The 72,089-nt window shown below is 40.9% G+C and overlaps 1 long non-coding RNA gene and 1 pseudogene across 2 annotated transcripts; one reads left to right on the top strand and one right to left on the bottom strand.

Moving 5' to 3' along the window:
* The first annotated feature begins 33,731 nt into the window (after positions 1–33,731).
* On the top strand, positions 33,732–52,307 carry LOC309859502. Its single transcript, XR_014308734.1, has 4 exons — positions 33,732–33,839; positions 35,103–35,148; positions 51,906–52,050; positions 52,189–52,307. It is a non-coding gene; the product is annotated as an uncharacterized lncRNA (long non-coding RNA).
* On the bottom strand, positions 42,132–43,103 carry LOC309858727 (PRELI domain containing protein 3B pseudogene; annotated as a pseudogene). The gene is made up of 2 exons: positions 42,498–43,103; positions 42,132–42,179 (listed from the first exon to the last, which is right to left on the bottom strand). The product of its transcript is annotated as a PRELI domain containing protein 3B pseudogene (transcript).
* Positions 52,308–72,089: the final 19,782 nt, after the last annotated feature.

The following is a 72,089-nucleotide window of genomic DNA, read 5'->3' as shown; positions in this document are numbered from 1 at the left end:
TTGGTTCAGAATTCCAAAATGGCTTTAATGATGTGGTCTTTGACTGAAGACTATGGAAACTAACAGACTGTAAAAAACACATGATCGTGGGGGCAGACAGACTTCTCCGACAAGGCTGATGGCCAACAGCCATCTTTTGGTAGGTCTCTTCTGTGCAGTGAAGCTAATTTTTATGGTTACCTTTTGAAGCATGCATCATTTGATGTTCTTGATAATTCTGATTTCTACAGAATAGACTTGAAACTAGATGAATTAACCTTTTAAAAAAAATTAGTAGAAGCTTTTATAAAGCTCAGTAAAGACCTGCTAGCCTAAAGGAAAACACTTCAGATGAATGAAAAAACATCTTTTCTATGCCTTCATGAGAGATTACTCTTTGATTCTAAGTTAGAAAAGGGAAAATCCCTGTTTGATTTTAGAAGCCACTAGGGTGCCATTTAACCCAACAACAATTGTGTGTGAAAGACCATAAACATGAGTGTTTCAGAGAAAAAAAGTGCAGTGAAACAGCATCACGAGCAGCTCGAGAGACAAGGCAGGAAGACCATTGAAGGGACAACTTCTCAGGGCACCTGGGTGGCTCATTTGGCTGAATGTCCAACACTTGATTTCAGTTCAGGTCATGATCTAAAGGTCACGAGATCGAACCCTATGTCAGGCTCCACACTTTGCATGGAGTCTGCCTGAGATTATCTCCTTCGCTCTCTCACTACCCTTCCCTCCCATCCCATCCTCTCTGAAAAAAAAATTATATCATAGATGTTTACCTACTGTCCATAAGTAGTTATAGAAATATAAAATAGGGGCACCTGGGTGGCTCAGTGGGTTAAAGCCTCTGCCTTCAGCTCGGGTCATGGTCCCAGGGTCCTGGGATCAAGCCCTGCATAGGGCCTGTCTCTCCACCTACTTGTAGTCTCTGTCTGTCAAATGGATAAATAAAATATTAAAAAAATAGAAGCATGAGAGACTATGGACCCTGAAAAACAATCTGAGGGTTTGAAGGGGCGGGGGGTGGGAGGTTGGGGGATCCAGGTGCTGGGTATTGGAGAGGGCACGGATTGCATGGAGCACTGGGTGTGGTGCAAAAAACAATGAATACTGTTATGCTGAAAATAAAAAAAAATTTAAAATAATAAGAAATATAAAACTGTTAAAAATTCATGCACAACCATGTCCATGAGTGTAAGCTTTAGTATCTGATATGTCATTATAACTTAGATTCAGCTAAATACACACTTTCAGAAGAAGATCTTTATTATGAATGAAAGCTGATCAAAAAGGAAGGAAATATTTACCTGATGGAGAGCTATTGAATGGGCCCCCAAAATTGCGCCCCAATCAAATAGAGAAAAGGAAACTTGAATTTTGAAAGAGTATCATTTCCAAATTCTGTGAGGAAGTAGTCCTTTTTCTTATTTTCTGGAATGTAAATCACATTCTGTAGGGCACAGTACAACCACTGCATAGAGAGTGCATGGTTTTCTATAAACAGAAAACATGTGTTCCATATTCCTCATAATTTAACTGAGAGGACGAATTTACAAAGTGATGATCTGCTTTTGTGCTGCAATTTAACTCTTGGAAAGACCACTGTACTTCAAGTGCTTTTGGTTTTGATGGCATAGGTTAAAAATTTCAGCTAATGAAGAAGCATTGATAACATGGACCTTTGGGTCAGTAGACCCATCAAACAGGTCTTGCATTTACTCGAGATTCTCTAGGTCTCCCCAGACTGCTTTTCCCTTGGCCACAAGCTTCTCTGTCTTCTGGACATGCTTTTGATTCTGCATGCTTTGCCATGAGCACAAATATAAGTACAGGCCAATTTTTGTCCCTATTCTACAGAAATTTGTAGGATAGATAAAATGTGCACCAAAATAATTATAATAGTAGGAGGGATTTCCTATGAGCCACAAGAGTGCTATTACTCTAATGGCAAACAGCAGCCCCCTCAAAGATATTCACACTCTGATCCTCAGAACCCTGAGCGTCTGTTACCACACGTGGCAATGGGATTGCAGCTTCAATTAAGAATTTTTAGAGGAGCGGATTATACTGGATTGTTTGGGTGGGTTCAATGTAATCACAAGGGCCATTACAAGTGAAAAGGAGAGGAATAGTCAGGCATCAGAGTCAGAGAGATACTATGCTGTGTCTTTGGATGTGGAAGAAGGGGCCACAAGACAAGAAATTCCAATACATCTATGAATTGTAAATGTCAAATAAACAGATTTTCCTCTGGAGCATCCGGAAGGAAAATGGCCCTGCTAACACCTTAACTGTAGTCTAGGAAGAAGTGTGTGGACCACTGACTAAAGAGAATGAATCTCTGTGAATTGTTTGAATCCATTGCCTGTGATAACTTGTTACAACAGCAGATAGGAAACACACAAGTGAAGGAAGTGCAAAGAAGGGATCACATTTTTAGCCAGAGCAATAGAGGAGATTTTACTGAAGGAAGAAACATTTGTTGACCTTGGGTGGGACTGTGACCTTCAAGTGAGGTAGTGCCATGAACCAACGGGCAGAGCAGTGGCTGTGAGGCATGTGTTGAGGTTCTTGTGAATGGTTGTATTGGCCAACCTGGGGACATGGGAAGAGGAGCTTGGTGACAGGACTGGTCAGGGATGGCAGGACCTGGAATTGGGAAGCTGGGCTTGAGGTGGAGTTACCCTGGAAGAGTCCAAGCTCAAGATGACCTAGTGTATTTGGGAAACACATCTGCAATCGTGTCTAGTGGGAGAGGGGAGGGGGAAGAGCATTTAAGAGGAGGAAGAGATGTGGCCATGGGCACTGAAAGGTGGGGTGGATGAAAAACTGGAGGCCTGATAATGTGTAATTGTTCATTTACTCATTACAGAGAAATCTTCTCCAATGAAGACATACAAATGGCTATCAGACACATGATAAAATGTTCATCATCACTAGCCATCAGGGAGATTCAAAATAAAACTACATTGAGAAATCTGTCCCAAGTGTTTTCTGATAGTGTCTCTCTGACTGTCATACCTAGCCATCCCTCCTCCCCTTTTCACTTATGATAACCCTTGTCTAGATTCAGATCTGGGCACCTATCAGAAGCTGACACATTACAGCATGGGGAGAGGGAGACATATCAGCTAAATATTCCCACACATCCAGGTAAAGTCACCATAATAAGAAATGTCAGAAAGCGGGGGGCGGGGGGGGGGGGAATGTCCTCGTGCTGCACTTTACAACGGTGACAAGGTGAGTTCACTCTACCTGAGATCTTAAATCATTGGCGAGTGATTAAAAAAATAAAAAACCAACAAACCAGAGATCAAGGCCCAAATGATGCCATCTTGAGAATTTGGATTTGTCCTTATTAAAATGTCTTTGGGGAGCTTTCAAATGCTCCCATCCCCTCTTTCCAGGTACCAGGAGCCATATTGCAGAGCTGTGGCTGTCTGCCTGGTAACCCACTCTGAGATCTGGGGTGAAACTGAGGGTCTTCCTGCCTCAGGGCCCAGATGGGGAGCATGAAGCCCTGCTTTCTTCATTTGAACCTTCCTTAATGAAGCTTCTAGGGAATGCTCCTTCCAGAAAGGCTCAGAAACAACTAAAAGTAGACCACATGGGCCCCGGTCCTGCCCATCCTACCTTAAAGAGCATACCTTGAGTCCCCTCTTCCCAGGTGGAAAGGTAACTGCAATTGACTAATCGCCCTCAGGTAAAGAAAAATGCATAAATGTCAAGGAGACAGTAAGAAGCATATCTTGTAAGAATGTTTCCATGATTTTCAGGAATTTATTCTTCAAGTCATTGTCCATTATGCTCTCATTTTCTACTGTTGCATTCTATACAGATCCTTCCCTTCAAATTTAAGACAAAGAGAGCCCTTATCTCAGTTAATGTATTTTTTTTTGTGGTTTTTCATTTCTAAGATAATTATTTCTAACTTTTTTCTATGTATACTTTACATTGTTAAGGAGGATGAAGGTTGCAGGATTTTATGATAAAGTGTAGCACATTTTCTGCCTTGTATGAGAAGACCCAAATCTCCACTGTGCTCATGTCCTGTTGTGCCCACCCACATGGGTTGTCAGAGGGACGACTGTCTTCTGGAGAGAATCGGTTTGGAAAAACAGTTCTTTTGGAGATGACTTCCACAGCTGAAAACAAGTAGGGAAATCTACTTTTCAGTATGAAAGAAGAGTTCAGAATGGAGACAAGTGCCTCAACTCCAGGGAACAGGGTATTTCGAGGGAAACCCCTCAGAAAATGGTAAATCTTATAGAGGAGTTTCAGTTAGTGTAAATGGATGAGACTTCTGGGATTACGGGATTTGCCAGAGCTCGCAAACTTAAAAGTACTGAGTCATCACACACACAGAACGAGGAATGATGCCATTTGTCAGCAGAGACACATAAGGAACGGCAGCAAAAATGCTTCCGAAAAGCCCCCCATTTGAGAGAAGACAAAGTTGTGCCTGGAAATCAAGGCTTTTGGGATGAGGTTGGTGATGCTTGGGCACACTGGCTCTCACAGACACAAAGCCCTGTCATGGGTTTGGGGGCTTTCAGAGAAGCCCAGGCACCCATCAGCTGTGTGGTTCATCTATTCTTGGGGCTTCAGGTACCTGGTCTATAAAATTAGGTTGTCACGTACAGACAAAAGGTTGATAACCAGCATCTACAAAGAACTCCTCAAACTCAACACACACAAAACAAATAATCATATCAAAGAATGGGCAGAAGACATGAACAGACACTTCTCCAATGAAGACATACAAATGACTATCAGACACATGAAAAAATGTTCATCATCACTAGCCATCAGGGAGATTCAAATTAAAACCACATTAAGATATCACCTTATACCAGTTAGAATGGCCAAAATTAGCAAGACAGAAAACAATACGTGTTGGAGGGGTGTGGAGAAAGGGGAGCCCTCTTCCACTGTTGGTGGGAATGCAAGTTGGTGCAGCCTCTTTGGAGAACAGTGTGGAGATAACTCGAGAAATTAAAAATAGAACTTCCCTATGACCCTGCAATTGCACAAGTGGGTATTTACCCCAAAGATACAGATGTCGGGAAAAGAAGGGCCATCTGTACCCCAATGTTTATAGCAGCAATGGCCACGGTCGCCAAACTGTGGAAAGAACCAAGATGCCCTAGAACGGACGAATGGATAAGGAAGATGTGGTCCATATACACTATGGAGTATTATTCCTCCATCAGAAAAGATGAATACCCAACTTTTGTAGCAACATGGACGGGACTGAAAGAGATTATGCTGAGTGAAATAAGTCAAGCAGAGAGAGTCAATTATCATATGGTTTCACTTATTTGTGGAGCATAACAAATAGCATGGAGGACATGGGGAGTTAGAGAGAAGGGAGTTGGTGTAAATTGGAAGGGGAGGTGAACCATGAGAGACTATGGACTCTGAAAAACAATCTGAGGGGTTTTAAGCAGCAGGGGTGGGGGGAGGTTGGGGGGACCAGGTGGTGGGTATTAGAGAGGGCACGGATTGCATGGAGCACTGGGTGTGGTGCAAAAATAATGAATATTGTTATGCTGAAAATAAATAAAAAATAAATTGAAAAAATAAAAGTCAAAAAATTAGGTTGTCACATGACCTTTAGCTAACGTTGCCTCCAGCCATGCTCCTTCTCTCCTCCTGCATCCCCATCTACCTTCTCCTGCATTAGAGGAGTCTGTACCCAGTGTCCTCCCCAGTAGCTGCCCTGACCTGCAGAGAGGGACTCATGGGAGCATGGGTGCATTAAAGAGTTAAACCCCACTCTTTGTGAGCCCCGGCTCTCTCTGTTCTGGACCAGTGTCTCTGAGCAACGTTTGTTTCTTTCCCACAAGACACACAGGTTTCCTCCCTCCCTTTGATCACCCCAATTGCCTCCTCTACTCCTGAGGACATGAGTTTCAGACTTCACTCTCTCCTGTTTCTTTTCCCCTGGAGTGACACGTGGCCATCAATGTCCTAGAAATACAGAGTTGGTACGATGTCAGACTGCTGCTGGCAGATCAGGCACTCAGCAGTGCTAAGTGGGAAGATGTGTTGCTGAGCCTATACATACTTTCTCCTATCACAGCCCTTTCTTCATGGACCCTTTGAACAATGGCTGTGGTGGCTAGGGTCCACAGAACAAGTCATCCTATGTACTCACTGATTAAACGGCTCCTGTGCTGAGCATTCTCATGGACATAAATGTCTCCCCAATTTTTAGCCATCCAGAGAATTCCATCCATAGACCTTTCCCCAGTTTCCCTTGCCACCAATTTTCTAAATGTGCTCAAGTCCTTGACCATGCAGCCAAAGTGTGGACAGCAGCCCAAGAACTGGTATAGAATTCCCTGTCTTGCTGTTTTCCATTTTAGGAAAGGGAATTCCTAGGCATGCTGCTTGATGTTCTGTGCCCTGGGAGTATTTTCCTTCGTGGACGTCTTGGACAAGGGCACAGGGAGGCGACCTTCCACTTCCAGGTGGTGCCTGAGTACAAACCAGGAGCATCTCTGAACCAGGTCCAATTTTTCTCTTCTTCTGTCACCTGACCACAGGTAACTCTCCATGAGGAGGCTATAGGCACATAATGGGAAGGAAGGCAGCGGGTCAAGAGTGGGGAACCATGCACCCTTGGACAGCTTATTTGTGTAAATTACATGCCCAGGACTGCCTGGGCCCAGCCATGTTTATAGCAGTCCTGCTGCACGATGGAACGCTGCTTGAAATGTTTTACTTTGTGGCATGGTGGGTCAGGTGACACCCACCTGATGGCTGAGTGTCACCGTGTGTCATGCTCAGGTCACCTGTTAAGTCAGTAGCCCAAGATTAAGTAACTCTCCTAAGGCCCTCTAATGGGCCTTCAGCTGTTTCTCAAAAGGAACAATTATCCAAAGAGGATGGTGGGGCTTGGTCCCCAAACTTTAAGGTCCTGCACGCAGGTCACCTATGAGAATTGGCCAAAGCTCCAAATAGCTATCCTATCTGCACTCGGACCGAGTGGCCGAGCACCTTGCAGAGCAGCCTAGACCTGATGCAGAGCCTTCTGTCATTCTGGGTTTTCACTCAAAATCAGCAGTTTTTTGGGTCACTCAATAAATGAATTGGAGTCCCACATCTAAATGAAGACTGTTTTGCCTCCAAAAGTCAAAGGAGGTCATGGGCATTATATCTCATTCATGGCTGTTGGAGAGGTCAGATACAATAAGTGACAAATTAGAAGGGACATCTCATCATGCTCCACAGGATGGGACCCTAGAAATTTCACCGAGGTCAAGGCCTCTGAAATTGTCTGATGTACTTCCCATCCTCTGTTGTACTAACATCTTCCCAATAACTCTACAGTGGTTGCAGCTTCTTGTTCACGAGGTCCAGTCATCAATGTCATGGGCTCATGTGAGCATAGTCTCTTGTGTGGAAGGGAAAGGCAGTCAAGATCACTGTGAATTAAACCATGGCACAGGGCTGGAGAGTTGATACACCTCTGTAGGACAAGACAAGGTATTGATGGCCTGGCAAGCTGAAAGGAAACTGCTTCTGGTGGTTTTTACAAACAGGTTGGAGGAGAGAGCATTTTTTAGGGTGATAGCTGTAGACTCGATTGTGGGGGACATGTTAATTTGTTCAAGCAATGAGGCTACATCTGGTGCAGGAGGGCAGAGTCACCATCTGGGTAAAGTTATGAGAAGCCATAGTCATTATTCAGGATCCATCTGTTTTCTGCACAGACTTAATATGCAAGCCAGATGGAGAGGGGTTGGCCGTCACCACCCTGCACCCCTCTAGTCCTTGGTGGTGGTGTTCATCTCTGCAGTCCCTCTAGAAATGTGCCATAACTTACAGTTTTCCACTAGAGACAGTTCTAGTGGCTTCCACTTGGCTTTCTCACCATAATAGCACTTATTAATAGGCCATGGAATCACACAGGGCTGCTGCTGTCTGCTGGGAAGGTCTTCCCAACTATGTAGTCCAGACCTGCGAAATAACTACAGGACAAACTTAGGGATCCACTGGGTCAAATATGAGATCAGCCTTCGACTGTCTGATTTCCATATGCTCTTACTCTTATAGGACAACTGGGATGTTTCACGTCTCCTGAAATTCTTGTCAATTCAGAGCCTGTATTCATAGTCTCTGAAAAGTCTGTTTATTTTCTTTTTTGTAATGCACAGTAACCCTGCAGAGGGCCGGAGGTTCCTTTGGGGAAGTCTGGGTGAAGCATTAATAGTAAAAATTTTTGGCATTGTAGCAAAGTCACCCCTCTTGGCTTTCCATCCACTCAAGGTGTCTTAGGTTTGCGAACTGGCTCAAGACTGAGGAGCCATCGTTCTCTGTTTCCAGGACTCAAGTTAAGGTCTGTTCACTCGACTAACATTGCTCACATAGGTCGAGTATTGGATATCCCATTTCTTTCCTTTCTAGAATGCAGGGATCAAGTGCCAATTACTCTGTTGGTTCTGCTCTCCACGATGGCCTCAGGTCCACAGAGCTTTGGCTGTGGGGTGCTACCCCTGGCTCATGCCACCCCCGAACCAACCAATTCTACTGCATGCCAGTTTCCCTGTTATAGCCACAGTTCCTGCTGGAGAGTCTGGCTCACAGAACAATCACAGAACCCCTCAAGGATGCAGCCTCCACTCACTAGTGATTTCTCACAGTCCTGGTGTAAGGTCTGGGGTCTGGTCCTTCCCAGGGTGGGTCAAAATGTCTTTGTGACAACTACACTCTACTTTCCCAGCCTGCTGAAACAGATGAAGTCTTTCTGTCCACTGAAATCCCTATGCCAGAATTCCAGTCCCTGGTGTTATGGTCTTGGTAGGAGGTCCTTGGTGAGATGATTAAATCAGGAGGGGGCAACCATCATGGATGGGGATTAAGGCTCTTTGTAAAAACACCCCAGAAACCTTGGGAGAAAACTGGCAGTCTGCAACCTGGGCCCTCGCCAGAAGTTGACCACGCTGACATCCTGACCTCAGACCTCCAGACCCAGTGACTGTGAGAAATAAATAAGCCTGCTGTGATTACGGCCCCCAACCATGCTGCTTTGTCCACCAGCCCAAACTGCCCAAACCCCCTGAGCTTTGAATCCCCACCTTTGTAGGACACCAAGGCTGGCCTGGTGCTTTAGCTTTACTGAGCAAAAGCCACCTTTTGGGTTATGTTTCCGCCAACCAACCGTTTGGACAAACCGACCCAAAGCCACCATATTAGATGCAGACTCTCTGCTTAGTGGGTCCATCTTGGCAAATGTGTCTTGATCTGCCTTTCTGTTCCTTCTATCCTCCAGCCCCAAGGCATTTGGGATTGCTTCCTTCAGGCTCAAACTTTTGGAGGAAAGTTGGCTTTCTGTCATGTTACTTTTTAATGGGACTTAACATAGGAGGTGATTGTGATCTGTGGATTCAGCTGGGTTCAGAGGAGTCTGGTTGTTTGCTAGTGAGATCAGTACTCAGTGAGATTAGTACATCGCTAATTAGCATATGCCAAATGCCTTGAGTAGGTTGGGTTACGTTCAAATACAGCTTCGAGTTTGGACGAAGTGTTAATACTAATTGCCCTTTAACTCAAATATTGGTGTCAGGCTTTAAATTCCCCTATAAATTCCCCAAAATACCAATTCCCCTAAATTGGTAACCAGAAATGGATGCTGGTTTCACTTTAAACCCCCAAAACCATCTGCTCCACCCCTCTGGCTTTGCTTAAGCCCTAGGAGCGGAACACCTCTCCCAGAAGTGGCCTCTGTTCGGGAGCATGGATTACGTGGCAGCCCTGCCAGGAACCGTCAGACACATCTCAATCCCATCCCGTTTGAAACACAGCCAGGATCTCACTCCTGGCATTCCTGTCTGATTGCGAAGCCAGCCGGAAGCCCAGCAGAATCCCTGACAACTTTGTTTCCTGATATCCAGTCATTCTGGTCTCATCCTAAGGGTGGTTCAAATCCAGCCATAAAAGCCTTTCTCCCTGGATGTCGGCCAGATCCAAATTGCCCATTCTCTGTGAATCCCACAGGACACCCCTCCCTGACCCACCTACACCCACATTAGACTGATGCTATCGATTCTCCACATGGAGCACGAATAGTCTTTTCAAAATGTTCATCAAAGCTATCTATTCTTGTCATTTTTAAAAGGTTTTATTTATTTATTTGTGTGTGTGTGAGAGAGCATGAAAGTGGGGGAGGTCAGAAGGAGAAGCAGACTCCCCACCAAGCAGGGAGCCCAACTTATGGCTGGATCCTGGGACTCCAGGATCATGACCTGAGCAGAAGGCAGATACTTAACCAATGAGCCACCCCAGGGCCCTTCTTAATACATTTTAATGGCTATCCATTAAACTGTTCCTGGGCTAAGGAAAAGGACCCTTAATGAAGCCTTAGTAAGTCTTGAGGGTAAGATACCGAACTTCACTTCTGGCAACTTTCCCTAACATGTACAAGTGTGTGCACATCTCTCTCTACACACACACACCCCACAAACACAGAACTAGAATACACTTGATAAATGATGTATAATGCATATAATTATCTACCTCATGTAAACTTATATACACTCACATGGGTAATATATAATTACATAAATATACGATATTATAATTATATGATTATATGTATAATATATGTTTAATGCAGAAATATATATAATATATCATGCATAATAACCACATATACCTATACTACAAAAAAATTAAACATTGTTAATTATTAATGTAGTAATTCATGTCTAAGGCATTATTAAAATCCATTATTTGCTTCCTGGCCAAACTACTGATTATAAAGACTTGAGATATGCTCTGCTTCTTATGCTCCAAATGATTGGTCTGAGAGGTGTGCTTCCCTCAGTTTTTGGGACTGAGACTTATTATTTAGTAAACTGGGATTTATGACAAGGCTGTGTCCCTTCAGAGAGAAGTCATCTGCTCTCCTCCGTGGTAACCGTGAAGATCACACTTTCATTGAAGTAGAGTTCAGATAACATGTAATTTATTATTTTAAAGTCTACAACTTACTGGGATTTAGTTTAGTCACAATCTTGTGCAACAGTTACCTTTGTGTGGAGCCAAAATAATTTTGCTGCCCCCAAAGGAGATCCCAAACCCTTAGGCAGTTACTCCCTTTTCCCTCACCCCCATCTCCCCCTGGCAAGCATGGACCTGCTTCCTGTCTCTGTGGATTCACCAGCTTTAACTATTTCTTATAAATAGAAACACATAATATGTGACCCTTCACATCTGCCTTCTTGTGGTGATCACGACATGTTTTAGAGCCATCCACACTGGAGCACTTATTTTACTGTTTTTTTTTTTGTTTTTTTTTTTTTTTAATGGCCAAATAGTAGTCTGTTGTGTGGATAGTCCACATTTTTTGTTTATCCATGTCCTGAACATAGTAACTGTGGAAGCTCTTATTTTTACCTCATTCCGCTTATGCACCAGTCTCTCCTGCCATAGGACATGTCCAAATTATCGCTTCCTAATTAAAAAAAAAATTCCATTAGTTGGATGGAGTAAGTTAGTCACCTTTCTCTGCACAGAGGCCCGCAAACACCATCCTCACAGTGCTCCCCACCCTTATCCTGTTTCTGTTCCCTTCTGCACAACACACTCCTCTTAGTATGTTTGTGTGTGTCCCTAAAGATGCTGCAGCTGTGTACAACATGGGGGCTCTGAGCATGTGCTTTTCCTTTTCCAGTTCTGCTCCAAAAATATTATTCTCTGCTTTCTCCCTTCTCAGTGCACTCTGGGTCTACTTATGTTGTTGTCAGTCCTTCTTCCCACTTGGGGCTTTTCCGCTGCTGCAGGTTCTGTAGCAAGCACTGAGTGCTTCTGTCTCATCAGTTCACCAACAAAAAAAAAAGTAGGTTCTTTCTAATTCCCTGCCACAACACACCGAGCCTGTTTCTGTGTCTCCCTATGGACGAATTTAAGCATATCTCTAGATAGAGGCCCAGGAATGAGATAACTGGTCACAGGACACACACTTTTTGTCACTGAATGCTCCCTGGACTCCTTTCCAGAATGTTCTGTGATTTGCACTCCCACAGAAGGGCTCAAAAGGCTGTTTCCTCCCACCTAGGCTGACATATGTTATTATAACCCCCTTATTAGTCACTTCGTTGTATGTGAAGTGTATCTCATTATTTCAACATACATTTCCTGGCTTACTCGTGGATAGAACATCTTTTCACCAAATGGATTTTTAGTGTTCTTCTCTGGAAATTGCCCATCATTTGTGGATTTTGTGTCTTTTGTGGATTTTTTAAGATTGGAACCCCTTAGCTTTGTTGTTGCTGTCATCCTCGTAGCTCAATTGTAATAATTTTTGGATATAGGATGCCTGGGGGGGCTCAGTCAATGGAGCTCCTGCCTTTGGCTCAGGTCACAATCCCAGAGTCCTGGGATCAAGCCCCGCATTGGGGTTCCCTGATCAGTGAGAAGCCTGCTTCTCCCACTTCTTCTGACCCTCCCCCTGCTTGTGCTCAAGCTCTCTCTTTCTCTCTGTCAGATAAATAAAATCTTTAAAAAAAAGAATTTGGGGATATGGTAGACTTTGATGTATTGTATTTTAGATATGTCTCAAAAATAAAGTCTGTTTTATGTATGTAGTACCTTGCGTGAAGTCTCTCTTAACACTCTGTGGGTGTTTATTGTTGATTAGAAGTGCTTAATTGTCTTGAATGTTTTTATTGTGTTTCTGATGCTTTTCCTACCCCTTGGTTAATTTTACATTCTCTTCTTTCTTCTTTTGATCTTTAATCTATTTGGAGTCCAACTCTCTATCCAACAGCTGAATTAATAAATAAACAATGTAAGGAGAATATCACCCTTACAGAAAAATTCCAATTAATGAATGTAGACCAAATGAGGGGAATAGAAAATCACCATTAGCACATAACAGCGATATTGCTGCTGGCAATATCCATGAACAAATGCCAAATATTGGTTAATTACATATGTTTTAACATATGTCCACAAATTATTTGATATTCCTCTTTCCAGGAGGTGAAGCTTGATTTCCTTTCTGCCTAGTGTGGGCTACAATTAATGACTCATTTCTAATAAATAGTGAACAGAAAGGGAAAAATATTAACTCTAGTGGAGAAACAGGTGGGCGCCAAATTGTTGAAGGTTCATGTGACCAGAAATAAGTCATGTGACCGAGCTAATGGAAGGACTCAGGCTTATCACCCCTGTGGCATCCTTCTAAAAATCTGTGCCTCCCAGATCTTCCCAGAAACCCCATCTGATTATGGGAGGACCCTGGACACACCCAAACCCCAGGACCCTTTATGAAAAACTTGACCTGGACTCTTCAAAACATCAGGACCAGCAAGGACAGATTGAGCTGCTGTCTCTTCGGAGAAGACCTGAGACTACATACCGTGCAAAATCGTAGGACACAAGGGGAAAAATCAGTTAAATTCCAGTCAAGTCTTCAGCTTGGATGATAATAATATGTCAATATTAATTTCTTAGAATTGGTAAATGTACAATGATTATATTAGGTAACATTATGGGGAAACTGGGTGAAGGCTCTATGGGAACTCTGTGCTCTTTGCAACTTTTCTGCCAAACTAAATAAAAAATAAAATTCATTTCAAAATAAAAATTAAAAAAAAAACCCCACAAACACTTTACAGATGACATGATAAACTAGAGGAAATAATTTTTCATAGTAGTGTGGTGTGGAATGTATATTTATGACTGACAAATTTGACTACATAATAATCTTTCAATAAAAATAGCAGAGCAAAAAAAATACTCTAATTAAAACTAACATTTAAAGAACAAAGTGGGGGTACTACAAGACCACACGTAGAAAGGGATCTTGGATGCAGAGTACACTGGGCACGAGGCAAACCCACAGGTAAAGAGGTACTTCCAGTGACCTTGAACCAATTTTACTTCAAAGCCACTGTAAGTGTATCTCTGCTTTACACTGTCCCTGGGTGCTGTGCCGGGTATCCCTGAGCGCTGCACAGGGTGAAGATCTCCGATGTATGAGGACATTCTTTGGGTGACATCCAGTCACAACACCTGTGTACTATTTCCTTACTAATCCATTCCTTTAAAATCCAAGTGAAATACATCTCTTCGGTGCTCAGGCAGCCTCTGCCCACAGTCTTCAATTCAAAGCCTCATGTGGTAACTTATTCACTTATGTCCTTGTTGTGAATCTCTTCAGTCCATCCAAAGCATTGCTCAACAAGTAAACATACAACATTTTGCCCTACAACATGGCTTGATCAACTTACTGCCCTTGTCCAAGCGTTGGAACACTTTCTGCTGTGGACAAGGCCACTTCAATGCTGGCCTCCAGGGTCCAGCCTGGTTTGCAAGGTCACCTAAGGGACCCACAGTAGGGAGGAAAGGGGCCCACTTATCTCAGACTTGTATGCAATTGTTAAATACTCTCACTCTCTGCTTTTTAATTCCTAAACAAAGGTTTGAAAGGATTTTCTAAAGAAACCACGTCCAAAGGAATTTAAGACTCCCCTGGCTGAGTCTACTCATTACTCCCATTAAAACTGGTCTGGTAAGTAGGACTTCAGGCATTTACAAGTGTGGGTGCCTGAGGGCAAGTGAGGACCTCAGCAGAAGCCCTTGAGCTGCAGCATGAACTTGAGCTTGAGAAACAGACAAGCACAGGAGGGCATCCTAGGAACCTGGTGTCAGCAGATGCATAAAGTCAGAACAGCTAGCAAAGACCTGGAACATGAAAGTACTTTTACATGATGCACAATATCATAGACATTCCCAATGCACTGGGAATGTTAGACAAGGAGAGTCACCAAAATAGGGGCAGAGCAAAAAGTGCAGTGAAATGCAGGGAATCATGTGACCCCCTTTAAGTAGGGAGCAACACAACTGCTTATGCCTATCATTGACCACAACTGTGACCATGCACAGAACCAGAACGGGGTATCCCTCCTTCTTCCTCCATTCCCTCTTGCCTCAGTCAGTGATTTTCAGGTTGACTCCCACAGACACTGGGGGTCCCTGTGGTTTTCCTTGGGGGTGGGATGGAATGGAGGTGATAGATGAAGGCTTGAGCAGAACCCCGACATTTCACGAGTGATTCCGTCAGAGAAATGCCTTGTTCATCTCTTGCTGTCCTGAGCTTTGGGAAGGGTTGCTTCCCAAAACCAGAGATGGAATCTCCTGCCCAGGCTGGCCCCATTTCTGTTCTCTCATTACACAGACATGTGCTGATCCCGAGGGTGAAAACTACATATCTTGCTGTAGAGAAACTTTCCCGATTCTTCTCTGGAAGAGACTTCACTTAGGGACGAGCCAAAGTGCAAACCTGGAAGCAGGAGGTGAATGGAAGGATTCTAAGGGTTCTTCCCCAAATTTATGAGTGGGCAGCTTAGTGCTGGCTTCATGCTGAGGTGCTTTCCTTCCTGCACAAGTGGAATTTGTGGAGGGATTGAATTCTCCAGAATGGAGAGTAAGGACCTCATTCTCCCAAGGAGCTTGAGCGATTATGTTATTCATTTAGGACAGAGCTAATGTCCTTGGCTAAAGCTGGTGGTTTAAGACACCTCCTGGCTGATTCCCCCATTAACAGGTATCTGTGAAGAGTGAGCTTTTGTTAACAGCACCCGTTATGGTATGCACTCCATGGGTTTTAACCAAAGTGCACAGTCACATACCCACCAGCAAAGCCATTTCCTTTGTCGCAAAACATCCATCGTGCTTTGCTTCTGTCATGGAACCCTCCAGGCACCGGCAAGCCCTGACAGTAATGGATCTGTGCTCCATCCCTTCTGCTTCCCCTTTCCAGGATGTTGCAGATGGACTCAGAGACTGGAGATCATTTCAGGCCGGGCTTCTTCACAGTGAAATGCATTGCTGAGTCATCCACATTTTTGCCTGGGTCAGGTGTTCCTTCTGTTAATGAGTCATGTTCCATTGTATGGATGCAGCACAGTTTGTGAACTCACTCCCCTGCTGAAGGACTTCTGGACAGCGTTCACTGTTTCAGGATTAGGACAGAAGCTGTATTTACAACCCTGGACATTGGTGACCTTTATTAACTTACAAAATGAAGCCAGTAAAGGAGTTTATGTATCTCCATGCACCCCACTTTCCCAACTGGCCTTCCTGGTCACCAGTGGTCTTTGATGGAAGGAAGATATAGGGAAATGTGATTTGATCCTACTTGCTTTCTGACCCCTGAGGGAAAGACCAAATAGTCCTGGAAAGCCTGAGGGAAAGAGAGAAAGGGGGAGAGAGAGAGAGAGAGTAAGAGAACCTGGAGGAGCACAAGATGATCAACATAGTCTGAAATAAAGCATGGACTGTGTGGTGTTCAGAGACCAGGTGTCCCAGCAGATGGCGGGCCATTGTCCTCCCTTCCCCATCCCAATCAGATGACCAGGCCACTGCAGAAAGGCTGCCAGGTTGCAATGCTCCATCTGGAATGCTACCACCCCAGCCAATCCCTTCCTAGCTGTCAGAGCACCTTCCCCAAGCTGTTTTCACTAACAACGCCTTGGACACCAAAAGTCATGGGAGTTTTGTACACCAGGAACCCAGGCTCTGACACCAGCTAGGTGCGGAACAATTCAGACCCATTCTGATGTGAACTAACCCTGAGCTGGGGCAGACCTCCCAGTCCCACCAGACTATCCCCCACTTCAGAAACCAGTCACAAGTCCTGGGCCACTCGCACTTCTGGTGGACCAGCTTTAGCCTAAACATTCTAGGACCTGCTTTTCAGATTTGAGAATTTGCTAGAATGGCTCACAGAACTCAGGAAAGGGCTCTGCTCACTACTGTCAGTTTATTGTAAAGGCTCCAACTCGAGGATAGCCAGGTGGATGAGAGGCACAGGGCGAGCCATGTGGAGAGGGACAGGGCATTGCCACACTCTCTTGGGGGACACCAACCTCCATCATCTCCATGCCTTCACCAACCCAGAAGGTCTTTTTGGAATTTTCAGGGAGGTTTCATTACATAGGCACAGTTGATTAATTTGCTGGTCATGGGTGATTGACTCAACCTCTAGCCTCTCTCCCCTCCCAGGAAGTCAGGAAGGGGGGCAGAAAATTCCAGCCCTTTAGCGACATGGGTGGTCTCCAGGCTGTCATCCTCCATCCTGGGGCCACCAGCCATGTCACCGGAAAGCAGAAGCTACTCTCATTACTCTGACGATTCCAAGGGTCTTCTGAGCCCTGTGCTAAAACACAGGGACAAAGGCCTAATACATGTTCCACATGTTCTCATGGTTTCTTGGCTCAAACCCTCCCATGGTGCCCCATCTACTCGGAGTAAAGGCAAAAGTTGCCCAGTGGCCTTCAAGGTGCAGCATGACCTAGCTCCGCTCAAATCTCATCTCCCAACGTCTTCCCCAGTCTCACTCTTTATCCACTGCCAGTTGCTGCTGATCACACATAGCTGACATTCCCTGCCTTTTGGGCCTTTGCACCTGCTCTCCTTTTGCCAGAAGTAGGCTTCCCAGTTGTGTGAGCAGCTGCCTCCCTCACCACCCAGGACCTCAGCTCGATCATCCCCTTGTCGAGAAGGCTTCCTTGGAAGGAGACAGCAGCCTTCTCCTGGGCACTCTCTTCCCTCTCCTCTATGTTTCTCCCTGCTGCTCACCATTTATGACACTCTGAGTCCCCTTGCTATCCATTGCCTGTCTCGCCTCTGCTCCCAGCATTGAGAGCCCGGAGAAACCCCCTCTGCTTGTCTCTGGGTCTCCCATGCTCTTGCATGTAGTGGTTCTTTCCACTTCTGTTGGCTGGAGAGTGTTACCCCCCGACCACCACCGTTTGCTGGGTGGGTGTCTGTGAGCATCTGTGCTGCAAAGAAGGCAGGAGGGAAGGAGCGAGGCTGCCTGGGCTCAGCCCACCATGACCAAGTGAAAGCCGGCTGATACCCAGTGATGTGGGGTGGGCTTGAGAGAGGAACCCCAGGTCTTCTGGCTCCCAGTCCCATTCAGTGGACTCCACCGTGGTCAAGGTACCAGCACCGGCCACGCTCAGGACTGAAACTTGGACCCCATCCTCAGACTCCAGATTCAACCTGGTAGGTTTTCCCGAGTCAGTATTCATGTCCTGAACTGAGTACGTCTTACTTGTCAGTGGGGACAGACACGTCAGCCACCCCTCACAGGGGCCAGGCCTGCAGACGGTTCTGGCCCAAAAACAGTGGATGGAAAGGGTGCTGGTGTCACACGAGAGCACAAAGGGTAAGGGAGCTAGTCCGTGGGGACACAGCCCATCTTTTGTGCGAGTGCTGCGATGTAGACTCAACTCGGTTCCCTCATGCCCTGTGGCTGGCTCCCTGGTTCCAGCCAGGACCGTTCCTCGGTGAGCAGGTGGCCTTGCAGCTGCTGCCGGTTCAAGTGATGAGCACGAAATATGTCGTGTACCCCTATGCTCAAGGTTTTACGATCTTTCTTGCAGTAAATACAAAGACTCCTAATTTTTTTTAGACCTCAAAACATAAGAAATAATAAGATGCCTATTCCAGTAGACAGCAAGATCTTGGTATTATTGATCCCAGTTTCTGTTATTTATGATGCTTGCTGTTAAGTTGACCAGTGGTTTACCAAGTGATGTCTATGATACATTAAGCACATGAACTATTTTAGGCCACACCATTCTTGCTCTCACACTAATAGAGAGGTCAGAGAGGTGAGCATCTCATATTTTGCTGTTAACAACCTGCTATCACCCCCTCAAATAATATGATTTTTACTTGTCCAGCACTTTATAAAGAGAATGTCTGTCATCTTTCAAATTCATCTACAAGTGTCTACTAACCACTTTCTCCACCAGATAGTGTACTGAACAGCCCCTGGTCAGTGGTCCTTGGAGTGCTTACTCTAAGAGTGATCAATATTGACATATCTGTAGACAAATCAATCAATAAATGAATTCAAAAGGGGACAGGTTCACCCAAAATTGACTTCTGACTTATGCACCACGTATTGTTTTCTTTTTACTTCAGTGTGTTTGTGTGTGCGTGTGTGTGTGTGTGTGTGTGTGTGTGAGAGACAGAGAGACTTTAGATCTGTTCTTCATTTAATCCACCCGTATGATTCTAACTCATTAATTAAATATTAAACTTTCAAGAGATTATTATGCTGAGTGAAATAAGTCAAGCAGAGAGAGTCAATTATCATATGGTTTCACTTATTTGTGGAGCATAACAAATAGCATGGAGGACATGGGGAGTTAGAGAGGAGAAGGGAGTTGGGGGAAATTGGAAGGGGAGGTGAACCATGAGAGACTATGGACTCTGAAAAACAATCTGAGGGTTTTGAAGGGGTGGGGGGTGGGAGGTTGGGGTACTAGGTGGTGGGTATTATAAAGGGCACGAATTGCATGGAGCACTGGGTGTGGTGAAAAATAATGAATACTGTTATGCTGAAAATAAAAAATAAATTTAATAAAAAAAAAATATTAAACTTTCTAAGCTGTTATATGCCATGCACTGAATATGCATTCCCTGTAAATTTAGAATACAAATGTAACAAGCCAGATAAATTAAGGAGTCATCACTCACATAAAAATCATTTGTTTCTTTTGCTACAAAAGAAAGCAATCCTGCTTTGGGGCCTGGGAGGCTCAGTGGGTTAAGTGTCCGACTCTGGTTTCAGTTCAGGTCGTTGTTTCAGGGTGGTGAGATCAAGCCCCGAGTTGGGCTCTGTGCTCAGTGTGGTATCTGCTTGAGATTCTGCCTCTTCCTCTCCCTCTGTCCCTCCCCTACTTGCTTTCTCTCACTTTATCACAAATAAATAAATAAGGTTTAAAAAAAAGCAATTATGCTTTCTTCACACCTCATCAGAAGATACTAATAACTGAGTAACTTGTAACCAGGAACATCTCGGACCAAAAAGCTAAGAGGAAGCCAATGCGGGCAGACTGGTGAAATGATGCCCCCATGCCTGGGACAGAGGTTCCGTCATTTGAGAAAAAATATCAGAGGTCAAGAAAGTGAAACAAAATAGAAAGACACATGGGCATTTAAAATAAAAAAAAAAAGGAGGACTTAGGATTAGTTTTTGATTTTTAAGAATTGGTTGCTACCAACTGTGGAGAAATGTGGATCCCTTACTTATCTACTTATTTTAATAAGAGCACAGGCTCAGGGTTTCATCCCAGAAGCAAAGCCTCAGAGAGTGGTCCAGAGGGAACCTTTTGCCCCACCCAATCCCTGTAGGCACGGAACCATCCCCCTTACAACAAAGGCATGCACTGCAGAGACTGTATTGGGAATGGCACTGGGGGGTCATGGGAACCACAAGGTCTGGCTGAAATGCCATTCCTAACAGGGGATGGCCATTCCAGGCACCCCAAGAGCTGGCTGTTCCCCCCTCCCCCAAATTCATGTCTGCCAGCTCCGGGCACTGGCTGAAGTACAGGGGTTGGCCAACTACCTACCTCTGGAGACAAAAGAAACCAGCAGAGCTCTGGCACTCATCCAGAGTCAGACCACGGGAGGCTTCCGAACATGAGACACAGAGTGGTTTTCTTCAGAAGACATCTGTTGAATTTTGTGTGGAAGGAGCCTGTGATGCCAAAGCTTCTGAAAAGCAGAGTAAGATCTTCTATAGGCTCAGGGTCTTCAGGAAAGAAAGACCTGTGGCAGTAGGTGCCTGAGATAAGACCTCTACGGGGAGGAGAAAGTAGACACTGATGGTCTACACTTGACCTTAGCCTGAGGGTTTCTGCTGTATTTGGTGGGAGACCTCTGCTATGGACATTTGCATGAGATTAGAGTGACAAATTTAGAGACATTGAGTGGGGGGAGTGTTGAAGCGATTTCTTCACTGAAGACTTTTGAGAGATTTTGAAGCTGTTGTCTTTTTGGCTCAAAGGAAGGTGGAAAAAGGAAGTGGATCTTCTCAACCCAACCAGATCCACCATGGGTTCTCAACTGAAAGGACTAGAGGGGAACTGAAGGTACACTGAATCTCACTGATGGTTACCCAAACTGCCACCCAGTTCTGATGAGTGTAACTCTGACTGGTGTAAGGCTAAATACCCATCTGAGAAAAAAAAAAAACAAAAAAAAGGAAATGTAAGATGTTCCCTGGTGCATAAAGGAAGGAGAACTCTGTCCTCCTAATGTCTCTGTATCATTTTGTTTAGGAAATTTGAAGTTCTAAGTGCTCTGTCCACCTCTACAAGGTGTGCAAAAGCTAAATTGGGACTCTTGGCATCCCAAGAATGTCCTTCTTGAAGATCTTGGAGGTATCTCTTCAAAATACAAACACCAAGGAGTATGACACCCCATCTTTCTGTTTCAGGGGGGTTCAAGTTTCAACCCTTAGCTCCAAGTGGTAACTTCCTGTTTGTGTAAAAGACACCGCAAGTTCTAATTTTCTTTTTGATAGTTAGGACAATGTACAAGGATGAGTATCCCTGGCTGTGGGAAAGGGTGGGATTCTATTCTGCCTTTGCAATATCTTTAGTGGATTGTCCAATGGTTATACAATATCAATTTAATGCTTACTCAATAACAAAACTATTCTCTTGCTTTTTATAAAAATAAATTGGGGAAATATTTTCTGGGTTGGCAGCAGGCTTTATTTTGGTGTTTTCCCAAAACTCGATGTGGGGAACCAGCCCCCACACATCCTCTGATATAGAAGAACCCCTCCAATAGTGGGGAACATCCCTAGGTCCTCTAAGGATGTAACTGGAACACTCTCAGCATAGAGCCATGCAAAGAGGCAAGATGATGGAGCTGCTAAACAAGAGAGACAAGGGATGATAGAAACAGAATCACAGATGACCTAGCTGTTAGCAGTGGCAGACAAGGCCTTTTAAATAACTGACTGATGCATTCAAGAGACAGATGGAGAAGATGGAAAATGGAGGGTTTTATCAGAGAATTGGAATGTATGAAAGTCAAATAAGCATTCTAGAACTGAAACCATACAGTATCTTAAATTATGATATCAGTGGATGAAAATAAGAGTAGATTGGACAGGATTGTTGCACCTGAAGACAAATCAATAGAAAATACCCAAAGTAAGTAGGCAAGAAAATAAGCATGAGGCAAAATAAAATTATAAGAGACATGTAGAACATGTTCAAACTTTCTACGGGATGTGTAATTGGAGTCTCAACGGAGAGAAGAAACAGAATAAAGCAGAAGCAAAACTCACAACGTTTAAAGAAATACTGGCCAAGGACTTTCCAGAACTAATGAAAAAATATTAACCCAGAGGTATTTGGTGAGTCAAAATGAAAACAACAAAACAAGACAAAACACCAGACCTTGGTCTTTTTAAGCAAAACCATTTAAAATCAATGACAAAGTGAGGCACCTGCCTGGCTCAGTTGGAAGACTGTGCAACTCTTGATTTCAGGGTTGTGAGTTCAAGCCCTGTGCTGGCTATAAAGTTTCCTCAACAAATAAACTTAAAAATAAAAAACCCTGTGGAAAAAAAAAGAAATCTTTAAGACAGCTAAAAAAGAGCCAGAACACTGAAATATTCCTTTCCTTCCTAACTACTTCATCAAACCATTTAATATATAAATACAAATGGAACCACCACACTGAAGAACTCTTACTACTGTAGCAGAGGTTATATATACATGCTTGTAGAAGACTGTTCCTGTGGAGTGAGGTTTGTTATTCAATTTGTGAGTATATTTTACTCTTATGAATATGGTTCTGAAAGCAGGATCTTTGGATGAGAAGGCAAAATCTTAAAGCAAAGAGGCTCTCAGCTGGAAAGTCATAGACATCAACCTCCAAGGGGAAAAGTTCAGAAGAGAAATAAGTCTGGTGCAGAGGAGACACGCAAGAAGAAGCTGGGAGTCCAGATGCCTGAGAGCACTGGAACTAAGAACGGTTACATTTGTAAACACACTGACAAGGAAACGTGTATGGTAAGAAGGGTGTGGTGTTTTGGTTTTTTCCAAATGAATAGCCAATTGATCTTTCACCTTTTGATTCATTCACTCCTATTTCACCGATTTGAAAGCACATTTTTATTGTATACAGATGTATCCTTTGGTGTGGCTGTTACATTTTTAGGCCCTGTATTCCTGTCCCCACTATTCTACCGGTGGTACACAATGTGGATGGGCCTACCATAGGACACCACCGTACTACCCCACACTGATGATTTGACTGTTCTTCACTTTCTGCTTTTTGCTGCTGTGTATAAACTCCTTGTGAATTGCAGTGGTTCTAGTAACATTTTGTCATGTCACGCTTTGTGCCTTATCCTGAGCACTATTCCTTTATTAAAACCAGCAAAATGGGGGCACCTGGGTGGCTCAGTGGGTTAAAACCTCTGCCTTCGGCTCAGGTCATGATCCCAGGGTCCTGGGATAAAGCCCCGCATCAGGCTCTCTGCTCCGCAGGAAGCCTGCTTTCTCCCCTGTCTCGGCCTGCCTCTCTGCCTACTTGTGATCCATCTCTCAAATAAATAAATAAAATCTTAAAAAAAAAAAAACCTGGCAAAATGGTTTTGGGTTACATCCATGTTTATATATGTAGCTCTGACTACTTTTTAGTATCTTATATTCCATTCTTTTAAAATAACTTAATTCTGTTGAAAGGCCTCTTGTTTCTAATTTTTCACAATTATGAACAATACTATTTTGGACATTGAGTATTTCATACAGAGTAGAGCTGAATCCTCAACCCACAGTGAGAAATAAGGTTTTAGTGACTGTAAATACAAACGTTTGTTGATTCGATCAGTATTTATTAGTCACTTACTAAGTAGAGGGCATTGTACAGCAGTAAATAAAACAAAAGTTCTCTTCCTGAGATTCAGTTCCAGTGAGACATATCAGGGTTGTCAGAAGACAGAAAACATAGCAGTGATTTGAACAAAAACAATATGATAGAGAGCATTGTTAACTTGATGTACAGTTGTTAACTAGGGATCTGAAAGGGTAAAAAACCATTGTGTATTATGAAGATGGCAGGAATCTGAAAGGGAAGAATAAAAGTCAAGTGTACCACTAAAGTAGCAACTGCCAGCAGAAGCTACCAGCTCTAGACTGGTCAAATGGAGGGAATGGGAGGATCCCTCAGAGCTGAAGTGCAGGCCTCCGAAAGGAAAATGTTCCACTGATGTGGGTGTCCGAGCCCAGAGCAGGCAGCTTATGGGATTAGGGCCCATACTGGCTGAGGAGAGAGTGCTGGCTTGCTGGCACTGGTTTCTCTGATGGGGCATGATGACAGCAGTATCCACATGTTACCAAAACCACAAATTGAATTTAGCTGCTGCTCTCAGAAGACCCTGTGCATGACTGGCATGATACAGTATTGCTAAGGTGCTGACAGCTCAGGATGCTGATAGGTAGCCCACAGGAGACAAAAGGGAAGAAGCATGTCTCTTTGCCCCACTCCATCCTTGCAGCCCTCAAGGGAATGCTGTTGGCCGGCATGACAGCCAGTAAAACCTAAGTGTGGTTACAGTAGAAAAAGGCGGCAGGCCCAACCTAGTCAAGTGATTGAAATTAACATGAATAATATTGATGTTTGGTGTCACTCGGTAATATTGAATTTGTGTGCCATCTAATAGGAGACAATGAGAATACAGCCAAAAGTGTCTAACCTGAGTCTAAGCAGGAGGGACCATTAAACAAACTCACAGTGAGGTGCACTCTTTAAAATAGTGGCTCATAATCTCCAAACATGTCAAGTTCATGCAAGTCAAGAAAACTGAGAAAGTGTTCCAGGTTGAAGACTGAAGAGAGATGAAATCACAGAGTGTGATCCTGGATTAATCATTTGGCTGTAAAGGAAATGATTCAAAGAATGGGTGAAAAGTGAATGGTGTACAAGGATTAGGTGGTAGGTGTTAGTGTTAGTTTCCTGATTTTGATGTTTGAAATGTGTATATATGCTTGTTACTAAAGTATCTGGAGCATGTCGACAATGTGCTCTCAGTAATTTGGAGAATAAAAGGTTATTTGCACTACTGTTGCAAACTTTTCCTAAGTTTAAGATTATTTTCAAAGAATAATAGAATTTGTGCTTGATAGATAATTCACCTAATCTTTGTTTCTTTAACTTCATTAATAATGTTATGCTATAAGTTAAAATTGGTTAATTTTAGGCTTGGTTAAAAATTAAACTGGTTCTAAGAGGCTTCTCTAGAGGAAGCTCACGTATCCTGAGCAGAAGAGCCTGGACTCTGAGCTGTTTACTGTGTACTTAGAACTCATATCTCTTCCATGTGTTATTCCTCACACATGGGTCTTTGGGTCACTTTTTTAAAAAAGTAAAGGGAGGGGCACATGGGTGGCTCAGTGGGTTAAAGTCTCTGCATTCAGCTCAGGTCATGATCCCAGGGTCCTGGGATTGAGCCCCACATCAGGCTCTCTGCTCAGTGGGGAGCCTGCTTCCTCCTCTCTCTCTCTCTCTCTCTGCCTGCCTCTCTGCCTACTTGTGATCTCTGTCAAATAAATAAACAAAATCTTTAAAAAAAAAAAAGTAAAGGAAATTGGAGGGCATTGGCAGCTGTGACTGGTACCCATGTTTACTCCTGTGTTGGGGGTCTCTAGGCTCAAGCATTTTGTTCCTGGGCTGGCACCAGCCATTGTATTGGGAGGAAGAGGCGTTGTGAATGTCCTGTGTGGATGAAGGGAGTGGATGGGTTATCTATGGTAACTGTCCCTCTCTGGGCCCTCTGTATAGTGACTAAACATATGTTACTGAACACTTACTTCGTGTCAGGTCTTGAGCTAGAAATAGTCAAATTTAACTCATAGTGATCCAGTGAATGAATGACTGTAGTAATGACAATGAGAATGTGAATCAGGGAGGAGAAACCACTGTCAGAAGCCTGTGGAATGTAGGAGCTAAGGGTGGGAACCTCCTAGAATCCTTAAGGTGACCAAAAACTCTAGGCCCATGTTGTATAATTGTACATCTTAGTTCATTCAGGCTGCTATGACAAAGCCCATAGACTAGGTGGTTTATAAGCAACAGATATTTATTTCTCCCACTTCTGGATTCTAAGATCATGGCACTGGCAGAATTTGGGTCTGCTGAGGGCCTACTTCCTGGTTCACAGAAGCCCCTTTTGTCCCTGTGTTCTCACAAGGCAGACCTGGTAAGGGATCTCTCAGGTTTTTTCTTTTTTAAAGATTTTATTTATTTATTGAACAGTGATCACAAGTAGGCAGAGAGACAGGAAGAGAGAGGAGGAAGCAGACTCCCCACTGAGAAAAGAGCCCAATGTGGGGCTCAATCCCAGGACCCTGGGATTATGACCTGAACCAAAGGCAGAGGCTATAACCCACTGAGATACCCAGGCACCCCTGGGGTTTCTTATATAGGGGCACTAATCCCATTCGTTGAGGGTTCTACTCTCATGAACTAATCATTCTCCAAAGGCCCCACCTCTAAATATTAATACATTGGAATTAGTTTTGCCACGTGATTTGTTTTAGAGGGAACAGCTGATATGGGACATAAACAATCAATAGTGTCATTTCTTCATTTTTATTATTTCTACTTTACAGATAATACTGGAGTGGGTTCTTTTTTAAAATTACATCTATTCCTTTCTTTTCCCTTCCCTTCCCAGCACAGGGACAGCAGTCCCATTGGAGGTCAGTGAGGTCAAGACCTCTCTTGAGGTCTATGAAGAGAGAATGTGCACACAGAGGAGCCGAGTAATACAACTGTTCCTATCACAGATACATGGGACACTGGGAGTTGGCGGCTAAGGAGATTGTAGAGGAAATTATTGGCATTGTTGGAGATGGATCATATTGAGGGGAAGATGAATGTATTGAAAAGAGGAGCCAAGTTTCTTCCTGTTGAAAGTATTTATAAATATAGAAAGGCAGAAGACTGAACAGAACCCCTAGTTGTTGAATCAGAATTGGAGGTATTGGTAGGAACTGATCATTTTGTAAATATACATGCACTGTTAGATCCATTTATGGGTGTATGTGTACATATGTGTGTAGACACATGCACATGTACATGCAGGTATACGTGTGTGTGTGTGTGTGTGTGTGTGTGTGTGTGTGTGAATGTCCTCCTTACAGAGGTTTCCTAGCTCTTTATGCTGAGATTGCTTAGGAGCAACTCCATCCCAGTAGCAATGAGGCCTGGCTTTTAGAGTTTGGTTTCTAGATACTATTTTCCACTTGAAGGAAGCAGAACCCCTTGGTAAATATCTGATTCCAGGCCTGGAATTGGAAAAGCCGATGAGCCTAAAACATATTCCTGTGAGAGAAGGCAAGGAATGGCTCAAGGAATAAGGGGGGGCATAGCAAAAGTACATAAAAGCCATCTTGAAGATGCTTCTATTGGCCAAATATGGAACAACTTGATCATAAAAATGAATAGTAACTTTGGAATATAACCTGCATTATAAAATGGAAAGCTATGAATCCATATTGATACAGAAAAAAGTGGGGAGAAGGGAAATTTCTTCCTTACTAGTAAATGTATGAGGAATAATGGAAATGGAAAACCAGTATTTGGTAACCATCATAGTGATTGACTCAGGTGAGATTATTAATAGATACTTAGATTGGTGAGTGGATGAGGAACAGGTTATTGGCATAATCTCAGAATATAGGGGCGCCTGGGTGGCTCAGTGGATTAAGCCACTGCCTTCGACTCAGGTCATGATCTCAGGGTCCTGGGATTGAGCCCCGCATTCGGGCTCTCTGCTCAGCAGGGAGCCTGCTTCCCCCTCTGTCTCTGCCTGCCTCTCTGCCTACTTGTGATCTCTCTCTCTGTCAAAACAAAATAAATAAAATCTTTAAAAAAAAAAAAAGAAAGAAAACTCTGTTTAAAAAAAAAATCTCAGAATATATATCTCCACAATTAGCAATTTCAAAGGACTTAATGGTGCTATAATGGCAGGGAATCCTGGCAGATACCAAAATGACAAGATGATCCAGGGTAATGACACCATGGTCATCAGCACTGTGTGGCCCCTGACATGGTACTGACTGGTCCATCTTTTCTGCGGTGACTACCGAAAAAGCATGACCTAAGTCTGATAATGAAGAAACAACAGGACAGATACAGACTGCTGGGATCCAGGACTAGAAAGGAAACACTTTGTTGAGACAATTGTTGAGATTGGAATGGGGTTTGTGGATTTGACAATGGTGTTCTGTCAAGGTTGATTTTCTGACTTGCTTATTTGGTTGGTGGTTCTGTAAGAAAGTGTCTTTGCTTTAGGAGCATGCCTAGTGGAGCCCTTCGGAAATGTGGTGTATGACGTTTGCAGCTCTAACTAATATACTCAGGAAGAGAATAATGCTGATAGAATAGTTGATCAGACAGATATGAAACAAATGCAGGGAAATGTTAACACTTGGAGAAGGTAGGAATGGGGGATATGGGAATTTTTTGCACTGTTCTTGCAACTTTCCTAAAGTTTGAGATTATTTCAAAATAAACCATTAAATAATTAGTTTCTCTGGACTCCCCTTATACATCAGTAGTCTTCTTTGCTGTAACCATTGCTTTTAGTACAGTGTGTAACCTTTTACACATTTCTTTCCTGTATATTTAAAAGCCACATATATGTACATAGAAAGAATATATAATAAGAATACCATGTCTAAGATTATTTTTGTTATGCCAATTTTAAATAATATAGCAACATTCATGAAGTCTGGTATTTATTATTAGAAATGTTAAAATAATACAATTGCTGAATTATCAATTATTATTAATTAATTATTAATAATTATTATAAAATGTTAAACTAACTTCCCAAATGAAACTGTGCGTCTGGTTGCCATGTGGTAATGATATTTTAACTAGTAAGCCTAAATTTTATAATTGTTGGTATCCCGTGAATGAGCCCCACTCTTACATAAGTGCATAGGAGGTTTTATGGGTGATTCAATGATTTGGGCTTCTTTTACAGTACAAATTAAAATTGAAAATATTTCTTAAAAATCTTTAAAAGTCATCTAAATGAAGGAAATAAGAAAGCCATCATAAGGCAAACCACACATCAATGATTACTGCAGACAGATGCTCATATTGAGATATTAGTTAGGTTTACAATGGGAAACATAGTAACTTTACAGCAGAGGACCCTGGCAGACATAACTTTAACAGAGTGGTTAACATATCTTGTTATATGACATGGCAACATGATGAAATCCCTGATAGGATGCTCTGACAAGCACACATCTCTCAAGTGGTATATTGTCCCACACATACATCATCCCAATCATGAAAAAACATCAGGCAAACATAATGGGGGACATTCTATAAAGTAATCGGGAACTATTCATCAAAGTGTCAAGGATGTGAAAGATCAGGAAGATTGAGGAGCTGTCCCTTCAGTCAAGTGACATATCTCACACAGACTGCTGGTGTCATGTCCTGCAGCTCCAGCGGGTCCTCCCTTCTGAACCTGGGATCATAGTTTTTGATGGCTTCTGAGAATGGTGACATCCTGCAGGTTTTGACCACTTCTTGGGAGATAAATAACAAATTCTGATCACAGAAATGTAAGGTAATCTCTTTTGGGGGGTTCTGTCTGTGTGATTTAACTCAAGAGAGAGAGAGAAAACTCAGGTAAGAGAGTTTTATTTTCCAGGTTGGATTATTGTTCATTGTGCTGGGACCTGAGTCTGTAGGAAAAAATTTGGCACAGAACCTTTATCCAGGTTCAAGATCCACTCAAGATCTACTCTCTTCACACCTTTCAAAAGACAATGCAGTATTGTTAACTATGATTACCATGCCAGACATTATGTCCCACAGCCTTATTTATCTTGTAACTGGCAGTTTATACCCTTTCAGCCCCTTTGCCCATTATACCCACTCCCCACACCCTGCCTCCAGCAACCCCTCATCTGTACTATGATTTTGGTTGTTTTTGTTTCTGTTTAAAGATTCCACATATAAGTGAGGTCATACAACATTTTTCTGTTACTGTCTGACTTACCTCATTTGGCATAATTCCCTCAATGTGTAGCCAATATTGCAAATTAAAGATTTGCCTTTTCCTGGCTGAATAATATTGGTGTGTGTGTTTGTTTATGAACGTATTTATATATTTTCTTTGCCACCCATCTGTCCTAAGTGAGCACTCTTCAAGTTTTTTTCCCAAGGCAAAAGGGACTGAGGCAGGTTTGCTGGCTCTGCTGGTTCTGCAGTTCTTAACAAGGTCTGCCTGCCTATTAATAATTGTACACAGGTAGAGGAGACTCATTCTGGGTCTCTTAGTGTATAGTGTTGGGTTCTACAACTACCACCAAGGCATTTTTGTTCAGGGATGGATGTCAAATTAGTTTTTAAAAAGAGAGAGAAAAAGGAGGAACCAACATCTTATACTACAGCATCATGTTGATGTCACTCTCTAGAACATTTTTGTTTTCCACTTTTGTTTTACATAATCTTTATGCCCAGTGTGGGGCTCAAACTGGATGATTCTGGTATCAAGAGTTGCCTGCCAAGCAGCCAAAACAAGCCAAGCACACCTCTCTATGTTTTATTTTTAATGTGATCTTGTCTTAAATATTCTTATATAAACCAAATTCTTAATTTCAAGGTATTTTGTAATCAACCCCCCTGTGTAAGTTAGTATACCTCTGCATTACATAGTTTCTTTTTGTTGAACATCATAGCATCTTAGCATTCCACTATATGGTCTTAATTTTATTTTACTTACACAAACTAAAAGGACATTTTGTTTCTAGTATTTGTTTTTATAAATTAAGTTTTACAGAATCCTCTTAGTTATAGCTATGTTGTTATAGCATAGTTGCACTAAATGTAGAATTCTCTACTGTGCATTGGGATATTGGTGCTTGGACTGTGTAAACCACATTTTATACTTACCCTGATTCCTGTTAGGCTTTTCCCTAGGAGATCCTACAGGAAGTTTGGAGGACAGGGTTACTGGAGGACCAACTTCCTTCTTCCTGTTTGCAGAATAGTTCCTTAACAGCACCCCAGCAGTGGCTCTTCACCTTGGTCATTAGTGGTACACTACAGCTTCTTTTATTGAATTATTTAAAAATTGAGATATAATTCACAAGTCTTTAAATTCACTCCCTTAAGAGCAGAAAATTCAGTGGTTTCAAATATATTCACAAAGTTGTGCCACCAACACTAGTATCTAATCCCAGCAGGTTCTCTCACTCTCCAGCTTCTTTTAGCTCTCTCACACATGTAGCCATATTGGTCCCTCTCTGACAGGCAGCACCAGCTGAGCAGGCCCCCCCCCTCAGAGGCATTATCCTCCCCCACCATACATTTCTGACAGGCCTGCAGGAACTGGGTGGCCCCCCTCTGAAGGTCTGCATTCCAGTTCTGCTGGGTTCTTCTCTCCGTATGTACAATAACATGCCCCAGGCACCTCCCCTGCTTCAGGTGTGGAATCCTCTCTTGAGGGCTCAGTTTGGATTCTTCGACTTCTTCCATCATGTTACCCTGGGGCGGTAGCTGCCATCTGCCATTATCCCTGTTACCCCGGTGTTCACTTTTGCCTTTAAAATACTTGCTTTATGGGCGCCTGCGTGGCTCAGTGGGTTAAAGCCTCTACCTTCGACTCAGGTCATGATCCCAGGGTGCTGGGATCGGGCGCTCTGCTTGGGCGGGGAGCCTGCTTCCCCCTCTCTCTCTGCCTGCCTCTCTGCCTGCTTGTAATCTATGCCTGTCAAATAAATTCCTTCAGAATTTGATAAAAATGAACTTCCAGTGAGTTTACCCTCCAGTGAATTAAACCCTCAGTAAAAGTGAGTAGGAATATGTATTTTCTCAAGCACACACCCTAACTCTTTATTACTCTTTTTTTAAAAAATGAGTCTTATACTTCAAAATGGAATTTTACTTATTCATAATTTCCCCAGATTGGAAGTTCAGGTCGCTTGGCTGGGGAAGAAATAAGTGAAGTGTGGTGAATTCATACCATGGAGTAGGACCTGGGAAATAAAAGCCAAAAGTGTATTGGTACACAAAACAACATTGATGAATCTTAAATGTATTGTACTAAGTAAAAGATAAGATTCACAAGATTACACATGGTAAGATTCTATATATGTGACTTTCCAGAAAAGGCAAACTGTAGGCATGAAGAAGAGATAGTAGCTGACAAAGGAGAAGAGTGGAAGTTTGATTTCAAAAGGGTAGCATGAAGGATTTTTGGGGGCTGTGATGAAACAGTTCTGTATTTTGACTGTGGTGGTGGTTGCACAGACTTATGCCTTTGTCAAAATTCATAAAACTACAGAATGAATTTTTGTGTACAAAAATTTTAAAAAATTAAATCTCAATGATATCTTACATGTTTTTATTTAAGCATTTGCATTGTTTCAATTCTGATAATGGACTTTTATATCCATTTGTCATTCATTTTCACTTTATATATTGTCATTCATTATATTAGTGCTTAGTTCTGTACCCTATTATAAAATTTTCGTTCTGTTGATTTAAAGATCTCTCTTTAAATTAATACATCTTTTCTCTCAAATAGTAAAAATGGACTTTCCTGGTTTATTTGTTTTTAGCTTTTAAGAAAAATAGAACTGAGTTGTTATTTTTCTAATGTATCAGATACTTAATTTATGGTTTCTAATTTTGGTGACACAACGTGTCACCTCTATTTTTATTAACTTAGTGTTTTATTTTAAATCTTGAATCCATGTGAACTGTACCATGTATGATCTATGTACATAACTTTACACCAAATTGTTAGGAAGGGATTGCTGTTGGGAATATTCCATTGTTTCCTCAGTACTTTGAAGTGCTACATTTATTATACTGCATTCAAAACATACACCTAATCATGGCTTTGTTTCCATGAAGTAGATGGCAAACTATCTTTAGTCGAGTAAAATTATGCGCATTGATACTTATTAGGAATTCTTTTTGAAATGTTTTCTGTTCCTTTGGATTTTTGCTTATTCCAGATGAAGTTGAGAGTGCTTTTGTGAAGTACACTTAAGGTATACAAAAATCAAAGAGAAAAAGATGTATATAAAAGTTGATGAGATTCATAGTGGAATGTTTTCAAAGAATATTGATTCTCTGAAAGGGATCTTTCATTTATTCAATAACCTTAATGTCGCAGAGGAAAGAATATGTTTATGTAAATGAATATATATATATATTTGGACTGTTTTATGATTTATCTACAATTTTCGTTTCTTGCTTTCATGACTTTTGATGAACTAGTTTTCTTGACCTCACCCTTGTCCCCTGGCTTTTCATTTTCTGAGAGAATCGCTGATGGTGTCAGATACAATTTTTTTAAGCATTCTTTTATGGGTTTTTTAATAAATATTTTATTTATTTATTTGACAGACAGACATCACAAGTAGTCAGAGAGGCAGACAGAGAGGGTGGGGGAAGCAGGCTCCCTGCCAAGCAGAGAGCCCGATGTGGGTCCGATCTCAGGACCCTGAGACCATGACCTGAGCGGAAGGTAGAGAGGCTTTAACCCACTGAGCCACCCAGGCGCCCATAAGCATTCTTTTACTGTATTGGTGGAATCTACTTTCTAGCATTGAAAAAGTGAAGGTTACATGCAGGTTCCCGTTCCCTGACAGCTCTAAATTGCACACTTGCAGAGAACTCAGCTGTAATCTGTAAGCTGTGGGGAGTCCCGGGCTCTGACTGCTTGGAGAGCTATCTCAAGCGCCCCAAACTTTCTCGGGCTCCATAGAAGATTGCACTCTCAGCCAATCTCGCACCAGGGGTCGCGGGGAAAGGTAGTTCAATTGGTAGCACTGATTGCCGGGACTGCCAGGTTCTGAGCAAGCCTGTTTCTGCGCATGCCTAGTTCCGCCCTCTGCCTCTGTGCTCCCTTCCACCGCTCCTTTCCCCGTTCTATTCAGGTCTCACGTGGGAGGCGATTCCTGCGCCGCTGAACATCCGCGCTTTTCCGGGGCCAGTCCCTCCCAACGAGGAAGCGACAGGTGAGCCCGGAACAGCTGGACAAAGGCTGAGGTTTGGCGCCGCGCTGCCCGGGGTCGCGGCTCTGGCGTAGGGGGTCTGTGCCCAGTAGTGTGGAGGAAACCTGCGGCCCGCCCACGGCAGGATGGGGACCTCCGCATCAAGACTAGGGGTCGGAGACCCCACGTGATCTGCCCCTGCGCGGAGCGTGCGGGGCTGTTCGTGGAGCCCCTTTTGGGAGGCCAGAGGAAGAGGGCGTGTGCGCGTGCACCGTGGGCGTGCGGACCCCTTGGGTGGGGGACGGCGCCGTGGGGAGGACGTCTACGCGTGCGCGGTGGGTGCTTACGTGCGGCGGTCGGGGAAGCGGGGCGCGCCCACCCGGGCTGTGCGGTAACCGCCGTGGCTATGCGGTTACCGCCGGCGTAGGGGATACCCGTTCCCTCCGCTCTCCCTTTATTCTTCCTGGAGGCTGAGCTGCCCACTAGCCGTGCCCATCACTGCATCCCGATGTGCGCTGTTAATCAGTCCTGACTTGCCCTGGCGTTCACGAAGCGTCTTCAAGAATTCTCTGCTTTTGTCTTACTTAACTGCCAAATAATAATAATAATAATAATAATAATAATAATTTTTTAAATTAAAAAAAAATAATTCCCCTCTTGAAAGTTAGCGACTTGTTCAGAATCCCCTTGTTAGTGGCGAAGACTGAAAGTCGTGTCTCCTGACTCGTGAGAGAGAACTGTCTGCTTTTACAGGCAAGGAAAAGCAAATTACATTTAAAATGTCCTTTTGAAAAATGGCAACAAACACAGAAATTGAGACCTAGACCTTTCCTTAAAGCACTGCTTTTTATAGCTTTCTGCGGAATCACTAACCAAGGGTTTAGTAACAGTAGGGAAATTGATAAACGGGTTAGTCGGAGTATTTTTTGAATAGTTTTGGTGAAGAGTTCATGTTATTTCACTGGGTGTATTGTTTGGTCTGAACTGGTTTATTTAAAAATTTGTGTGTGTGTGAGCATCAGGGGAGGTTTAAACTGTTAAATCCTCAGGGAGCAAATATTTACATTTACCCAGTGAAAAACGTTATGTCCGGGAGCTGCTACATGATAATATCAGAGTCATGTTATATAAGGGGTGTTTCAGCATCCGAAGGTCGGAGGTACCGACGTTCTTCCTGTCTGTTGGGTGTGTGTAGTTTTTAGGGCAGGAGGATTCTGGAGCTGCTAGGCACGCCAGATCTTCCATGGCCCCTTCCCTCTTGTAACCCAGAGTTGTCTGCATTTTGAGAGTTGTCTGCGTTTATCCAAGACAGCGGAAAATGAACAAGTCCCAGGTAAGTTATTTGTTCATTCCCCACTTTTTTTTTTTTTTTTTTTTTACAGTGGACTTTGTGAGATTTGTAGGAGTCCATATGTTAAGATGGGGAAAATTAGTAATTGATAAAAATCTAACTTTACAGAAAAATATAAAGTAACATCAGGAGCAAGGCCAGGTTGGCTTATAGATACATACTGATCATTATATATCTTAGAGTTTCTAAGGTAATCCACAAATACGTCTCTGCTGTTTCTGATAACCACGGAAAAAGGAAGACACTGTATTTGGATACAGACAGACCCTTTCTTTTTTTTTTTTTTTAAACACAAAAAGTTCTTGAAAGGTATAATTTTTGGTCTTAACATGGGGACACATAGTGGGTAACCTTCCAGTGACCGCCCTGAAAGGAGTGCCTAAAGCCATTCCTCACTGAGAGTAATAGGGTCCAAGAGATAGTTAAAGTAGTGCATTTATAATGGTCTTATTTGGTCCTGCTATAAAAGCTGGTATGTTCAGAGGAATGAATGGCCTGCATGCCTGTTAGAAAAACTCTCCGTGAGGACTTTAGCCAGCTTATGTATTTAAGTTGCACAGCCAATGGTTCAGAGGTAAATTCTCTGGTAAGTATGTCTGAGCTTCCCAGTCAAATTCTTCTCATAGAATTCTGTCCTGGTCTTTCCCCTCTGCTATTGGGATCTACCCAGGTAAAGGTGGCCAAAGATTTAATTGTAATTGCTTTCCTCGAAGAACTGCTGCATTACTCTACTGCAGCTCCTGGATTAAGTCTTCTAGTATCAGTCTTCTGATGGCTTTTTCGTGGAGTCTTCCTCATTGAGCCGTGTGGTTCGGTTCCAATTTTTTATCCTTTGTCTACTAGCTTTATCATCATATCAATACGCAAACATTGAAAAGATAGGTAGAGAGTTGAATAGTACTGTTCATTGTTTTGAATACTTCTAGAAATGTATAAATTATCTTCATGTATCTGCAATGGACATTTTCCCCCTCAATTGACCAGTAATTTGGGATCTATTCACATGTAGTTTAGCCCTTTTAATGCTCTATTTTTCACACTGTATGGTACACTATATTCTAAATACTATATTTTATTGATAGGCATTTAGGTAATTTCCACTTTTCATTAATATATATGCTGCTGTGAATATACTTGTTCTCTCTGCATAAATGCAAGTGTGTCTCCAGACTCTGGAGCAGTGCTTCTCAAAGTTAGGTTCTTTGACCAGAAATGGCAGTATCACCTTGAAACTTGTCAGAAATGCAGATTTTTATGTATGTTCCCAGACCTTCTGGAAGAAAAATTTGGGGGCGAGGCCCAGCAATCCATATATTTTTTTAAAGATTTTATTTATTTATTTGACAGACAGAGATCACAAATAGGCAGAGATGCAGGCAGAAAGAGGAGGAAGCAGGCTCCCTGCTGAGCAGAGAGCCTGATGGCAGGGCTCCATCCCAGGACCCTGAGATTATGGCCTGAGCTGAAGGCAGAGGCTTTAACCCACAGAGACACCCAGGCACCCCAGCAGTCCATATTTTTAACAAGGTGTGCATATGATGCTCATACACATCAAGTTTAAGAATTACTGCTCTATAGTCCAATGATTAGTATTTTTGAGTTACAGGATATGAGCATTTCTAATTTTTCTAGGTAAAATTATTCATTAGAAGACTACTTTCCCTCTCTTCTTTCCAGATATAAAAAGTATTTGTACACTAAGGGGTGAAAACTTTAATTTCCATTTTTCTGGTTGAATTTTTTTGACTTTCATAAATCTGGCTTTTTAAGTTCTTTCAGGCTATGGAGTTTTGTAAGAATTCTTACGTATTTTAGGTGGTAATCTTTTTTTTTTTCTTTTAAGAGTTTTTTAAAATTTATTTGACAGAGATCCCAAATGGGCAGAGAGGCAGCCAGGCAATGAGAGAGGGGAAAGCAGGCTCCCTGCTGGGCAGAGAGCCCAATGGTGAGGCTCATTCCTAGGACCCTGGGATCATGACCTGAGCCGAAGGCAGAGTCTTTAACTCACTGAGCCACCCCGGCGCCCCTAGGTGGTAATCTTTCATGATAATTTTTATCAATTTTCTTCTCTCCATATGCTTTGTCTTTTAATATAGTAGTATTATTTCTGGAAATTTTACATTGTGATACAACCCTTTTGCCTCTTCTATTTTTTATTATTGTTTTCCTGACCCTGGGGGCCTGATGACATTTTTCTGTTTTCTGTCTTTTTTCTAATAAGACTTTTTAAAAATATTTAGTACCTTAATCTAGAATTTTTTAGTATAATGTGATAAGGGATCTGATTTTATATTTGAGCATCTCTAAAAAATAAGCAGAACAATAAAAGGACTAACATAATACACGTGAGTGGGAATGCCTGCCGTGTTTCTTCTCCATTATGCACGTTGCTGACTTTGGACTGGGTTTTTTTTGTCATGTTCACAAAGTATCCTTGAAGTCTTATTTTATTGAAAATTAGAATAATTTTTCCAAATGCTTTCTTAACATTTAATGGGAATGATGATATATTTTTTCTTTTTAGATCTATTATATTTCCATATTTCTTAAAAACTAATCTTTATTTTTTTAAAAGAAGCCCTACTTGGTCAAAGAGTGTTACTCTTTTGATGATAACTGTAATTCTGTTTGTCAGTATTTTTTTCCATAACCTTGTCACTTAAAAAACATTTAATTTGATTTCACTCATATGTATAATTTAAGAAACAAAAGGGATGAATATATGGGAGGGGGGAAAGGAGAGGGAAACAAGCCATAAGAGACTCTTAAGGACAGGACAAACAGGGCTGGTGGAGGGAGGTGGTGGGGATAGACTATATGGGTGATGGTATTAAAGAAGGCACTTGTGATGAGCACTGGGTTTTGTATGCAAGTGATGAATCACTGAATTCTGCTCCTGAAACCAGTATTGCACCGTATGTTAACTGACTAGAATTTAAATAAAAATTTGGAAAAAGTATTTAATTTGTTCCTTATTATTCCTAGTGGCTTTTCTAATTTGTTTGGACTAATATTTATCACAGATAGTATTTTATTCTTCATGGAGCCAGCTTTTGGTTTTATTGATTTTCACTCTGTTTTTTTCCCTTTAAAAAAAAAAAAGATTTGGGGTTCCTGGGTGGCTCAGTGGGTTAGGCCTCTGCCTCCTGCTCAGGTCGTGATCTCGGGGTCCTGGGATCAAGCCCCACATTGGGCTCTCTGCTCAGCAGGGAGCCTACTTCCTCCTCTTTCTCTCTCTGCCTGCCTCTCTGCCTCCTTGTGATCTCTCTCTCTGTCAAATACATCAATAAAATCTTAAAACAATTATTTATTTGAGAGATTGAGCACGGGCATGCATGAGCCCAGGAAGCCGGGCACAGAGAGAGGAAGAGGGTGTATTATGCAGATTCCACGCTGAGCCTGGAGCCCAATGTGGGAATCAGCCTCACAACCCTGAGATCATGACCCGAACATAAATCCAGAGACCGATGCTTAACTTACTCTAGCACCCAGGCACCCCTCCACTGTTATTTTTTTTTAAGATTTTATTTATTCATTTGAGAGATCACATGTAGGTGGTGGGTGGCGGTGGGGGTGGAAACAGACCCCCCGTCAAGCAGAGAGGCCAATGTGGGGCTCAATCCCAAGACCCTGAGATCACGACCTGAGCCTAAGGCAGAGGCTTAACCCACTGAGCCAACCAGGCACCCTTCCACTGTTATTTTTATTAACTTCTGCTTTTACCTTTATTCTTTCCTTCAGATATCTTTGGTTATAGGATGTTTTTTGTAACTTTTTGTTGAAGATGAGTTTATTGTAAAGCTCTTTATTATGCCCATGTAAGGATATAATTTCCCTCTACTACTACTTTGGCTGCAGAATCAGTATCATGTATCAATATGTGGTGCTTTTTTTTTTTTTTTCTACACAGGCTGCCATTTCCTTTCTGATACCTTCTTTGATCACTTACTTAAAATGTATTTTATTTTTTAATCTTATTTTTTAATAAAGATTTTTATTTATTTATTTGACAGACAGAGATCACAAGTATGCAGAGAGGCAGACAGAGAGAGAGGAGGGAGCAGGCTCCCCACCAAGCAGAGAGCCAGATGCGGGGCTTGATCCCAGGACCCGGAGACCACAACCCAAGCCGAAGGCAGAGGCTCAACCCACTGAGCCACCAGGTGCCCCTTTAATCTTATTTTTATACATACAACAAATGTTTTTAAAAAATCCACAGATTGTAAGTGTAGAGCCCAGTGAATTACCACAAATCTAATGCCCGCATAACTAATACATAGGTCAGAGCAAACACTGGCAGCGCTTCTAAAGCCTCCCTTGTGCTCCTCTCACAATCCGTACCTGTTACTATGCTGGTCATTCATTTGTGTGTAATCAGTGGCTTCAAGGGTAGCATTAAGTAGTGAAATGATGAAGACCATCTGGCCCTAAAGGCCTAAAGTATTTGCTCTCTGGCTCTTTACAAGGAAGACTTTCCAGATCCTTGGATTAGTTTATTAAAGTTATTAATGTTGCTGTCATTTGTATCCTGTTTAAAATTAATTTTCCTACTCTAAGGCCAGATAGATAATCTCCTCTGTTATTATCTGTTTATTTATTTAGGCTTTCACATTTATGCCTGTTTTAATGGACTTGGTATTTACTTTTGTTTGTTTAGAATTTTTTTTTAAGATTTTATTTATTTTTTTGACAGAGATCACAAGTAGGCAGAGAAGCAGGCAGAGAGAGCAGGGGGAAGTAGGCTCCCTGCTGAGCAGAGAGCCCAATATGGACCTCGATCCCAGGACCCTGAGATCATGACATGAGCCAAAGGCAGAGGCTTAACCCACTGAGCCATGCAGGCACCCTGTTGAGAAATCTTTTTATCATTAGGACATTGCATCTTTTTCAGAACAAGTATAATTTACAGAAATTATAGAAGGCAGCTTTTTATCAAATATCAATGTTTAGCAATGTTTTGTTTTGCCAGAATATTATTTCAGTTGTAAAAACCATCTTCAGTTGCAAAAGGTAATCAAAAACCTTACTAGAGGGTGCTTAGGTGGTGCATCCAGTTAGGTGTCTGACTCTTGTTTTTCGCTCAGGTCATGGTGTTGAGGTGGTGAGATTGAGCCTCACATTGGGCTCTGTGCTTAGCCTCTGCCCCTCCTGCTTTTGTGCTAGCTCTCTCTAAAATAAATAAGTAAATCAAGGGGTGCCTGGGTGGCTCAGTGGGTTAAAGCCTGTGCCTTCAGCTCTGGTCATGATCTCAGGGTCCTGGGATAGAGTCTCACATTAGGCTCTCTACTCAGCAGGGAGCCTGCTTCCTCCTCTCTCTCTCTGCCTGCCTCTCTGCCTACTTGTGATCTCTCTTTGTCAAACAAATAAATAAAATATTTTAAAAAATAAAATAAGTAAGTAAATCTTAAAACACAAAAAACTCTTTGGATTTAACTTGGTTTTATCCTAAGAAGTCTTAAGCTAAACAATATTTTAAGTAGGAAAACATGCACTTTTAAATAGTTTGGTATACTGTTTCTGTAGTTATAAACATATATCAACTGGTTTCTTTTATAGGAAATCTGATGAGTTTATCACATCAAGCATTATGTAATCCAAGACAAGAGCTAATTACCTTCTAACTATAGTACTCTGTGTAACAATTGCAAATATCAAAGGTATTAGTGGTTAATAATTGCTATACAATTTAAAACAAAATTTGTTTACTGGATTGTTTTTCAGATTGCAGCTGCTCCTTAGGGATTTCCTGTAAATAAAAGCTCCAAAGCAATTCATGTAGGGCTTAGTTTAGATCAGTACTTTTTTTCTCGTTATCACTCCCCCTCCCACAACCCACCCCCCTGCAGTTGCACCATATTATTAAAAACACTAAGTGCCTGGGATATATGCTTCAGAAGACAGTGATTGAGTAATTTCAATAACGTGAAGTTCTTCATGTAAAAAAGATGTTTTTTTTTTAATTTTTAATTTTTTATTATCATAGAATGTATTATTAGCCCCAGGGGTACAGGTCTGTGAATCGCCAGGTTTACACACTACAGCACTCATCATAGCACATACCTTCCCCAGTGTCTGTAACCCAAACACCCTTTCCCTAACCGCCCCCCCCCCCCGCAACCCTCAGTTTGTTTTATAAGATTAAGAGTCTCTTATGGTTTGTTTCCCTCCCGATCACATAAAAAAGATGTTTTGTAGTCACAATTACTTCAAAAAGTAATTATATCCAAATAACCTGGCATGTTATGCTTTAGCAATTAGAGAACCATGGCTTTGACACCTGACAGTTTATAAGTTATTGAAATGTGAAATGCTAAACGATGTGAACAGCTCTTCTCTCTTTGGAGTGCTGCAAAGTTCCAGGTTGACTTTATTTTTCAGATAACATCTTAAGCCCACTTTATAGCATATTAAGTCATAAAGGACAAATCCAGGGAAGGTAATACCTTTCCTAAGTTACAAAACTGTAGCAAATTAGTACAGTACTCTTTAATACAATAAAATTCTTTGTTGTTGTTGTTGGAGTTCTGTATTACTTTAATAATAATTTTCACTCCAAAAATGTCATTTAAGTACCAAACAAAACACTGTGGTTTTTAATGGTGCTTTATAACAGAGCAAGTTATTTTATACAAATCAGTATCTTTTAAAACTGTAAAATTTTTCCTTTTTTAAAGATTTTACTTAGAGAGTGCAAATAAGTGTTCACACAAGCAGGGGGAAGAGGCAAAGGCAGAGGGAGAAGCAGACTTCCTGCTCAGTGGGGAACCTGATGTGGGGCTTGAACCAAGGACCCTGAGATCATGATCTGAGCCAAAGACTGATGCCTAACCAACTGAGCCACCTTGTTGCCCCTATAATTACTCTCTCTCTCTCTCTCTTTTTTAAGGATTTCCTAATGCAAGCTCTTTAGGTTTACCGGAGCAAGATAATTATATGTATTTAGGTGGCTCAGCTTTGTTTTGGGGTTAATCCAAAGCCGGGAAGAGTACTAATGCATGAAAAGCTTTACAGTTCTACATTAAAGGAGATGTAATATGCCAATATGATTTTCTAGGTCCTTTTCAGAAATTGCTAAATTTTCACATAACTGCTAGAATCCTCAGGAATTAGATGGACATTTCATACAATACTACTTTCGGATGATCCCTTTTATTTAGAAATCTGCCACCTCTTTGTTTTGATAAAAAAATCATACAGTTTTTCTTCAGCTTATTAAAAAATATCCTACCTAAAATATATTTCTGATTTTTAAATAACAAGTATATTGCCAGCTTGCAGAGATGTGGGGAGTGGGTGTTTCGTGTAACAGCTTTCATCCTCATTTCTCTTACAAACCCTGCCACTGCATTTGGTGTCTTCATGCTCCCTCTTGCCGAAGCTGCCAAGTCTTCAGTCTCAGCATTTAATTGATATATTACCCATTCCATTGTTTCCTGGCCTTTATTGGCATTTGAAGATACCATGCTTGCCGTCAGTCCTTCAAGGTAACTGCTAAGACTGACTCCTTCCATAGTGATCGCAGCTTCTTGAGTCAAAATATTTTTTTCTGGGTCTTGAAGGTGTGGTTTGTGTATAAACTGCAGAAACCGTATTTGTAAGTGAAATATTAGTAGGTTTAAGTTCCATCGCTTTCTCTGCAGAATCAAGTACAGAGTATTCTTGCACAAATGTGTTAGTTTTTGCTGCAATATGAGATTTCACAATGGAAGGCAGCCCCCACTCTGTGCTGAGAAGTCTTTGGCTGTACAGCTTTCCAGAGTGATCTGTATGTCTGTCCAGTACATTACCTCCAACCACATTTGGGTCTTCCTGCGTTGCAGCTGTAATAGTTTCCAATGGGTGGTCAAAGACGTGGTCTGAAGTCCAGATCTTCATGGTGCCGGCCACTTGCACAATGTCCCTGGTGTTCACTTTTATTCTTTCTTTTAAAGATTTATTTTATTTATCTGAGAGACAGAAAGAACACGAGTGAGAGGATGGAAGGAGGGAAAGAATCTCAAGCAGAACCACTGAACACAGACCCCAACATGGACCTGATCCTACAACCCCGAGATCATGACCTTAGCCGAAACCAGGAGTCAGACGCCTAACCAGCTCTGCCACCCAGGCGCCCCTTATTTCTCATTTCTTACCACACCAAGGATGTCCCCTTCTATCCCTTCTTATCTAACGTTTTTCTTGTTTCTGTGAGTGTCTATTAAATTTTATTCAATGGTTTTGAACATCTATTGAAATCATATGATTTATCTCCTCTATTTTCTTAGTTGGTAAATTACATTAATTTTTAAATGTAAAACAAACTAGATATTCTTGAAACTGAGCTGGGCCATGGTATTCTTTCTATATATTCCTGGCTTTAGTTTGATAATACTTTGTTTTGGATTTTTATATTTGTGTCCTTCATGAGAAAGACAGACCAGTAAGTGTTTTGGGGTAGAGAGGGGGCAGAATATGTTCTTGTTACGATTTAGTATTTAATATCAGGAATATGTTGAATATATAACATGAATTTGGAGTATTTCCTCTTGTTTTCTCTACAGGATCTTTTAGTTTGTTGCTACTTCTTAGGTTTTCCATTCATATGTGAGGACATCTGTGACTGGAGTTGCCTTCATGGGAAGATTTCTTTCTTCCTGTCTCTCTTCTGTTAAGGAAGCTCTTTCCCAACTTGGGGCTTGAACTCACAACCTTGAGATTGAGAGTCAAGTGTTCCATCAATTGAGCCAGCCAGGCACCCACATAGGAAGAGTTTAAATTATAGATGCAATTTCCTTAACAGACATGTGGCATTAGATTTGATTTCCTTTCCTTTCCTTTCCTTTTCTTTCTTTGTTTCTTTCTTTCTGCCTGTTTTTTGTAGACTACATGTCCACAGTGGAGCCCAGTGCAGGGCTCAAACTCATGACCCTTCGACTGAGACTTGAGCCAGGATCAAGAGTCAAACACTCGGGGCACCTGAGTGGCTCAGTGAGTTAAGCCTCTTCCTTCAGCTCAGGTCATGATCCCAGGGTCCTGGGATCAAGCCCCACACCTGGCTCTCTGCTCAGCAGGGATTCTGCTCCCTACCCACTCCCACAACCTCTGCCTGCCTCTCTGCCTACTTGAGATCTCTGTCTGTCAAATAAGTAAATAAATAAAATCTTAAAAAAAAAGTTGGACACTCAACCAACTGAGCTACCCAGGTGACCCTAGATTTTCTTTTTTAAAAAGTAAGTTTTGATAAGTAGTTTCTTTCTTTGAAAGTAAACTTTCCCCCCACATTTTCAAAATTATTGGCCCTTAATTTCTTCACTATATTTTTATAGACCACAGAAACTGTATAGAGATGTTGTTTTCATGCCAGATATTGGAGAGTGAACCTTTCTTCTTTATAACTTGATCAGCTTTGGCAAAGAATTGTCAAGGTACAAACTTGGTTTTGTCCTCTCTCTTTATACTATATGTAGATTTTTTAAATTTGTTAATGTCTGATCTGTAACATGTCTTTGTGCATATATTAGCTGTAACTTCCTCTTTTGCTTTAAAAAAAGGTAGATACTTACTGATTTTTTTAACTTCTCTAATATATACTATTAAGGATTTTTTTTTAAAGCGTAACTTCTTAGATGTGTCTTACAGGTTTTGGTATGTTGTATTTTGATAATTCACTTAAAAATGTTCTCTAATCTAGGGGTACAAGAATGTTTCAGTCGGTTAAGTGTCCAACTCTTGGTCTTGGCTCAGGTCGTGGTCTTGGGGTTGTAGGACTGCGCTGTATGGAGGGCTGCATGCTCAGTGGGGAGTCTGCTTGATATTCTCCCTCTGTCCCTCCCCACCCACTTGCAGGCACATGGGTGTGTTCTCTCTCTCAAATAATAAATAAATAAATAACCTCTAATCTCTATTTAGAAATATATTTCTTAAATAAATATAACACCACATGTATCTTAATCTGTAAACGTGATGTTTTCTGGTTAATCTTTTTCTTACTGATATATTAAACACTGTAAAAAGAATGTTCTCTGTATGATATCAAATCTTTGAAGTTGTAGAACTCTGCTTTGTGTCCCAAACTGGTCAATTTAAGTACAGAGTATGTGTGGATCTGAAAAGTGTGTGTGTGTATGTGTGTAAATATATTTGGCAGTTTGGGACTACATTTTCCCTGAAGGTAATTACTGTTTCATTTCTCTCTGGCTGCTTTTAAGGTTTGCCATTTATATTCAGTCTTTCTCATAGTTTTTATATCTCTTCTGAAAACTCTCAATCTGTCCATCTTTTTCACTTTATCATTTTTTAAAAAGATTTTATTTCTTTATTTGATAGAGATCACAAGTTGGCAGAGAGGCAGGCAGAGAGAGGGAGAAGCAGACTCCCTGCTGAGCAGAGAGCCTGATGCGGGGCTCGATCCCAGGACCCTGGAATCATGACCTGAGTCTAAGGCAGAGGCTTTAACCCACTGAGACACCCAGGTGCCCCTTCCCTTTATCATTTTTTTAAAAATTATAGTTGACAAACAATGTTACGTTAGTTTCAGGCATACAATATGGTGATTCAACGAGTCTTTTTCTTTATCATTTTAACCATAGTCATTAAATATGTCAGATAATTCCAATATCTGGAGCTCCCTGTGTCCTAAGCTTAAATTTTTAGAAGAAATATATTAGACCATTCATTCGGCAAATATTTTTGGAACACCTTTCATGGACTGTTTTAAGTGTTTGGAATATATGCTATAAACAAAATAACCTGCTTTTCTGAACCTGTTTGGAACCTGGAGAGTTCTGCATGGACATGCTGAATTACTTTTTGCTTTTTTTTTTTCCTGAATTACTCTTAATAGACTGTTATGAATTGAGCTTGCAAGTGTTTTATTTAGAATATATGTATCAAAATTAAATAGGAATTGTTTTTGAACAATATTTTGTTACTAAATTTATAATGTTCCACAGATATTTTTTATGGTATAGAATGTTTAAATTATATGGGTTGTTGGGGGTTGCCTAGTGGCTCCATCAGTTAAGCGTTTGCTTTTGGCTCAGTTCCTGATCTCGGGGTCCTGGGATCGAGCCCTTCATTGGGCTCCCTGCTCAACAGGAAGTCTGCTTCTCCCTCTGCCCCTTCACCTGCCCGTGTGTGCTCTCTCTCTTGGATAAATAAATCTTTTTTTTTTTTAATTTTTTTATTTTTTATAAACATATATTTTTATCCCCAGGGGTACAGGTCTGTGAATCACCAGGTTTACACACTTCACAGCACTCACCAAAGCACATACCCTCCCCAATGTCCATAATCCCATCCCGTTCTCCCAAACCCCTCCCCCCAGCAACCCTCATTTGTTTTGTGAGATTAAGAATCACTTATGGTTTGTCTCCCTCCCAATCCCATCTTGTTTCATTGATTCTTCTCCTACCCACTTAAGCCCCCATGTTGCATCACCACTTCCTCATATCAGGGAGATCATATGATAGTTGTCTTTCTCTGCTTGACTTATTTCACTAAGCATGATACGCTCTAGTTCCATCCATGTTGTCGCAAATGGCAAGATTTCATTTCTTTTGATGGCTGCATAGTATTCCATTGTGTATATATACCACATCTTCTTGATCCATTCATCTGTTGATGGACATCTAGGTTCTTTCCATAGTTTGGCTATTGTGGACATTGCTGCTATAAACATTCGGGTGCATGTGCCCCCTTGGATCACTACGTTTGTATCTTTAGGGTAAATACCCAATAGTGCAATTGCTGGGTCATAGGGCAGTTCTATTTTCAACATTTTGAGGAACCTCCATGCTGTTTTCCAGAGTGGCTGCACCAGCTTGCATTCCCACCAACAGTGTAGGAGGGTTCCCCTTTCTCCGCATCCTCACCAGCATCTGTCATTTCCTGACTTGTTGATTTTAGCCATTCTGACTGGTGTGAGGTGATATCTCATTGTGGTTTTGATTTGTATTTCCCTGATGCCGAGTGATATGGAGCACTTTTTCATGTGTCTGTTGGCCATCTGGATGTCTTCTTTGCAGAAATGTCTGTTCATGTCCTCTGCCCATTTCTTGATTGGATTATTTGTTCTTTGGGTGTTGAGTTTGCTAAGTTCTTTATAGTTTCTAAACACTAGTCCTTTATCTGATATGTCGTTTGCAAATATCTTCTCCCATTCTGTCAGTTGTCTTGATTTTGTTAACTGTCTTTTAATATAAATAAATAAATAAATAAATAAGCATGGGTTGTCACTTAGTGTTGGCTAGATTTTAATCCTGAAAAATATCTGAAATTGTTTTTTTTTCCATGGTAGATCTTCAAAATCTTCAATTGATTTTTAAATATTTTTAAGTCCTATTTTTGGTTATTGGACTATACACTGATTTTCTACCTTTCTCTTAAATCTATTTTGGTAGTTCTTTAATGTTTCAGCCCAAAGCATTGGTTTCTTTTGGGATATCATATACAATATTTTCTTTAGGAAAACAAAATATATTTCATGGAGATTTGAGTGTATCTCCTATATTTTCATAGATACATGACTGTGTCTTAAAAGTGTCCTCGTGGGGTGCCTGGGTGACTTAGAGGGTTAAGCCTCTGCCTTCAGCTCAGGTCATGATTCCATGGTCTTGGGATCAAGCCCCACATCAAGCTCTCTGCTCAGCAGGGAGCCTGCTTCCCCTTTCTCTGCCTGCCTCTCTGCCTACTTGTGATCTCCTCTCTGCCTACTTGTGATCTCTCTCTCTCTCTTGCTCTGTTAAATAAATATTTTTAAAAAGTGTCCTCGTATTTATAGTTGTATTTTTTTTTAATTTATTGATTTCACAGAGAGAGTGCAAGCAGGGGGAGCAGCAGAGGGAGAGGGAGAAGCAGGTTCCCCACTGAGCAGGGAGCCCAATGTGGGGCTCGATCCTAGGACCCTGGAATCATGACCCGAGCCGACGCTTAACCAACTGAGCCACCCAGGCACCCCTATAGTTGTATTTTCTTTAAGTGATTGTCTTTTCAGATATTTGGTGCCAAAAAAGATAAATGATTTCTTTCTCTTCTTGAAGAATCATCATTGCTCATTTCATTCTTTTAGCCCTCAGTGTTACCTTATCTGCTGTGAATTACGTTAAACTACTTTAATTTTGCTTATCTATTTTTTAACGTTTTTTTATTCATTTGAGAGTGAAAGAAGAGTGGGGGAAGGGAAAAGGGAGAGGGAGAAGCAGACCCTACTGAGCAGGGAACCTAACATGGGGCTTGATCCTAGGACCCTGAGATCATGACCTGATCCCAAGGCAGATGCTTAAGTGATTGAGTCACCCAGGTTGCCCCTATTTTGCATATATATTTTTTGCAGTATATTTGATATTTTCCCTTTATTTTGTTTTCAAATTTTTTTGATATTGCAAATAATTGGTTTTGTTTTCAAATCAGTTATGTCACCCATTGGTAAAAAATTTAGCATATTCATATACCATTTTATAGTTTAGGTTTTTTGTTTTACAGTCTTGTTTACTGTATATCCTAGTATAACATCATTAATGTTTTGTGTGTTCTATGTCGTTTTAATTTTTGTCATACACTCAGTTTCTCATTGCACTGCTGGTCAAATTTACTTTCTTTTTTTTTCCTAATTTGATAAATTGTTGGTTTCTAGTTTTGATTATGAAGACATTACTGTTATAATAGTCTATATTTCTCTGTTAACACATCTTTATTGAGTAATGTTTTATTATCAGGTTCTTTTGATTGTCCATTTCTTCCCTTTCATCCAAACTAGAAAAGAATGTCAGAATGATATTGCATTTCCACATCACTTCTAAATAAGTGCCTTGGTTTTGCTATTGTATTTCAGAATCTTTTGTTTTAGTCTATTGGTTTTATGAATAGTATATCATCAGTTTTATGCCAGGAACTTACTGTGTATTATAAGTTCCAAAAAGTATTTTTTTGTCAGTTAATTGAGGTAAGCTGTATATAACTTAAGTGTCAAGCTTGATGAATTTTTATATGTGTGTGTATGTGTGCGCACGCATGCACACACCCCTGTGTAATTGCTACCCAGTACCCAAGAAGTTTCTCTGGTACTTGAGGTTTATCTTACCTTGACATATCTTATCATTGATTAGTGTTGCTTGTATATCTGGATTCCACTCAGTATCGTATATGTGAGATTCATCCATTTTGCCGAGTGTATCAGTTTTTCTTTTATCTTCGTTATGTATTCCACTAATAGCCATACTGCAGTTTTATTTCTCCTTCTGTTGATGGGCTTTTGGACTGTTTCCAGGTTTTGGCTAATAAATCAAACTGCTCTGATTATTTCCTATAGACCCTTTGGTTGACAAAGGGTATATAACTAGGAGAGGAATTAATACAATAGCTTTAAATAGAAATTCCTTAATATTTCACCAAGGTATATGTACTTGCTTATCCTCCCACTGGCAAGGTATGAATGTTCCAGTTGTTTTCACATTTTTGCCAGTATCTCTATTTGGTATTTTCCGAGTTTTTCATTTCAGACATCCCGGTGTGTATGTCATTGTGGTTATCATGTGAGAGTTAGGTTCGGGGTAGGTGGTAGGTACTAGATGGGATATGAAGGAGCTTCTCAGTTTCACTAATGTTTTTTTTCTTGATCTAAATGCTAGTTTTATGCATGTGTTCACTGTGTGAAACTACATGGAGCCTTTGTACTCCAAGGTTCACTTTTGTGTTATTTTTAAGTATATTCATACTTCAACAAATTTACAAAAATCACAGAGTTGACAATGACAAATTGTTAATCTAAAGAAGTCTCAAGGATATCATTAAGCTAAAACCAAGAGTCAGAATAACGTTAATTTTTTCATATACAGAGGTCAGAATTCTTCAGCATGTTTCCTTCCTTTTTTTTTTTTGCTTAAGAGAGAAAGAGACTACACACATAAGCACATGCATGATTAGGGGATGGGCAGAGGGAAAGGGAGAAAGAGAATCTCCAGTGGACTCCCCATTCAGCATGGAGCCTGATGCGGGGCTTGATCTCACGACCTGAGATCATGACATGAGCCAAAATCAAGAGTCAAATGCTTAACAGACCCATCCACCCAGGCTCCCCTAAATTGAACACTTGTATATTTCACCATTAAGTGTAATATTTGTTGTAGGTATATATGAAAGTCCATTATCACACTAGGGAAATTTCTAGTTTGTCACTAGGTGTTTTTTGTTTTGTTTTGTTTTTTAATTACGGTTTTGGTTATATACTCAGATGATCATATTGTCATCTCTTAGTTTTTAAAACTATTCATTCTTATTTTTATTTCCACCTTCAGAAAATTCCTTCATGGCCTGTTCTTCTGTTTTCCATTTACAAAGTGATTTTTTCACACCTTGCATTCTTGATTATTGTCAGTCTCTTACTTCTCTGAGAGCTTTCTGATTCATTGTTGGTGATATCAAATGCTACCAAATTATTATGTTTGTCAAATCTTTATTTTCATTCTATACCTATAGTATTATATTTCACATTTAAGATGTATCTTGTTAAAATACAGTGTCCAGTTTATTTTTTTCCTTGCTTATTTTGTGATACTTGTGTTTATGCAGCTGTTTGGGCATATTCTCTGAGGAAATTTCTTTCTGCCCATGATTGGTGGCCATGTTCTCTCACTCTCTGTCCACTTATCAATTCCCTATTTGTTTCACAGCTTTTGCTGTTGTAGTTTAAGCGGTGTTCTTTGTCCTTTAGCTTTCCTTTTACTTTTTTGGGAGAATTGGTCTATAAATAAAAACCTAGTTACATAATTTTTATATACTCTCAGATCTCTTCTCTGGCTCCCCTTTCTTTGAAACAGTGAGTCGTAAAGTAGAGGCATGCACTCTAGATGACATCCCAAACAATCCAGTTGGTATCTTCTCTGTGTTCTACAGGTATTTCAAGTGTAACAGTTCCAAAATCTTCCATTCTTATTTTCTACACATCCTAATTATGGGCTCAAAATTGAAGACTTAGAAACTGGAATGTGTACTGCAGTGGATAAAATATTAATAAATATTAATAAATTAATACAATATTAAGCTGTCTCTTTACTTTTTAAAGTTGAAGAAGAATAAAGCTTGTCACAAAATATATTGATAATTTATTTCCATAATTCATAAATACAAACTTGTGTAGTACTCAGAAATACTCTCTAAGGTTGGTGGTGGTCAAATATGTTGGAGACTTGGTGTGAAACTACTCTGTAATCCATTTCATAGCTTGCTTTCTTCCTGGCCCTTTCTGTCCTCACAGCTCCAGCTGCTTCTCAACATTTCCTGTGCTGTTTGCCCTCTGCTCATTTCCCAAATGTGCTAGAGGAGCAGAGGAGCCCTGCCTTCGCATGTACCATGGAGTTGCATGAACAACACAGCATGACCGTTTGTCCCGTAGCTGTTCTTCAGTGAAGCTCAAAATAGAACTAATTTTCTTCCTCATTTATTTTAGTCTGTCTGCTGTGTACTCTCACCTTAGCAATTGTAACATACTACTGTGTGTTTTATTACCATATTATTGCTACTTGAATCCAAGAACAATTTTAATAATTTAGCATTTCTAAGAACTAGAATGGTTCCAGATACAGTGTGTAATTTGATCATTTTTTGCATGAATAATACCTTAAGCAATGGCATAGTATTTCCATTATGGTTTCTCATCTTCCCACAAAGTATAAAGTCAGATGTTTTGCAAACTATTTGGTAATCCTGGTGAGGATTGGTTCCCATACAGCTTTTTCCATGTTACCCAATTCTGAACATTTCAGATTGAACAGAAATTCCAGGGGTCAGTGTCATTTAAGGATGTGACTGTGGGCTTCACCCAGGAAGAGTGGTAGCACCTGGATTCAGCTCAGAGGTCCCTGTCTAGAGACATGATGCTGGAGAACTACAGTAACCTTGTCTCAGTGGGTAAGGTCTGGTTTTTTGTAATTCTAAGTAGCATGTTCTCATTCTTTTAACTGTGAAGCATATAGACACTGTAGAGTTGGATGATTTTTAATATTGGAACTGAGTAATCAGTGATAATTGATCTCTTTTGGGTACCAGGAAGATATTTGTGTTTACCTCTCCAGTGAAATGTTCAATAGCATCTTCATCGAGCAGCTCCAGAAGCTTGCTGCTCTTTCAGAGACCCTGCAAGCCAGGACTTCTGGTCTGAATCCTGAACTGTTTTGCTTTGTCAGAGTATTGTGTTACCAAACCAGAAGTGGTCTTCAGGCTAGAGCGAGGAGAGGAGCCATGGATACTGGAGGAAGAATTCCCAAGCCAGGGCTTCCCAGGTGAGTTAATGGACTCTGCACAGATGAACATCAGGGCATTTAGTATTTTCCCATGATTAACCCAGAGGTTGACAATTTCAAGAATATCTCTTTAGATGTCTTAATCCTGGGAACTGACTGGGAATACTGGTTTTTTAACAAATCTCCAGAAACCACTCTTAAAATAACATTTTTTGATTCACTTTTTTAGTATTTACCATTCTTACATCTGTCAAAAAACCAGTCCTTGCCTACTTTATTTTTACTGTTGTTTTTTTCATTCCTTTGTTTCCCAAAGCAGTTTCAGTTGCCTGCCTTACTGTCATCAGGCATTCTTTCATATGCTCATTTTTTGACTCCAAATAATTTTTGAGTAATTGCTATTATCTATGTGTCAATGAGCTTATACAAATAGCAGTACAGCCAACAAATACATGAAAAGATGGTCAGCATTACTAAACATCAGGGAAATGCAAATTGGAACCACACATCACACCATTTAGAATGGCTAGTACCAAGAAGAGAAGGGATAACTAGTTCTGGGAAGGATGCGGAGAAAAAGGAACGCTTGTGCACTGCTGACTGTGTTGTAAATTGGATCAGCTACAATAGAAAATGGTATAGAGATTGCTCAGAAAGTAAAATATAGAACTATCTTGTATGATCCAGTAGTACCACTTGGGAAGACACCCAGAGGAAATGAAAACAGGCTATGAAAGAGAGAATATGCATGCTGGTGTTTATCACAGTATGATTCACAATAGCCAGATACGGAAATGACCTTAGGTTCCTGTCAGTGGATGAATAGCTAAATAAGGTAGGTATGTGTGAGTAATAGAATACTATTCAGCCATGAGAAAGGACATTCTGCCACTTGCAAAACGGGTGAACCTTGAATGCTTTATATCAATTGAGATAAGTCTGACAGAGAAAGGCAAGTACTGCATGTTGTCACTTGTGTCTGGAATCTAGAAAAGCTGAATTTGTTATAAACATGAGTAATGTGGTGGTTACCCAGAGGAGAGGGAGAGATAGAAGAGATGTTGTTTAAGTGTATAAAAAGTATAATGAGTAGTCAAAAAGCCCTAGAGAGGTGCCTGGGTGGCTCAGTCATTAAGCATCTGCCTTTGGCTGGGGTCATGATCCCAGGGTGCTGGGATCAAGCCCCACATTGGGCTCTCTGCTCAGTGGGAAGCCTGCTTCTCCCACTTCTACTTTCCCTGCTTGTGTTCCCTCTACTGCTGTGTCTCTGTCAAGTGAATGAATACCATTAAAAAAAAGATAAATAATCCCTAGAGATGTTATATATCATATAATGAAAACAGTATTTTGTTACAATAATCAAACTGAGACATTAGAACTTAATTATTCTAATTACTAATAAGAAATGGTAATGATGTAACATAACAGGGTTGCTAATTATTGGTACAGTGGCAATTACACAACATAAAAATGTATCAAATTAACAGATTCTACACTGAAAATTTATGCAGTTTTTTGTCAAATGTAAATTTAAAAGGTGACACTAAAATCATATACTTATGTGTATTAAAGCTCTGTAGTGGTAAAAATTATCCTAGAATTAGAGCAAAGTTAAGTTGACTGTGCTACTCTAAGAAGAGTCTTAGGGAAAACCTTAAGGAGATCTCCATCAAAGCAGCATTTGATTTTTCCCCTCCATAATCCCAAAGGAAAATAAACATCTCGGGGCACCTGGGTGGCTCAGTGGGTTAAGCCTCTGCCTTCGGCTCGGGTTTACTTTGGCTCTCTGCTCAGCGAGGAGCCTGCTTCCACCTCTATGCCTACTTTCGATCTCTCTCTCTCTGTCAAATAAAAAATAAAAGCTTTTTTTTTTTTTTTAAAAAAAAAGCAGAATTTGAATGAGATGATTGTGTGAACTGTGAGGATCCTGCTTCTTCATAGAAGGGATAATAGCAGCTACTAAGCCAATGAGGAGGAATGTGTTTGGTCTTTCTTGGGAAGCAGGAAAAATAGTCACAATGGCCAGGGGGAATGTTTGATGGGAAGTGGCGCAGGAAATGGTGTCAGGCAGCTGTGGACCAAAAGAAGAATATCATAAGTCTTACTGAAGTTTTTAATTTTATTCTTACTAGTGTATTTTGGGAAACAAACAATGTCTTACTTATAAGATCTCTCTCACCTCTGTAGAGAAAACGTTGGAAAGAACGTAAGCACTTAAGAGAGTTCACTAGTGGAACCTTTTAAGTTTTCCTGAAGGGTGATTATGGTCATTTAGTCAAAATTGGAGAGGAATGGAGGTAATGAGAAGAGGCTGGATTTTCTCTGTATTTGGAATAACTGAAGAATTAACATTTGTATTGGGGTACCTGGGTGGCTCAGTTGGTTAAGTGTTTGCCTTTGGCTCAAGTCATGATTCCAGGGTCCTGGGATCAAGCCCTGCTTTGGGCTCCCTTCTTCTCCCTCTGCCCCTGCTTATGTTCTCTCTGTCTCTGTCTCAAATAAATAAATAAATAAATAAATAAAACTTTAAAAAGAAAAAAAAAAAGAACTACAAAAGGAAGAGATGATGGCACTTGAAGTATTTAAAGAAATAATGATGAAAAATTCCCAAATTTGGCAAAAAAGATATTCATACCAATGGCATGTCATGATTAAATTTCTGAAACCAAAAGAGAAAAAAATTCTGAGAGTAGAGAGAAACAACTCATTTCCTTTGGAAATGATAGTGAATTCGTCATCTGAAACCATGGAGGCTAGAAGGCAATAATACATTTTTTTTTCCGAGTACTGAAAGAAAAGAACTTTCAAACAAAACAGAACTTTGGCTTGTGAAAATACATTCTTGAAAGGATAACTGAAGGTATCCTACAATGGAAAAAAAAAAAAAAAGAGAAAATGTTGTTAGCAAACTTATCTTTTAATAATGGCTAGAGGGGGACGCCTGGGTGGCTCAGTTGGTTAAGCAGCTGCCTTCGGCTCAGGTCATGATCCCAGCATCTGGGATCGAGTCCCACATCGGGCTCCTTGCTCGGCAGGGAGCCTGCTTCTCCCTCTGCCTCTGCCTGCCATTCTGCCTGTGCTTGCTCTCCCCACCCCCTCTCTGATAAATAAATAAAATCTTAAAAAAAATGGCTAGAGGAAGTTCTTTAAATAGAAAGGAAATATCACAAGAAACTGTGGAGCTTCAAAAAAGAAAGAACATTGGAAGTGGCAAAAAAAAAAGGGTAAATATAATAGAGTTCCCATCTAAGGAGTTTCTGAAATCATATTTGATTGTTGATACAAAATTTAGAATATCATGATTTGATGCTCTGTGTGTGGAGGATATGATGTATTTACAAGATAGAATACAGGAATTTAATTGGAATTAAAGTGTTATATTTCCTTGAAGTGGTAAAATGTTCATCCAGGAAGACTGTAATAAATTATATATGTACATTTTACCTAGAAATGGACTTGGAATACTTAGAACAACCACTAAAAAAAACAAGGTGGTAAACTTAGAAATACTATAAGTAAATGAAGACGGAATCTTTTAAGAAGATGTTCAAGTAACCAGTAAGAAAATAAATTAGGGTCCATAGTCTCTCATGATTCAACTCCCCTTCCAATTTAACAGATGAATGAGAAACTGAGAAAACAACAGAAAAATAAAACAACAGACTTAAACATTGATATAGCAGTGTCTACTGTAAATGTAAATGATCTAAACACACCAATTCAGGGCACCTGAGCAGCTCAATTGGTCAAGCAACTGCTTTTGGCTCAGGTCGTGATCCCGGAGTACCAGGATGGAGTCCCACATTGGGTTCCAGGCTCCATGGGGAGTCTACCTTTCCCACTGAACTTCTCCTCTCTCATGCTCTCTCTCAAATAAATAAATAAAATCTTTAAAAAAATTTTAAAAAACACACCAATTCAGGTATAGACTGGCAGACTGGATAAAACAAAAAACAAAAGGCAGAAATATGTTATCTACAAAGAAATTCATTTCAAATACAACATAGTGAGTTTGATGGGAAATAGAAAAAGATACAGTGGGGTACCTGGGTGGCTCAGTCATTAAGTGTCTGCCTTCAGTTCAGGTCATAATCCCAGGATCCTGGGATCCAACCCTGCGTCAGGCTCCCTGCTTGTCGGGAAGTCTGCTTCTCCCTCTTTCACTCCTCCTGCTTAGGTTCCCTCTCTTTGTGTCTCTCGTTGTTAAATTAATAAGTAAAATCTCTTAAAAAATGAGAAAGAGGAAAATACACTATGCAAACATTAATAAAAAGACAAGTCTGACTCTATTAATATTAGATAAAGTAGTCTTGAGAGCAAAGGAAATTATTGGAGAAAAAGCAGTATTCCAATGAAAAAGACTGTGATCCAAAATGTGACCCCACCAAACAACAGAAAGAACCTCATAGTACACACATCAAAACTGATTGAGCTGAAAGGAGAAATAAACAAATTTTCAATTATATTTGGGGAATTCAGCACCTTACTCTCAGCAATTGGTAGAACTTTCAGACAGCAGATATAAATCAATGGCAGATGTAGAAGAACTGAATGGTACCATCAACCAGTGGGATTGAATGAATATTTGTAGATAGTACCTAGAAGCAGCAGGATATGCATTCTTCTCAAGTGCCTGTGGAGCACTCAGTAAGATACAACATATCCTAGGCCATAAACAAACCTTAGTAAATTTAGCAGAACCCAAATTTTGCTATGTTCTCTTATCATAAGGAAATCAAACTGCAAATCAGTAATAGAAAGGCAGTAGAGGACCCCCCGGTGGCTCAGTGGGTTAAAGCCTCTGCATGATCTCAGGGTCCTGGGATTGAGCCCGGAGTCAGGCTCTCTCTACAGCGGTGAGTCTGCTTCCCTTCCTCTCTCTCTCTGACTACTTGTGATCTGTATCTGTGAAATAAATAAATAAAATATTTTTAAAAAGGCAATAGGAAAATACCTAAACATTTCAGAATTAAACAAGACACATGTAAGTAAAGCATGAATGAAAGACATCCCAGAGGAAAATTTAAAAAATAACGCACAGAAATGTCAGGTATCAGTCTCACTGGAGTTCTTTACATGTGATGAGTTGTATTTCTCTTGATACGTAAGTTTTCTTTTTTGTGATTCTTTTTTAGTATTTTTACTATGATGCATCTTGGCGTGGATCTCTGTTTATCTCACGTGGAGTTTATCTTCTTGAATTTGCATATTATTTTTCTCTTAAGTTTCCAGGGTTTTGCCATCATTCTGTTGAATGATTTTTCTCCTCTCACTCTTCCTTCTGTTCTTTTGATATTCCCATTATGAATATGTTGGTGCAGGTAGCATATTTGTTATGCTCCACATAACCATATGATAATTGACTCTCTCTGCTTGACTTATTTCACTCAGCATAATCTCTTCCAGTCCCATCCATGTTGCTACAAAAGTTGGATATTCGTCCTTTCTGATTGAGGCATAATACTCCATAATGTAAATGGACCACATTTTCCTTATCCATTCATCTGTTGAAGGGCATCCTGGTTCTTTCCACAGTTGGCGACCGTGGCCATTGCTGCTATAAACATTGGGGTACAGATGACCCTTCTTTTCACTACATCTGTATCTTTGGGGTAAATACCCAGTAGTGCAATTGCAGGGTCATGGGGAAGTTCTATTTTTAATTTCTGGAGGAATCTCCACACTGTTCTCCAAAGAGGCTGCACCAAATTGCATTCCCACCAACAGTGGAAGAGGGTTCCCCTTTCTCCACATCCCCACCAACACATGTTGTTTCCTGTCTTGCTAAATTTGGCCATTCTAACTGGTATAAGGTGATATCTCAATGTAGTTTTAATTTGAATCTCCCTGAGGGCTAGTGATGAACATTTTTTCATGTGTCTGATAGCCATTTGTACGTCTTCATTGGAGAAGTTTCTGTTCATATCTTCTGCCCATTTTTTGATATGATTGTTTTTTTGTGTGTGTGTTGAGGTTGAGCAGTTCTTTATAGATCTTGGATATCAAACTTTTTTTTTTTTTAAAGATTCCATTCATTTATTTGACAGAGAGAGATCACAAGTAGGCAGAGAGGCAGGGAGAGAAAGAGAGAGAGATGAGGAAGCAGGCTCCCTACTGAGCAGAGAGCCCGACGTGGGACTCGATCCCACGACCCTGAGATCATGACCTGAGCCAAAGGCAGTGGCTAAACCCACTGAGCCACCCAGGCGTCCTCAACATTTTGTCTGTACTGTCATTTGCAAATATATTCTCCCATTCTGCGGGTTGCCTCTTTGTTTTCATGACTGTTTCCTTTGCTGTGCAGAAGCTTTTGATTTTCTTTTAATTTTTTATTTTTTATAAACATATAATATAATTTTATCCCCAGGGGTACAGGTCTGTGAATCGCCAGGTTTACACACTTCACAGCACTCACCAAAGCACATACCCTCCCCAATGTCCATAAGCCTACTCCCCTCTCCCATCCCCCCTCCCCCCAGCAACCCTCAGTTTGTTTTGTGAGATTAAGAGTCACTTACGATTTGTCTCCCTCCCAAATCCATCTTGTTTCATTTATTCTTCTACCCACTTAAGCTCCCATGTTGCATCACCGCTTCCTCATATAAGGGAGATCATATGATAGATGGCTTTCTCTGATTGACTTATTTCACTAAGCATGATACGCTCTAGTTCCATCCACGTCGTTGCAAATGGCAAGATTCCATTTCTTTTGATGGCTGCATAGTATTCCATTGTGTATATATACCACATCTTCTTTATCCACTCATCTGTTGATGGACATATAGGTTCTTTCCATAGTTTGGCTATTGTGGACATTGCTGATATAAACATTCAGGTTCACATGCCCCTTTGGATCACTACATTTGTATCTTTAGGGTAAATACCCAGTAGTGCTATTGCTGGGTCATAGAGTAGTTCTATTTTCAACATTTTGAGGAACCTCCATGTTGTTTTCCAGAGTGGTTGCACCAGCTTGCATTCCCACCAACAGTGTAGGAGGGTTCCCCTTTCTCCGCATCCTCGCCAGCATCTGTCATTTCTTGACTTGTTAATTTTTGTCATTCTGACTGGTGTGAGGTGATATCTTATTGTGGTTTTGATTTGTATTTCCCTGATGGCAAGTCATATGGAGCATATTTCATGTGTCTGTTGGCCATCTGGATGTCTTCTTTGCAGAAATGTCTGTTCATGTCCTCTGCCCATTTCTTGATTGGATTATTTGTTCTTTGGATGTTGAGTTTGCTAAGTTCTTTATAGATTGTGGAGACTAGTCCTTTATCTAATATGTCATTTGCAAATATCTTCTCCCATTCTGTCAGTTGTTTTTTGGTTTTGTTAACTGTTTCCTTTGCTGTGCAAAAGCTTTTGATCTTGATGAAATAGCAATAGTTCATTTTTGCCCTTGCTTCCCTTGCCTTAGGCGATGGTCCTAGGAAGATGTTGCTGCGGCTGAGGGCGAAGAGGTTGCTGCCTGTGTTCTCCTCAAGGATTTTGATGGATTCCTTTCCCACATTGAGGTCCTTGATCCATTTTGAGTCTATTTTCGTGTGTGGTGTAAGGAAATGGTCCAATTTCATTTTTCTGCATGTGGCTGTCCAATTTTCCCAACACCATTTATTGAAGAGGCTGTCTTTTTTCCATTGGACATTCTTTCCTGCTTTGTTGAAAATTAGTTGACTGTAGAGTTCAGGGTCTATTTCTGGGCTCTCTATTCTGTTCCATTGATCTATGTGTCTGTTTTTGTGCCAGTACCATGCTGTCTTGATGATGATAGCTTTGTAATAGAGCTTGAAGTCTGGAATTGTGATGCCACCAACTTTGACTTTCTTTTTCAATATTCCTTTTGCTATTCGAGGTCTTTTCTGGTTCCATATAAATTTTAGGATTATTTGTTCCATTTCTTTGAAAAAGATGGATGGTACTTTGATAGGAATTGCGTTAAGTGTGTAGATTGCTTTAGGTAGCATAGACATTTTCACAATATTTATTCTTCCAATCCAGGAGCATGGAACATTTTCCATTTATTTGTGTTTTCCTCAATTTCTTTCATGAGTACTTTATAGTTTTCTGAGTATAGATTCTTAGCCTCTTTGGTTAGGTTTATTCCTAGGTACCTTATTGTTTGGGGTGCAATTGAAAATGGGATTGACTTCTTAATTTTTCTTTCTTCTGTCTTGTTGCTGGTGTAGAGAAATGCAACTGATTTCTGTGCATTGATTTTATATCCTGACACTTTACTGAATTCCTGTACAAGTTCTAGCAGTTTTGGAGTGGAGTCTTTTGGTTTTTCCACATATAGTATCATATCACCTGCAAAGACTGATAGTTTGACTTCTTTGCCAATTTGGATGCCTTTGATTTCCTTTTGTTGTCTGATTGCTGAGGCTAGGACTCCTAGTACTATGTGGAATAGCAGTGGTGATAGTGGACATCCCTGCCGTGTTCCTGACCTTAGCGGAAAAGCTTTCAGTTTTTCTCCATTGAGAATGATATTTGCGGTGGGTTTTTCATAAATGGCTTTGATAATATTGAGGTATGAGCCCTCTATCCCTACACTTTGAAGAGTTTTGATCAGGAAGGGATACTGTACTTTGTCAAATGCTTTTCAACATCTATTGAGAGTATCATATGGTTCTTGTTCTTTCTTTTATTGATGTGTTGTATCACATTGATTGATTTGCGGATGTTGATCCAATCTTGCAGCCCTTGATAAATCCCGCTTGGTCGTGGTGAATAATACTTTTTTTTTTAAAGATTTTATTTATTTGATAGACAGAGATCACAAGCAGGCAGACAGGCAGGCAGAGAGAGGGAGAGGAGGAAGCAGGCTACCCGCAGAGCAGAGAGCCCGATGTGGGACTCAATCCCAGGACCCTGAGATCATGACCTGAGCTGAAGGCAGCGGCTTAACCCACTGAGCCACCCAGGCATCCCGTGAATAATCCTTTCAATGTACTGTTGAATCCCATTGGCTAGTTTTTGGTGAGAATTTTCACATCCGTGTTCATCAAGAATATTGGTCTATAGCTCTCTTTTTTGATGGGATCCTTGTCTGGTTTTGGGATCAAGGTGATGCTGGCCTCATCAAATGAGTTTGGAAGTTTTCCTTCCATTTCTATTTTTTGGAACAGTTTCAGGAGAATAGGAATTAGTTCTTTAAATGTTTGGTAGAATTCCCCCAGGAAGCCATCTGGCCCTGGGCTTTTGTTTGTTTGGAGATTTTTAATGACTTTTCAATCTCCTTACTGGTTATGGGCCTGTTCAGGCTTTCTATTTCTTCCTGGTTCAATTGTGGTAGTTTATATGTTTCTAGGAATGCATCCATTTCTTCCAGATTGTCAAATTTGTTGGCGTAGAGTTGCTCATAGTATGTTCTTATAATTGTTTGTATTTCTTTGGTGTTAGTTGTGATCTCCCTCTTTCATTCATGATTTTGTTTATTTGGGTCCTTTCTCTTTTCTTTTTGATATGTCTGGCCAGAGGTTTATCAATCTTATTAAATCTTTCAAAGAACCAGCTCCTAGTTTTGTTGATTCGTTCTATCGTTTTTTTGTTTGTTTGTTTGTTTGTTTTGTTTCTATTTCATTGATTTCTGCTCTGATCTTTATGATTTCTCTTCTCCTGCTGGGCTTAGGGTTTCTTTCTTGTTCTTTCTCCAGCTCCTTTAGGTGTAGGGTTAGGTTGTGTACCTGAGACCTTTCTTGTTTCTTGAGAAAGGCTTGTACTGCTATAGATTTTTCTCTCAGGACTGCCTTTGTTGTGTCCCACAGATTTTGACCCGTTGTGTTTTCATTATCATTTGTTTCCATGAATTTTTTTAAATTCTTCCTTAATTTCCTGGTTAATCCATTCATTCTTTAGAAGGATGCTGTGTAGTCTCCATGTATTTGGGTTCTTTCCAAACTTCCTCTTGTGGTTGAGTTCTAGCTTCAGAGCATTATGGTCTGAAAATATGCAGGGAATGATCCCAATCTTTTGATACCGGTTGAGTCCTGATTTTGGACCGAGGATGTGATCTATTCTAGAGAATGTTCCATGTGCACTAGAGAAGAATGTGTATTCTGTTGCTTTGGGATGAAATGTTCTGAATTTATCTGTGATGTCCATCTGGTCCAGTGTGTCATTTAAGGCCTTTATTTCCTTGTTGATCTTTTGCTTGGATGATCTGTGCATTTCAGTGAGGGGAGTGTTAAAGTCCCCTACTATTATTGTATTATTGTTGATGTGTTTCTTTGAATTTGTTATTAATTGGTTTATATAGTTGGCTGCTCCTACGTTGGGGGCATAGACATTTAAAATTGTTAGATCTCCTTATTGTACAGACCCTTTGAGTATGATATAGTGTCCTTCCTCATCTCTTATTATAGTCTTTGGCTTAAAAACTAATTGATCTGATATAAGGATTGCCACTCCTGCTTGCTTCTGATGTCCATTAGCATGGTAACTTCTTTTCACCACCTCACTTTAAATCTGGAGGTGTCTTCGGGTTTAAAATGCGTTTCTTTGAAGCAACATATAGATGTGTTTTGTTTTGTTTTTTATCTATTCTGATACCCTGTGTCTTTTGATTGGGGCATTTAGCCCATTAACATTCATGGTAACTATTGAGAGATATGAATTTAGTGCCATTTTATTGCCTGTAAGGTGACTGTTTCTGTCTCTGTTCCTTTCTGATCTACCACTTGTAGGCTCTCTCTTTGCTTAGAGGACCCCTTTCAATATTTCCTGTAGAGCTGGTTTGGTGTTTGCAAATTCTTTGTTTTTGTTTGTCCTGGAAGCTTTTAATCTCTCCTTATATTTTTAATGATAACCTAGTTGGATATAGTATTCTTGGCTGCATGTTTTTCTCATTTAGTGCTCTGAAAATATCATGCCAGCTCTTTCTGGCCTGCCAGGTCTCTGTGGATATGTCTGCTGCCAATCTAATATTTTTACCATTGTATGTTACAGACTTCTTTTCCCGGGCTGCTTTCAGAATTTTCTCTTTGTCACTAAAACTTGTAAATTTTACTATTAGGTGACGGGGTGTGGGCCTGTTCTTATTGATTTTGAGGGGAGTTCTCTGCACCTCCTGAATTTTGATGCTTGTTCCCTTTGCCATATTGGGGAAATTCTCCCCAATAATTCTCTCCAGTATACCTTCTGCTCCCCTCTCTCTTTCTTCTTCTTCTGGAATCCCAATTATTCTAATGTTGTTTCGTCATATGGTGTCACTTATCTCTCGAATTCTCCCTTCGTGGTCCAGTAGCTGTTTGTATCTCTTTTGCTCAGCTTTTTTATTCTCTGTCATTTGGTCTTCTATATCGCTAATTCTTTCTTCTGCCTCATTTATCCTAGCAGTGAGAGACTCCATTTTTGATTGCACCTCATTAATTGCTGTTTTGATTTCAACTTGATTAGATTTTAGTTCTTTTATTTCTCCAGAAAGGGCTTTTATATCTCCCGAGAGGGTTTCTCTAATATCCTCCATGCTTTTTTCGAGCTCTGCTAGAACCTTGAGTGTTGTCATTTTGAACTCTAGATATATTACCAATGTCTGTACTGATTAGTTCCCTAGCCTTCGGTATTGCCTCTTGTTCTTTTTTTTTGTTCAATTTTCTGCCTTGTCATTTTGTCCAGATAAGAGTATATGAAGGAGGAAGTCAAATACTAAAAGGGTGGCAAAAACTCCAGGAAAATATGCTTTCACCAAATCAGAAGAGATCCCAAATCGTGAGGGGAGAGAAAGGGGATAAAAAGAGGTTCAGAAAGAAAGAAAGAAAAAACAAAACAAAACAAAACACAAAACAAAACAAAAGAAAAGAATTCAAAAAAGAAAATGAATAAAGAAAAGTATAAATATATATATATAAATATTATATATATATATATATATATATATATATATATTAGGTAAACTAGTTAAATAACGTTAAAAAAGAACAGGGTAAAAGTTAAATTTTAGCAGAAGAAGAGTAAAAAAATGAAAAAGAAAAAATATTTAATTAACTGCAAGACTAAGGAATCGTAGGGACAAATCCATGAGTTCCGTGGTTTGCTTTCTCCTCCTCTGGAATTCTGCTGCTCTCCTTGGTATTGAAACTGCCCTCCTTGGTAGGTGAACTTGGTCTTGGCTGGATTTCTTTTTGATCTTCCGGGGGAGGGGCCTGGTGTAGTGATTCTCAAGTGTCTTTGCCCAAGGTGGAATTGCACCGCCATTACCAGGGGCTGAGTAATCCGCTCGGGTTTTCTTTCATGAGCTTTTGTTCCCTGAGTGCTTTCTGTAGAGTTCTGGAGGAAGGGAATACAAATGGCGGCCTCATGGTCTCTGGCCCGGAGAAGCCGAGAGCCCAGGGCCCCACACCTCAGTGCGCCCGCAGAGAACAGCGCCCAGTAACTCCCATCTGCCTGACCTCCAGCTGTGCTCCGAGTTCACTGAGCCTGCGACCCATTCAAGGTAACCCCGAGCTCTGAACTTACTGTTGGCTCCCATCACTTGCTGGGAGCGGGCCCCTCCTCCCAAGGTCTATCTTCTCGTTGCTTTGGATTCACTTCTCCGCCAGTCCTACCTTTCAGAAATTGGTTGTTTTTCTGTTTCTAGAATTGCTTTTCTTCTCTTTGATCTGCCGATGGATTTGTAGGTGTTTGCAATCTTAAGATAAGCTATCTAGCTGATCTCCTGCTAGCTGAAGTAGTCTCAGCCTGCTACTTCTCCACCATCTTGACTCCTCCCCTGAAGCTTTTGATTTTGATGAAGTCCCAAAAGTTTATTTTGGCTTTTGTTTCCTTTGCCTTTGGAGACATATCTTGAAAGAAGTTGTTGTGGCTGATATCGAAGAGATTACTGCCTATGTTCTCCTCTAGGATTCTGATGGATTCCTGTCTCATGTTGAGGTCTTTTATCCATTTTGAGTTTATCTTTCTGTACGGTGTAAAAGAATGGTCGGGTTTCATTCTTCTACATATAGCTGTCCAGTTAGGGCATCACATTACCTGATTTTAAGCTTTATTACAAAGCTGTGATCACCAAGGCAGCATGTTACTGGCATACAAACAGGCACATAGACCAGTGGAACAGAGTAGAGAACCCAGTTATGGACCCTCAACTCTATGGTCAATTATTCTTCGATAAAACAGGAAAAAATATACAGTGGAAAAAAGACAGTCTCTTCAATAAATGGTGCTGGGAAAACTGTACAGCTATATGTAGAAGAATGAAACTCGACCATTCCCTTACACCATACACAAAGATAAACTGAAAATGGATAAAAGATCTGTTCTACTTTTTAAAAAATTTCTGTATCATTGATTTGCACCCTAATCTTTACTATTTCTCTTTACCTGCTGGATTTAGGCTTTATTTGCTGTTCTTTCTTCAGATAATTTATGTTTAAAGTTAGGTTTTGTATTTGAGAATACAATTTGTTTCTTAAGAAAGGCTTTCATTGTCATTACTTCCCATTTGGGACCTCCTTTGCTGCATCCCAAAGACTTGGAGTTGTCCTACATTCATTTTCATTTGCTTCCACATATTTTTAAATTCTTGTTTAATATCCTGATTCTCCATTCATTCTACAGCAACATGTTCTTTATCCTCCACATAGTTATGGTCCTTCCACATTTTTTCTTGTAATTAACTTTAAGATTCATAGTACCGTGGTCTAAAATAATTCATGTTTTGATGTCAATATTTTGGTACTTGTGAGACCTAATTTCTCAGCTATTATGTGATCTCTTCTGGAGAATGTTCCATGTAACCTCCAAAAGTATGTTTTTTCTGATATTTTCAGAGGCAATGCTCTGCATATCTCCGTGAAGTCCTTCTGGTCCAGTGTCATTCAAAGCCCATGTTTCCTTGTTGATCTTCTGTGTAGATGATCTGTTCATTGCTGTGAGTGGGTTCTTAAAGTCCTCTTGTATTACTGTATTCTTATCAAGGAGTTTCTTTAATTTTGTAATTCATTGGTGTGTATTTTTGGCGGCTCCCAAGTTAGGGGCATACATGTTTACAATTGTTAGATGTTTTCATTGGGTACATCTTTTTTTATTATGTTATAGTGTCCTTCTTCAACACGTATAATAGCCTTCAGTTTAAAATCTATGGGGTCTAATATAGAAGGATGGATCCTCCAGCATCCCTTACATGCCCATTAGCATAATAAATGATTCTCTATGCCTTTAATTTCAATCTCGATGTGTTCTTGCCTCTGCAGTGAGTCTCTGGTAGGCAGGATATTGATGGTTCTTGTTTTTCTTTTAATCCATGTTTATACACTATATAGTCCATTTGCACTCAGAGTGATATTGAAAGGTATGAATTCAGTGCCATTGTATTACCAGTAAAGTTGCTGTTTCTGTAGATTATCTCTGTTCCTTTCTGGACTTTTGGGCTCTCTCTACACTCAGAGGATCCCCAAAAATGTTTCTTTCAGGGTTGGTTTAGTGTTCACAATCCCTGAGTTTTGTTTGCAATGGAAACCTCTTTATCTCTCCTTCTACTCTGAATGACAGGCTCCCTTGACTATGTATTCTTGGCTGCACAAATTACCCATTTTGCATATTGAATATATCATGCATTCCTTTCTGGCCTTCTCGATGTCTGTGGTTAAGTTTCTCTTGTCCTGAGCTGCTTTCAGGATTTTCTCTTTGTCACTGCACTTTGAAAGCTTTACTCTGATATGTCAAGATGTTGACATATTTCTATTGATTCTGAGAGGAGTTTTCTGTACCTCCTGGGCTTGAGTACATGTTTCCTTCTAGATGGGAAAGTCCTCAGATGCAATTTGTTGAAATAAACCTTTCCCCCTTCTGTCTCTCTTGTCATCTTCTGGCACCTCTATTATCTGGATATTATTTCACTTTATTTAAGTGCTGAGTTCTCAAAATCTCCCTTGGTGATCCAATAGTTTTCTCTCTTTTTTAGCTTCCTTATTTTCCATTATTTTATCTTCTGTATCACTGACGTCCTCTTCTGCCTCATTCACAGTCCTTCCCATAGTCTTCATTTGGGACTGAATCTCTGTAATAGCATTTTTAATTTGGGTCTGTCTAGATTTGTGTTCTTCTTTTACTTATACAGTGAGGGATTCTCTATTGTCTTCTATGCATTTATTAGCCTGTCTAGTATCTTTTGAATCATTGTTTTAAGTTCTAGTTCAGATATTTGAATTATATCCATAGTGATACAATCCCTGCTAGTGAGTACTACCTCCAGTTCTTTAATTTCAGATGAATTTCTCCATCTCATTATTGTGTCCAGAAAAGAAGAAAGAAAAAATAAAATATAAAGAGATGAATAAAACTAAATAAAAATTTAAAAAGACTAAAAATTATTAAAAACAGATGAAAAATTTAAAAACTGAAAAAATAAATAAAAGGCTAAAAAATAAAAATACAAAGAATGCTACCTAGTGTTTTATCTTAAATTTGAAGCTTTGCAGCCCTCTATGATCAGTAAACTTGACAGGAGTGTGGCATTTGTGATGGTCTTCTGGGGGAGGGGTCTGTGGTCTGATTCTCAGGTATGCTTCAGCTGGAGCAAATGCACCTCTCCTAAGCAGAGGCAGATCTCCAGGTAATCCACCCTGGATTCCAGTATGTGCCCCTGTATTACTCCCTGAAAGCTTACAGCACCAATGGGTGGGATGAATATGGCTTCACCCTGCTCTCTACCCAGAAGCTGAAAATTTGCACCCCAACTTTTCAGTGAGTTCTCACAGGAAAGCATTCCATCAGTATTATCTCCTTGGTTTCTATCAGAATTCTGTGTTCACCCAGCTAGTGACAAAGCATTTTTATCTCAGGCATGTGACTGAATTCAAACTCCAATTTCTATGGGTTTCTGTGGCAAAGAGTCATGCTGTACCTCCTGGAAGTTAGAGGTCTTGCCATGCTTCTGGGTTTTGTTTGTTTGTTTGTTTGTTTTGTGGACTCCTCCCAGGAATGTGTTTGCCCAAATATGCTGTGATTTGAAGTTTAGGACTACATAGAGCAAAAAGCCAGCACCTATCCTCACGGTTTTTAGCCAGCTTTCCCCAAATGATATCTGAGGACTCTGAAGCATTCAGGCCCCAACTGTTCTTGTGACCCCCAGGATCTTCATGCTGCCACACCTGGGATTCTACCTTGCTTCACCACATGAACACCTTTAATCCAGGGACATGCCCCATAGTAGTAAACTTAAAAGTTTCAGTTGTGTACTTCTTTGCCGATAAAACTTGGTGGTAGCCTCCTTAGCCAAGGTTCCTCCTCTCTGCTGTATCTGCAGCTATATCACCCACACAACTTATTCCCACCCATGCCACTCAAACTCTGAAGCTGCAGCATGCATCTCAGTAGATGGGGGCAGCTCTTGAAGTGGATCAGGATCTTGTTCTGGGGCTAGTGCTGTAGCTTCATGAAGAAAAAATATCCACACCATGATTGACTTTTTGTGTCCATCTAAATAAAGGAGATGTCTCCCATCACTCAATGATGTCTGAGCCCATAAAGGAATCCCTGGGAGGTCTCTTCTGATGGCTGGTCATGGGCACAGGGATCTAAGTTTACTCATTACTCCCAGCCTACCACCATTGGTGGAGAATTGCTTTTTGGCCCAAGCTGTTTCAGTCCATATAAGGCACCCCTTGTCCTCACCTCAGCAACTCTGGTTATGGTTATGCTCTTTCTGCAACTCCCCCCTTCTTGTGTTCTTTTCTCTCTAATAAATAAAATCCTAAAAAAATTAAAGATTGAGCATAAAGGTGTATATTTAGTCCTTCAAAACCCAAATGGAAACAACCTCCTATGTGTTTTTGTCATCTTTCACCTAGTGCTGATGGTGTCAGAGGTGCAAGACAACCCATGGAGTGAGGAGGCCCATGCTGGAGGGACTCTTGTTCCTGAAAGAACACATGAAGCTTTGTCTCCAAATTGAAGATTCACTCAGCACTCTCGTATGGGGAAATTTATGGTGATAAGTTACCAAAGTTTGGGTGAGCATAACATAATATACCTACAACATATGGAAATCAACAAGTAAACTTCAATCATTACCAGTCTAAAACCTATAAAATATGACCAGAGAAGCACCTGGCTTCCTCAGCCAGTAGGGCATTTGGTACTTGATCTCAGAGTCATGAGTTTGAGCCCAACATGGAACATAGAGTTTCCTTAGGGCATGGGGGAAAAAGGTCTTACACATGACGAGAATCAAATAGTCTTCAGCAATAGAGCTTAGAGCTGGTCATGGTGGACTGGATGCTCTAGTCTGTTCATTCAGCCACAGAGCCCTGAGCACTCAGATGGTGCCCGTGTTTATCAGGCAACGAGTTTCTCTCTCTAAGAGCTCAGGGTGTATAGGGGAAGATGGAAAAACATGAACCAAAAAGGTGAATGAAAAGAGTATTTGCCCCATAAGAACAGAGCAAGGGACTATAACTGGGTCCTGAGCTCCACCAGGTGAGAGGTGTGAGAAGGCTGTGCTGAGATGATATTGAGAATTCCTGTGGCAGGAAAAGAAGGAGACAGCCTTGCACAATTCAGAGTATATTTAGCCTGGCAGAGGGCACCATGTTGCAGAGGATTGGAAACAAATGGCATTCCTGCAGTGGGTTAGAAATATGGCCCAGGGGATTGGCAGAAGCTGAAGAGAGGAGCAAGGAGGAAGGGGAGGAGGGCCAAGGCATGGGGCAGGTGAACAGTATCAGCACCACACTCCTAGTTCTGTGTCATCACATTACCCCACACTCAGTGGCTTAACCAAGAAAAAATTTCACACAGTCTTAGAGGATCAGGGATCCATGAGTGCCCAGCTAGAGGCTCCTGCTCAAGCTTCTCAGTACTTTGGGGCTGCTGAAAACACCAAGGCATGACCTGATTCACTGAGAACCTGAGCTCACTTAGGGTTGTTGGCAGGATTCAGTCCATCTCAAAGGCCTTAGTACTCCTGTCTGTTGTTGGCCCTCATTGGGATGTAATGTGCACATGTCTGGGTCATGGTTCAACATAGGGGCTTCTACTCCTGAGTGAAGAACTGAGAGAGAATAGGGGTCAGAGCCAGCATAGGACTGGGCAATGAGCCTTTATAACTAAATCTCAGAGGGGCCTTGTGGGTCAAGTTGCTATGTTCTGTGGAATGGTAGGAATCACTAAGTCCAGACCACACTCCTGGTGATAGGGTTACACAAAGATGTATAAACAGGATATGGGATTTCAGGGAACCACTGATAGGAGAAGGTGAAGACCTCAACAGGGTTAGGGCATTGCCCAGAATGGTTAGAAGGCTGAAATAGGCATGAACCCAGCTCAAGTAGGGACCCTGGATGCATGTAGCCATTTACCAGAGGGCTCTGAGAAAAGTTGTGATGAACGAAGTGGCCACTGACATGGAGATGGTATAAGGGTGAGTGGGAGCCTTGATATCCTAGGTAGGAGGCATTCCAGCAAGTTCTTGTCTGAGGGGCAGAAAGAACTTAATGGCTCTCAGTACAGGGTATGCAGTCTCTAGGCATAGGGGTGAATTCTGAACTTCAGAGGCCAAGGCTCCAATTCCTTCTTGCTTTTATGATCTTGGGAAGCTATTATCCACCCCTCTGCAGGTGAGGCTACCATCTTCTGGGAGTCCAGAATTTGAGCACTGATGAACACATGTGTACACACATGAGAGAGTGTGCATGTGAATGAATGCACACATACACACCCACACACACACACACACACACACACACACACAATCAGTATGAACTGTAGAGTGAGATCTGACCAATATCAGACCCAGAGAAGATAAGAAGAGGAAGAAAATATGGTTGGAGCTATTTCTTAAATGTGATACCGTTCCTCCATTATCACAGATATTATCCCACAAATGCTTATGGACATCTGGAGGAAGTCCATGCTAGGTCATCTGTATTGTACAGACAAGATGCAGACCACCCCTGACAGGGATAATGTCTTATCCAGGGACAAAAACAGGTAAGATTGGAGAGCTGTTCCTGAAGACAAGTGTGCTTCTAAGCTGGGTCCCTGGCTGCTCCCAGACCTTCCTTAGGGGCCTGTGTAGAGGGGTATGTTGGTGTCACTGTGTACATATGTGGCCTTGCATGCAGAATGGGGATGAGCAGACGGCAACCCTGAGCACTGTTTGTGTAGGTGTCAATCCACCAGTGGACTTGGGTAGGTGATCTCAAGCAGTGAAGTGACTTACTTGACTGCAGACCCCAACAGATTTGGAACCTCTGCAAACAGGCTTCCACATTCTAATGTAGTCTAGCACCACGGTTACTTGGCTAGAGACATCCAATATTGAAAGATGTTCTCCTGCTGTTTGCCTACTTCCCAGGACTCTGGCTCCCAGAAAACCCAGGGAAATGACTTTTTCACATGCTGCATATATTGGCTCAAACCTCATGGGCAAAGCCTCAGGGCATTTGTCAGGAGGTTAGATAAGGTAATACAGAACAGCTTATGCAAAACCAAGCCACACTTCTGAGCCATCCCAGGGCAGCCTCGTCCTCTCCTCGTCTTTCTGGCAAAGAGGGATATGTGTGGTTCCTGCCACTGGGATGGAGGGGGCTGCAAGATAATGGATACCATGGTGATCCCTTTATGTTCACACCAATGTCATGGTGTGCAGGGTGGAAAGGATTCCTGAGGTGCATCTTACCTCTCTCAGAGCTCATCTTATCCCTGAAGCTGTGTCACATTTCTCTCCTTGGTGGAGCTGTGTGCATACTGGGATTTGGTGTGTGT

This window comes from Mustela nivalis, assembly GCF_964662115.1.
Source record: "Mustela nivalis genome assembly, chromosome: 2".
NCBI lineage: Eukaryota > Metazoa > Chordata > Mammalia > Carnivora > Mustelidae > Mustela > Mustela nivalis.
This window is presented reverse-complemented; position numbering and strand designations above follow the sequence as displayed.